Here is a 72,089-nt window from a genome sequence, read left to right as displayed (position 1 = left end):
AAAAAGGAGATATTTTCCAAAAGAAGGCTTCTTTAGAAGAAACATTTTTCAGAAAATATTTTCCAGAATAAAATATTTTCCAAAAAGAGTGTTTCCAGAAAAAGTGTTATTCTCTAGAAAAAATGTTTTCTAAGAAAAAAATGTTTTCTAAAAAAAAAATGTTTTCCAGAAGAAAATGTTTTCCAAAAGAAAAGAAAAAAAGGAAAAATTTGCAAAAGATCTATTTTTGCATGAAAAGTTTTTATGGACCTTGGAAAACTACCAAAAAATGTTGCAAAAAATAATCAGATTTGTGAAATAAAAACATTATTTTCCAATATTTTTCAAGAGTGCAACATAATTATTTTTCTTCTGAATAATCATTGAATGGATGAATTTTTTAATGGATTGGTGCACCAAATTCAATAAAATCTCAGGGTTCATTTAAAATGTTATCAAGGGGGTGACACTGAAATTGGTTAAATTCACCTTCAAAGAGGTTTAAGGGTTATCATTGTATCTAAGCTCAATCGTTCATCGTCTATCTAGGGTTGTAAATCCGGTCAGTTAGAGTAAACGTCAATATCAAGTCAACAGTCAGAAATGACCTTAAAATTCTCAATATCGTCCAGTTGTTCTTTGAAGATCATAGTGCTTCAATCCTACCGGTTGTAAGCAATGTCTCAGTTCTCATCAAGCCCGTTTTGGGTAGTCTTGAGTTTTCATGGGTCATTTTGGTTAGCTCGAGTCCTTTTTTCTAGCAAGGTCATGTCTTCCTTAGATTGAGCCTACTCTTTCTTATTGAGTCAAGTTAGTTCGTCAAGTTTATAGAAGTGTCTGTCGCCCCTTTTGAATTGATCGTACAAAAGAAATTTTTGAATATCTCGAGCGCATTAACGAATTAACTAATAATCTAGCTTCAAAGACAAGAAGATAAGAGTCGAGCTCAAGAAAGCAAAGGTCATTGGCCTCGGAACAGAAATAAATTCCTAAAGAGATTCAAATAGAAACCATCTTATCTCTAGAGGAACACAAGGGGATAATGAATTTTCTCAGAAATTTCAAAAGACTTGTTCCTGTGATCATATGAGGGTATGTTAGGTACAAGCTTGAGTGTTGTTCAACATGGACTAGATACTCGTCTATATCAATGGAATTAAAGAAGATGTTACAAAATGTATCAGTGCTATCCTCACTACATCTTAAGTTGCAAATCATATATTATCAATCGATATGGGGATACCTGTTGAATTGATATCTGATAATGGGTCGTACTTCAAAACATAAATCACTACTCTGTGTTTAAAGTTAAAGATCCGGAATCACAAATCATCCCCCTACCGTCTTCAAATCAATGGAACGGTTGAAGAAGTTAATAAGAGTCTCAAGACTATTCTTAGAAAAATGTGTCAATCACATCGAGATTGGTCAGAAAAACTACCATTTGCGCTATGGACATATCGAACCTCAATTCGATCCTCCACTGGAGCTACTCCCTACTCCTTAGTGTATGGCATGGAAGCAGTCTTGCCAGTTGAAATAGAGATTCCGTCTCTCAAGGTTCTGTTAGAAAGTCAGTTGTCAGAAGCAGACTGGGTTCGCCAACGGTATGAAGAGTTGAATTTGATCGAGAAAAAACGACTGAGAGCGTTGTATCACGTACAAGCTTATCAAAGAAGAGTCGCCCGTGCGTTTGACAAGAAAATCAAGCCCGTCATTTACAAGTCGGGGATTTAGTACTCAAAGAGAACAGGGCACCTATTTTTTATCCCAGGGGAAAGTTCAAACCAAATTGGGGAGGTCCGTTCATCGTCAAAGAAATATTACCAGGAAAAGCTGTCAGACTTCAAAATTATGATGGAATCGAGTTACCAGAACCAACCAACCTTGACCAAATCAAACGGTACTACATTTAAGGAGGCCATCTTTGGCCGAATCAATTTCCTTGCTACCCAGTTTTTTATCTCATTTCTCAGCCCTTTGCAGCCTTTTCAAAAAAAAAAAAAAAATTATGCCTTTTTCTTTCTCAGCCCGATCACCTAACCTAGGGGAGGGAAAATTTGAACTACGTTTTGGTCTGATCCCAAAATGTGGGGTACGTAGGCAACCTGAGAAATTACTTCAGGCCCGACCACATCAATAAAAAAAAATCTATTTCCCCACACAATAAGAAATGAAAAAAATTCAAAAGAAAAAAAATTCAAAATGGGGAAGAAAATTTAAAGAAAAAGAAATAATTTAAAAGGAAATGCCACACAAGGGGCATTTGGGTTTTTTGAGCCTCAAAATTCCTTTCTTTTTACCCAGTCCCAAGCCTACCTATAAAAGTCCTCCTAAGTACCGTGTGAAAAGTCAAGGAGGGTGGCAAAGCATGATCAGACAGTAAATTCTAGAAATTCAAAGGAGAAGAAAAAGATAAGTGAAAAGACCTGCTAAGTTGAAAACCCGAAAAGGGCGACTTAGGCAAAAATTAAGGTAAGCTCGCAAGGTTGAAAATCTGAATGGACAACTTTGGCAACAATTAGAGCAAAGAAAAAGAGAAGAGCTCGCTAGATCGAAAACCTGAAAAGGCGATCTAGGCAAAAGCTAGAGCAAGCTCGCTAGATTGAAAACCTGAAAAGGCGATCTAGGCAAAAGTTAGAGCAACAAAGAAAAACAGAAGAAAATCCCAAGCTGAGAGCGGTCTGAGCTGAAACATCAGAAGTCCGAATAATCATGCTCAATACTTAGCTTAAACCAGGCATAGACTCAGAAGCCACAAGTATCTTGTCTATGATCGATCTGAAAATGTTTACTACCCCAAGTGAACCAAGGGGGATAAGGGTGAATTCTATGATGAAACTCGAAAGGAAATAATTTTGTACTCTTGAGCCTGACTCAAAAACCTTCAATAAAATTAATCAAAATTAAAAGTTGAGTCTTTATTGCGCTTGTGGTAATCAATTATTTCAAACTTTCATACAAAGGGCATTTTCTTTCTTTTTTAATGTAACTTTTCCCCCTTATACTAGGGGCATTTTTTTTATGATGTGTTCAATTATTTTCAAGGCCATGGTCATTGTCAAACTAGGGGCATTTTGTCTTCGAGCAATGTTAATCCTAAAAAAATAATAGGAACCCCAAAGTAAGGTTACCCTCTTGATAACAGTTCTTTCGAAAAACTTTTGAGGTTCAAAAGAAATAAAAACTCAGGTTTTAAATTCATAAAACTTTTTGATAAATCCTTGAGGTTCAAACAAAAGCATATTGGATCTCACATAGGAGATATAACATTCTTTCGTTCTCCAGATTCTTTTCTAGATTCAATCATTCTTGGAATCAATCATTTCTCTTCCAGATTCATTATCTTCCAGATCTATTCGTTCTTCGATTCGTTCTAATCAGTTTTCTCCAAAATTCATTCATTCCTTTGCCAGTTTTGCTCAGTCTCCGCCAAGGGTTATCTTGGATTTTGTTCAGTCTCCGCCAAGGGTTATCATGGATTTTGCTCAGTTGCCGCCAAGGGTTATCTTGGATTTTGCTCAATTTCCGCCAAGGGTTATCTTGGATTTTGCTCAGTTGCCGCCAAGGGTTATCTTGGATTTTGCTCAGTCTCCGCCAAGGGTTATCTTGGATTTTGTTCAGTCTCCGCCAAGGGTTATCTTGGATTTTGCTCAGTTGCCGTCAAGGGTTATCTTGGATTTTGCTCAGTCTCCGCCAAGGGTTATCTTGGATTTTGCTCAGTTGCCGCCAAGGGTTATCTTGGATTTTGCTCAGTCTCCGCCAAGGGTTATCTTGGATTTTGCTCAGTTGCCGCCAAGCGTTATTTTGGATTTTGCTCAGTCTCCGCCAAGGGTTATCTTGGATTTTGCTCAGTCTCCGCCAAGGGTTATCTTGGATTTTGCTCAGTCTCCGCCAAGAGTTATCTTGGATTTTGCTCAGTTGCCACCAAGGGTTATCTTGGATTTTGCTCAGTCTCCGCCAAGGGTTATCTTGGATTTTGCTCAGTCTCCGCCAAGGGTTATCTTGGATTTTGCTCAGTCTCCGCCTAGGGTTATCTTGGATTTTGCTCAGTCTCCGCCAAGGGTTATCTTGGATTTTGCTCAGTTGCTGCCAAGGGTTATCTTGGATTTTGCTCAGTTGCCGCCAAGGGTTATCTTGGATTTTGCTCAGTCTCCGCCAAGGGTTATCTTGGATTTTGCTCAGTCTCCGCCAAGGGTTATCTTGGATTTTGCTCAGTTGCCGCCAAAGGTTATCTTGGATTTTGCTCAGTTTCCGCCAAGGGTTATCTTGGATTTTGCTCAGATGCCGCCAAGGGTTATCTTGGATTTTGCTCAGTTATCGTTGAGGGTTTTCTCAAAATTTTACTCAAATTATGCCCAGTTTATGCTCAGTCTATGCTCAATTTATGCTCAGGTTTTACTCAATTTTCACAATGCACACACTTGCACATTTGCACTTTTTAGTCAGGGAGAATTCTCTAAAATTCGAGGATCTGACACTGTCAGTGAGAGTTTGCGCTTAAGGACCTGACAACCTTTTTTGATTCGGGGAGAGCTTTACCCTCAAGGATCCGAACACCTTGACGAAATGCTGAATCAGGCTGCAAAATGAACTGTCACTAGCTTTGGCATTCAGATATCGCACTATCTACCAAAATAGATTTGCTATCTAGTTTGCTTCAATCCTCTGCCAAAGAGGGGCATCTGTAGACACCCCATTTTTGCACTCGCCTGATTAATCAACTCGTCAACCCGATCGCAATGATTCCCAATGATGGATGTGTATTCCATTGCTTTATTTTGTTACCAGATATATTTCAAAAATCCGGATGAGGTATCTCGAATTGACAAAACCTTAGAAACCACGCTACGCTAGGAAAATACGACCCCAGAAACATAGAAATCATCATCTTGCAGACCAAAAAGAAACTTCACGATAAAAATCACTAAAAAATTACCAAATTATCAAAATATCCCTAACCTCAAAACAACCCTAGAGCCTACGTTACGCTTAGGAAAACTCTCTCGAACACATAAAATAACAAATCGGAACCAAATAAATCATTTCACCAATTTTAACAGAATTTGACAAAATTACGAAAATGCCCCTCATAAAGTTCACAATCATTTCACACAAAAAATTTCATAAATGACACAAACCAACATTCTCATTGAATTCCTTATGAAAAACTGATTCTAAAACATCATAGAACATTAAAAACCGACTTAAAACGTGAAAAGTCCTCTCCGGGGGCAAAACGGTAATTTCACAATTTTCATAATTAAAAAATTCGAAATTAATAAATAAAATATTAAATAATTAAAGTGAAACATTAATGAAATTAATTTAAAATTTTGAACCTAAAAAATCGATTAATCGGACTCTCAGGCAAAATTGTTGAGGGTTCGTGGGATATTTCTTTAAGGACCCCTCCATTTGGGGGTCCAAAGAATTAAAGATATTTTAGAGGGGGGTTCTCCAAAAATTAAAAGTAAATCAAGCAAGACTGAAGTCAAGGTATTAAAGTCAATCGAGTGAGACTACAGTCAAAATTAAAGTCAATTAAGCAAGACTGAAGTCAAGATATTAAAAGTCAATCCATTAAGACTGAAGTCAAAACATTAAAAGTCAATCAAATAAGACCAAAAGTCATAATAGAATTCTAATTAAATAATAACTCTATCTAATAGAGTTCTAACTTAAAAACAATTCTACCTAAAACAATTTGAATTAAAACACAATTCTACCTAAAACAATTTTAATTAAAACACAATTCTACCTAAAACAATTTTAACTAAAACACAACTCTAATTAAAAGATCTCTAATTAAACACTAACTCTACCCAAATCAACCCCTAAAAATATCTATAAATAGAGGTGCTCACACCCTATTTTCGTATCAAATTATAAACCCTAAGAGAAGTAGGTCTAGAAGCTCCCCTAGCCCCCCCATAAACCCTAGTTTTGGAGCCCCAACTCCTTAACTAACATCCCTCATTCAATTTTAGTCTAGAAAACACCCAAAAGCCTTATAAAAACACCCTCAAATCTGCAACGAACTTGAAGAGTTCAGATTCAAAAACAAGGAGATACCTCGGTCTAGGAGATCCGAAGTCAAATCCGGAGACAGAACGAAGCAAGGGAGCCGGTACAAGGAGCTCTTTTTGTCAAATCTGAGGGAACAAAGTCCTTGCTATCGGAAAGGTAAATTTTTATTTTTATTTATTTTTATCTAGGTTTTAGCAATGTAATTTACTTGGGAATTTAGTAGAGACCGACTTTGGTCGGGCGGGGTTGGTGCCTAACACCTTCCAATCCCGTAACATGATCCCCGAATTCAGCTTTTTTTGGTTTTATATTAGTTTTTATCCGTTTAGAGTCATTGATCGGTTCCTAGACCGTAATAACTAGGTGGCGACTCCCAAACCTCAAGAGTCAAAAGCGGATCCGCGCACCCCGCGGATCGAGGGCGCTTTCAGACTTTTACCGTAGCCTTTCAAAAACTGTTGAAAAAATGGCTTCTTACCCCAATCTTTGCCAAATCCCTTGCCAGTCGGACACAACCCTAACTTATTTTGCGAATTCCATCAAAATCCTAACCATCACACTGATCGATGTATCACCTTGCGTCATGCCATTCAAAATATTATTAACAGTAAAAAGGTCACAATCCCTAGTCCAACATCACCAAATGTCACCACTAAACCATTACCTGCCTATCAACCTCCACCAACCCTGAACATGGTTTCCAACGCCAATTTAACATTTGACCCTGTATTTCTCATCCATCCCATCCAAGTCAAATCACCGAATTATCCCATCGTCGAAATAGCTTTCACTGCTGAGAGATCTTCACCACAAACTATGAATCATTTGATCTAACCTCAGATGATATATATTGTCTATCTTCACCTCATTACGATAGTCCTGCATTCATTAGTTACCTTTTGGCTCAAATAAATCTAGAAAGCCTTGTCTCCTTGACAGATGAAGATCCATACTTGTTGACTGAAGAGGTTGAGTCTTTCCCCCTCTCTTGTGACGAAATTAGACATATGACCCAGGGGAGAAGATTCTTTAAGCTACCAGAAGTTCGTGTTAACAACCCTGTAGTCTTGGCGAAGAAAGAAATAGATCCTATCCAAAAGAATATCGAGGAAGATGACGTTGTGATCAAACCGTTGAAGAAATCAGGGGCCAATATCTCAGTTTGGGATTTACTCATGGCTTTCACTGATCATAGAGAGGTCGTTCTCAAAGCATTAAATACAGCCCAAGTTTTCCTCAATACTTCTTCAGATCAGCTGGCCAATATAGTAAGGGCAACTAATGTAGAAAATATCCTATCCTTCTCAGACTCATATCTCCTAAAGGAAGGAGCAAGCCACACTAAACCTTTGCACATCACAATCGATTGTAACAGGATGAGAGTACCTCTTATTTTAATTGATAATGGGAATGCACTAAATATTTGCCCTTTGAAGACTACCACTTGCCTTGGGTTTAAAACTGAAGATCTCAAGCCCACTAATCAAAGTGTCAAGGCGTATGATAACACCAAGAGGAACGTACTGGGAATTTTACACCTCTGATTGTCCATAGGCAAAGTTGAATTTCCTAAAGAATTTTAGGTCATAGACATCCAGTCTTCTTTTAATCTGTTATTAAGAAGACTGTGGCTACACCAGATCAAAGCCATACCTTCCACACTACACTAGAAGATCAAATTTATCAAAGATGGACTAGTGATTACTCTTCATGGAGATGTTGAAATTGTGGAAATTGTAAATAGCACCGAAACTAAGAGTGAGCCGTTGCTTGAGATTCAACCAAAACAACAGGGGATAGAGCTTAGCGGGTTTGAATTTGAGAAGATATGCTCAGTTCAATAGGATCACTCCGTGAAAAAATATTTTCCTATTGAGAATACTTCCAATTGCTGCATGGCTAACATGTTCAAGAACATGAGCTTTTTTCTGGATATGGGCCTAGGTCGCAAGCAACAAGGTACCAAAGAGGCACCAGTAATTAAGGAAGTCGTCGGCACATTTGGGTTGGGATACGAACCTATTAAGGAAGATTGGGCCTATTATTGGAAAACAAAACGAGACAAGGCAAGTGCAAAGAAGCAAGGGTGCACCACGGATCTGATTAAAATGAAGTCTTATCATAAGACCCTTAATGAATATTTCGTGAAAGAAGGAGAAGACTTCTGTTACTGTGGGTTCTTGGAGCCATATATTGATCACATCATGGGTACTCGTCTGCCAGGGTTTGAAATCTTCTTTTGTATGGATTGGCCTAAAAAAGAAGCAAGCGTAGGAGCAGAAGAAAAGAAAGTTGAAGACTGGCAACTCAACCTGGATTCCCTCAGCATTGATCAGTTGTTCATTGAAGATTATAGTGTCTTAGTGTTGTCAGTTGAGAAGGGGACACAAAATCCTCATTTTGTAATCAAACCCGTGATCGGGTTTCTGGCTAATTATCATGTAATGAGTCTTGTGCCACATGTTGACGCTGGTTCTGTCAATCCTGTTAGTCATGTCCAGTCCGACATGTCTGGTAAGTCCTTTATTTCTGTTGAGTCAAGTAAGTTAGTTGTTTCTGCTGAGTCAAGTGAGTCTGTTATTTCTAGTGAGTATGTTATTCCTGTTGAGTCAAGTGAGTCTATTAAGTCTACAATGAGTCCTGTTACCCCATCTCTTATTAATGAAATGAAAAAAAAAATTTATTACCTTGAGCGCAATGATAATTTAACTAATAATCTAATTTCGGAGGGAGAATCTTCTGACGAAGAACCTCCCCCTGAAATAATCAAATTACTTGAATTAGAAAATGAACGTTGGGCTCAACCTCTAATAGAGGAAGTAGAGGTTATCAACCTCGGAACAAAGGAAAGCCCTCAAGAGATTCGGATTGAGATCATCTTATCTCCTGATGAATGCAAAGGGATAGTAGACTTGCTCAGAAAGTTCAAAGACGTGTTTGCGTGGTCTTACGAGAATATGTCGAGAGTAAGCATAGATATTGTTCAACATCGGATTCCATTATATCCTGATGCTCGGCCAATCAAATAGAAACTTCTACGTATGAAGTCAGAATGGACTCTAAACAGTAAAGAAGAAGTTACAAAGCAGATTAACGCTGGATTTTTGGAAGTAGTGGAGTACCCTGAGTTGATTGCTAATGTCATCCCGATGCCTAAAAATGATGGAAAAGTCAGAATGTGCGTGGATTTTAGAGACCTAAACAAAGCGAGCCCAAAAGACAGTTTTCCTTTACCACACATAGATGTTCTAGTAGATAATACAGCGGGGCACGTGTTGCTATCTTTCATGGATGGTTTTTCAGGGTACAATCAGATAAAAATGGATCTTCGGGATATGCAAAAAACATCGTTCATCACACAGTGGGGAACATTTTACTACAAGGTTATGCCTTTTGGTTTGAAGAACGTTGGAGCCACCTATCAAAGAGCAACTACGACTTTACTGCACAACATGATACACAAAGAAGTCGAAGTCTATGTAGATGATATGATAGTCAAGTCTAAGGAACTACTGGGGCACGTTGGTGCATTAGAAAAGTTTCTCACAAGGATTCAAAAGTACCAGTTTTGACTCAATCCGCAGAAATATGTATTTGAAGTAACTTCTGGAAAATTGTTGGGATTTGTGGTCAGTTAAAGAGGGATCGAAGTAAACCCTTTGAAGATTATAACTATCCAAGAAATGCCACCGCCTAAAATTGAAAAGCAAATTTGAGGTTTTTTAGGCAGGATCTAGTATGTCAGCAGATTCATCGTTCAACTCACCAATGTCTGCGAACCTATTTTCAAGCTTCTCAAGAATAATGAACCAACAGTTTGGAATGAACAATGTCAAAAGACTTTCAATCAAGTCAAGGAATATCTCTTCAACCCACCTATTTTGGTTCCACCTACACCGAGTGAACCACTTCTTCTTTATCTATTAATCGCAGAAGAAGCTATGGGATGCATGCTTGCACAGTATGACAAATGTAATTGCAAAGAAAGGAATATCTACTATATCAGCAAAAAGATGTTAAAGTATGAATGAAAGTATTTAGCCCTATAAAAAACTTGCTTGGCACTTGTATGGGCTACTCAGAGACTTCGGTACTATATGTTATTTCATTCAGTTATCTTGTTATCTCGGATGGATCCTCTAAAATATCTCTTCGAGAAATCGGCCCTAACAGGGATAACCGCACGATGGTTGTTGTTGTTATCAAAATTTGACATCACACATGTTACGCAAAATCAAGCATGGCAGCTATACTTTGATGGAGCCGTCAATCAAAATGGGTATGGAATAGGGGTAGTTTTGTTTTCTCTAGAAGGATGCCACATTCCTACCGCTATTAAGTTAGCATTTTCTAATCCAATAATAAAGCGGAATATGAAGCGTGCATCATTGGGCTTGAAGCTGCTTTGAATCTAGGTATTACAAAAATTGAAATTTTTGGGAATTCAGCCTTGATCATACATCAGTCATTGGAAGAATGGAAAACTAGGGATGAAAAGTTGAAGCCTTACCATGAGTATCTGTTAAACTTAGTGAGTAAGTTTAAAGCTATCATATTCCAGTACCTATCAAGAGAAGATAAAAGATTTGATGACGCTTTAGCCACTTTCTCTTCAATGATCCATTTGCCCCCTGGAATGGAATTAAGGCCGATCACCATCAAAGTCAAAGACAAACCTGCTTATTGCTATCAGATCAATATTGCTACTCGACTACCCGATGGAAAGCCATGGTACACAGAAATAAAAAAAGTGTTGAAAAAATAAGAATTCCAGGAAGAACCATTAAGGAAGGAACGACAAACCCTACTAAGATTAGCATCTTAATTCATCCTGTGCGTAGGAAGTTTATACAAAAGGTCTTATGATAGGATTCATTTCTCATGTGTTGATAAAGATCAAGCTGAACAGATAATGGTTGAACTACATTCAGGAACCTGTGGTCCTCACATGAGTGAGAAAATGTTAGCGAGGAAAATTATAAGACAAGAGAATTACTGGCCCACGATGGAAACAGATTCTCATCATATGGTCAAAACCTACCACAAATGCCAAATACATGCAAACCTCATACATGTGCCACCTTCTCAATTAGTTGGTCTGACTTCACCGTGACCATTCTCAGTTTGGGGAATTGACATTCTTGGTAAAATATCGCCTAAAGCATCAAATAGGCATGAATACATTCTAGTTGCTATCGATTATTTACTAAATGGGTCGAAGCTGCCTCTTATGTTATCCTCACTGCATCTCGAGTTGCAAAGTTTATCCAAACAAACATCATCAGTCGATATGGGGTACCTTCGGAACTGATTTCTGAGAATAGATCACATTTTAAAGCTGAAGTTATTACAATATGTTTGAAGTTCAAAATCTCGCACCACAAATCATCTCCTTACCGTCCTCAGACCAATGAAGCAGTTGAAGCAGCCAATAAGAATCTGAAGATAATCATCAGGAAAACGTGTCAATCACATCGAGATTGATCAGAAAAATTATCATTTGTACTATGGGCATATCGAACTTCAATTCAATCTTCTACTGGAGCTACTCCATACTCCTTAGTATACGGCATGGAAGCAGTCTTGCCAGTCGAAATGGAAATCCCATCTCTCAGGGTCTTATTAGAAGTCAGTTGTCAAAAGCAGATTGGGTTCGTCAACGGTATGAAGAATTAAATTTGATCAAAGAAAAATGACTAAGAGCTTTATACCACGTGCAGGCTTATCAAAGAAGAGTTGCCCGTGCGTTTGACAAAAAGATCAAGGCCCGTCACTTACAAGTCAGGGATTTGATACTCAAAGATAATCGGACACCTATCTTTGACCTTAGAGGGAAGTTCAAACCAAATTGGGGAGGTCCGTTCATCATCAAGAAAATATTACCGGGAAAAACTGTCAGACTTCAAGACCATGATGAAATTGAATTACTAGAACCAACCAACCTTGACCAAATCAAACGGTAGTACATCTAAGGAAGCCATCTTTGGCCGAATTAATTCTCCTATTACCCAATTCAATATATCATTTCTCAACCCCTTTTGTAGTTTTTTTTCAAAAGAAAAATACCTTTTTCAATCTCAACCTGATCACCCAACCTAGGGGAGGGAAAAATTCGAACTACGTTTTGGTCTGATCCCAAAAATCTGGGGTATGTACGCTACTTGAGAAGTTACTTCAGGCCCGACCACATCAAAAATAAAATAAAATAAAAATAAAAAATAAAAAAATCTAACCCCACAAATAAAATTCAAGAAATAAATATTGTCAAAATGGGGAATAAAATTCAAAGAAAAAAAAAAGAAAATTTAAGAAAAAAATGCCACACAAGGGGCATTCGGATTTTTGAACCTCAAAATTCCGTCTTTTTTTATACTCAGTCCTAAGCCTACCCATAAAAGTCCTCCTAAGTACCGTGCAAAAAGTCAAGGAAAATAACAAAGCATAATCAGACAGCAATTCCAGAAGTTCAGAAAAATGAAGAAAATAAAAATGAGGCCTGCTAAGTTGAAAATCCGAAAGGGCGACTTAGGCAAAAATTAAAGCAAGCTTGCAAGGTTGAAAATCCAAAAGGATGATCTTGGCAATAATTAGAAAAAACAAGTCTGCTAAGTTGAAAACCTGAAAAGGGTGACTTAGGCAAAAATTAAAGCAGGCTTGCAAGGTTGAAAATTTGAAATGATGGCTTTGGCAACAATCAGAACAAAGAAAAAAGAAAAAAAAGCTTGTTAGATTGAAAACCTGAAAAGGAGATCTAAGCAAAAGTTAGAGCAAGCTCACTAGATCGAAAATCTGGAAAGACGATCTAGGCAAAAATTAGAGCAACAAAGAAAATAAAAGAAAATCTCAAAAGGTTCGAGCCGAGACATTTGAAGTCCAAATAATCAAGTTCAATACTTAGCTTAAACTAGGCAAAGACTCAAAAATCACGAGCATTGTCTACGAATGATCTAAAAATTTTTGCTTCTCCAAGTGAATCAAGAGGGAGAAAGGTGAATTCCATGATGAGTCTCAAAAGGAAATGTTTTGTTATCTTGAGCCTGACTCAAAATCTTCAATCAAAATTAAAAGTTGAATCTTTATTGCGTTTGTGGTAATTAAATATTTCAAACCTTCAAATAAGGGGCACTTTCTTTCTTCTTTGATATGTAGTTTTCCCCTTATACTAGGAGTATTTTGTTGATGTGTTCAATACAATGTTTCCTGTCAAACTAGAGGCATTTTTTATCTTAAGCCTAATCAATGTTAATCCTAAAAGATAATGGGAACCCCAGATTTAAGGTTACCCTCTTGATAATAATTTTTTTTTAAACCCCTGAGGTATAAAGAAATTAAAAAATTCATAAAAATTTTTAAAAAATTTTGAGGTTCGAACAAAAGCGTTTCTAATAGGTCATTACCCTTTGACCTAGAATAGGAGATAGGTCATTTTCTCTTTCCCAAATTCATTAATGTCTTTCCCATACTTATTCATTCTTTCCCAGATTTATTCATTCTTTCTCAGATTTATTGATTCATTCCCAGATTTATTCATTTTTTTCCAGATTCATTGATTCATTCCCAGATTTATTCATTCCCAGATTTATTCATTCTTTCTCAAATTCATTCATTCTCTCTCAGATTTATTCATTTTGCTCAGATGCCGCCGAGGGTTTTCTTGGATTTTTTTCAGATGTCGCCGAGAGTTATCTCGGATTTTGCTCAGTTACCGCTGAGGGTTATCTCGAATTTTGCTCAGTTGTTGCCAAGGGTTTTCTTGGATTTTGCTCAATTGTCATCGAGGGTTATCTCGGATTTTGTTCTGATACCGTCAAGGGTTTTCTTGGATTTTCCTCAGATGCTGCCGAGGATTTTCTAGGATTTTGCTCAGTTGTCGCCAACGGCTTTCTTGGATTTTGCTCAGATGCCGCCGAGGGTTATTTTTTATTTTGATCAGTTGTCGCCGAGGGTTTTCTAGGATTTTGCTCAATTGCCGCCAAGGGCTTTCTTGGATTTTGCTCAGATGCCGTCGAGGGTTTTCTTTGATTTTACTCAATGCCGCCGAGGGTTTTCTAGGATTTTGCTTAGTTGTCATTAAGGGTTTTCTTGGATTTTGCTCAGATACCGCCGAAGGTTATCTCAGATTTTGTTCAGTTATCGCCAAGGGTTTTCCTAGGTTTTGCTTAGATGCCACCGAGGGTTATCTCGGATTTTGCTCAGTTGCCGCCAAGGGTTTTCTTGGATTTTGCTCAGTTGTCGCCGAGGGTTATCTCGGATTTTGCTCAGATGTCGTCAAGGCTTATCTCGGATTTTGGTCAGATGCCACCGAGGGTTTTCTCAAATTTTGCTTAGTTGCTACCAAGGGCTTTCTTGAATTTTGCTCAGATGACGCCGAGGGTTATCTCCGATTTTACTCAATTGTCATCGAGGGTTATCTCGGATTTTACTCTGTAGAAACCACGCTACGCTTGGAAAATATAACCCTAAAAATATAGAAATCATCTTGTAGACAAAAAGAAGTTTTACAATAAAAATCACTAAAAAATGATCAAATTACCAAAATACCCCTAATCTCAAAACATCCCTAGAGCCCACATTACGCTTAGGAAAACCCTTTTCAAACACATAAAACAATAAATCGAAATCAAATAAACCATTTCGCCAATTTTCACAAAATTCTAAAAAATTACGAAAATACCCCTCATAAAGTTCATGACCATTTCACACAAAATTTTATAAGTGACACAAACCAATATTCCCATTGAATTCCTTATGAAAAATCGATTCCAAAACTTCTTGAAACATTGAAAAATGACTTAAAACGCAAAAAGTCATCTCCGATGGCAAAACGGTAATTTTATAATTTTAATAATTAAAATTTTTAAAATTAATAATTAAAACATTAATTAATGTAAAGTGGAATCCTAATTAAAATTAAAGTCAATCAAGTGAGACTTAAGTCAAAATCATAAAATCAAGTCAATTAAGTGTGACTTAAGTCAAAATCCTAAAATCAAGTCAATCAAGTAAGACTTAAGTCAAAACCCTAAATTCTAGTCAATCAAGTGAGACTTAAAATCCTAATCAATCTAATAATATCAAAGTCAAACTCTAACCCTAATAGAATTCTAATTAAACTCTAAAAATATCTAAAAGAAATATAATCTAACTCTAAAACTATCTAAAAGAAACATAATCTAACTCTAACTCTATCTAAAAAGCTCTTAAAAAACTCTATAAATAAGGGTCTCTACAACTTATTTTCATATAAAAAAGAAAACCCTAGAAAAATAGGTCAAGAAGCCTCCCTAACCTTCCCAAAACCCTGATTTTGAAGTCCTAACCCCTTATCTATCATTCAAATCCCAATTTTTGTTCAAAAAACACCCTAAAACCCTTTCGAAACACCAAAAAATTCATAAAAATATCAGAAAATTCACAGATCTAAGAAGAAGATACCTCAACTTGGAGATCAGAAGCAGATCCGGTGACAAGAGAATAGCAAGGAAATACAGACGAGGATACTCTCCGCTAGTACTGAGGGAATCGTTGTAATCGACAAGGTAAGTTTCTTTTATTTTTATTTTTTACTATTATTATTTGTTATTTTCGGTCTATTTTACAATGTAATCATTTTTGGGAAGTAGTAGAGATCGACACTTGCCGAGCAGGGTTGGTACCTAACACCTTTCAACCGCGTAACAAGATCCCCGGACCTATTTTCTTTTGTAGATTAGTTTTTCTTATCTGTTTATAGTCGATGTTCGGTTCCTAGATCGTAAAAACGAGGTAGCGACTCCCAAACCACGAAAATCAAAAGCGGATCCTTATACCCCGTGGATCGGGGGCATTTTCAGAACTCTAAATTGTTAGTCATACCAATTTCAATTATTATCGATCCAATCTCGTATCCTATCCAGCCTATCCTTTCATAGGATTATACATACCCTACCTATCTTACAACTTTCATTCTCTTAGGGAATACGATGATTAAAATTATTTCGAAAAGGTGATGATGCTAAGAACTAAGGATAAAGGAGGGATGTTGATCATTTAAAAAAAATATTTTCATGTCCTAACGATGGTAAAAATCTATCTGCTTATCATTTGGGGTGAGAAGTCAATCGTCGTGTCCGTAAAATTAGATGCTAGGAAAATACCTAGGATTCGGACTTTTTGATAGATCTAGCTGAAAACGTTAAACTTAGCGCTATTTGGGAGGCAACCCATGTGTTTTTGTTTTAATAAGTAGTGTAGTTGGGAAACAAAACCTAAAAAAAAAAAAAAAATCTAACCATAATCCCTTTCTTATTCTCTACTTTTTCAAGACAACTCTCAACCAAACCAATCAATCAACGCTACTAGGACTGCAGACTGGTTAGTTATTGTTAATTGAGTAACAGAGACAAATATTGACCTATATTGAAGAGAAGAAGGCACAGGTCACTGAAAGTTCGGATTTAGATTAAGATGAGTTTCATTATTAGATTAGGACAGGTTTCATTATTAGATTAGGACATTTTTAGGTTGTTTCTTAATTCTTAGTAGCATTTTCTTTATGCAAAACTATTTCAAAAATTATAATTGTTATAACTTTCAATCTTTTCAGATCAGTTGTAACAAGATTTTACACATTAATGCACAATCCGTTTCAGGTGTGATCTAACATTTTTCTCTCTTTCCTTACTGTGTATATATATTGAGGACAATATTTCATGTAGATTTGGGGGTATTAGGTTAGCTCACAATTGCATTACATAGCATTCTAGTTTAGTTCATGTTTCATTTTAGTTTAGTTTCATGTTTTCAGAAGAAAAAAATTCAAAAATATTTAACACTTTTGAAATATTTTCTTCAAAATCTTTGTATGTACTTTTTACATATGAATTTCAAATATCAGGTTCATGTCCTAACTTTTAATCATAAATTCTTTTTAGTTGTTCCTCATTAAGAAAATCATGAAAAAAATTACTTTGAAAAATTTACTTTTGATTGAGTACTTGAAAAAAATAAGATTTTATGGAACAAGAGTTGACCCTCTTCTTTGTCTAGAGTGTTAGGGGAAACCTAATCTAGTCAACTATGACTTCCTTGTCCTTTGGTTGGCTGGTTAGAAGAAAAACAGAACTGGGGTTAATATGACTTGCACAGCAACCATAGAATTAGATTGGGTACCTTGAAAAGGGCTACCTGTTTTTTGTAAAAAGAACATCAGAAAATTATGAAGTATGAAAAAGTTGAGAAAATAAAAAGCAGAAAGATGTGAAAAAGACCAAAGTAAAGCAAAAAAGGTTAGAACTGAAAAAGTACAAAAATGAAAATAGTCCAATAAGACCAATTAGGTCAGTAGGGTGAAAGTTGTCAATGGTAAAAACATGAGTAAACTGGAATATCACAGATAAAGTCCCTTAGAGGTATTAAAGTGAACATTCACACCTCTCACAATCTCAGATAAGATGCTTAGTTTCGAGTTAGAACTTAGGTAAAATCGACCATTCTTAGCAATTAGGATTGTTACTAAAAAGGATGTTATTTTAAAAAGAAAAAATTCAAAAAAATCACATAAGCACTCAAGTTATCTTTGAAATTTTCTAAAATGAAGAAGAAAAATTTAAAACTTTGTTCAAACGTAAATGACCTTTGACTGACTTTGTTCAAAAGAAGTAGAAGAAGAAGAATATAGTCTTGTAAGAAGTAGAAGAAGAAGAATTTGTAAGTTTCTCCATGAAATGAAGAAAAGTTCCTTCATCTCTTATCTTCCCTCTCTTGTAATGACATTAGGGTAACTTCCCCTCCATTGAAGAGTGGAAAAGCCTAGAGTAAGTTTTTGTGTTGTTCCTAATTTTATGCCTTTCTTTTATCTAAAATGTTCATGAATTCTCTTTAAGATTTCTTGCACATTTTATTCTTAATATAGATACTTTATGCTTAGATTAGATCGAGATAAAATATGCTTAAACTAGATAATTGGTAGTAGGAAGTTCAAGGAATTATACTTTGTTTATGTTCCCTCATTTGATTTCATTTGCTAAACTTTTCGATCTAAAGAGCTAACACCAAGCCCTTACAATTGAGTTATAAAAAGGTTAGAGACTAGGAATTGCTCATCAACATGTTCTAGGTAGATCCACCTCCAATGGTGCTTTAATTTTATAAGTTTACTTGATTTTAACTTTATTTACTTTTGTTTATTTTCTAGCAATTTTAAATCTTCTTGATAAGTTCAAAAATACAAAGAAAAATAATGTTAATTCCTTTTAGTTAATTCGAATTTTATCCTCTTAGCTTAACTCTACTCCCCATTTCTCTTGGGTTCGATCCCCTACTTGCCCTACAAGTAAGGTAAAAGTAAGATTAATACTAACTCCAGTGAGAAGAACAACGATAGTCCCACCACGGGGCGCTACAAATGTAATACCAAAATCATTTCTTGGAGTCTATGTAAATCCCTTAACAAATAGGCGGGCCTTGTATTTATCAACAATACCAAGCACGAGATACTTAATAATAAAAACCCATTTACACCCACTATTCTGTTCCTTAGAAGAAAGATAAACAAACTCTCATGTACAATTTTTTTAGAAAATATTCATCTTAGTAGTCATGGTTGTAATCAACTAAGGGTCTCGTAAAGCCTCTAAAAAATTGAGAAACTCGAATAGAACCAATTGCATCAAGGTAGGCTTGATAAAAAGGGGATAAATCTTAATAGGAAATAAATTAGGCAATAGGATGATTAGTAACTTCACAATGGGTAAGTCAGAAATAGGAGGGATAAAAGATAAAATACTTGAATCTAAGGGGGAGGTTGAAAATTTTGGAGAGGGGTGAAGGTGACGAGAGTAAACCTAGAGCGTTGGTGAAGATGAATAAAATACTAGAAAAGGCAACACTATATAAGGAGTAAAAGAAGGGCCCAACATAAAAGATGAGGCACAAAAATATGGAATATCTTGGAAAAAAATGACATCAAGAGAATGTATAACACGATGAGAAATATGATCATAACACTAATACCCCTTTGACATAGATGAATATCCTAAGAAAACACACTAAATGGCTTTGTCATCTAATTTCATGCGATGAGGCAGTCTTGAACAAAATAAGTATACCCAAATACTCTGGGTGTAGTAAAAAAAAGATTGTTATTAGGACAAAGAACATGAAAAGGAACTTGAAGGTGTTATTCAAAACACGATTAACAAGAAATGTCGCAGTAAGGATTGTCATATTCCAAAATAATTTAAAAACATTTATTCATCAAAGAAGACAGTAGATAATGTTCATAAGGTAGCAATTCTTGCGTTCCGATATCCTGTTTTACTTAGGAGTATAGAGACAAGTCAACTGGTAAAGCATATTGTGCTCATAAAGGTGAAAATGAAGCCCATCAAAAATATATTCCCCTCCATTATCTAATTGAAGAATTTTTAAAATAATATTATATTATGTCTGGATTATTTTAAGGAAATTAACAAAAATAGGAAGCACTTTAGAGCGAGAACGTATCAAATATACCCAAATATAACAAGAATAATCATCTATAAATATAATATCATATCGATGACTAGTAAAAGTAGTAACAAGAAAAAGTCTTGTATTAAACCGATGCATGCGAAGAATATATGAAGCACGTGTGTGTTTAGAAAGCTCACACACAGAGGAATTTATGTTCTTTATTTCAATGCGCGAAATAAATAACATAAACGTTGAAAATGAGCATATCCTAAGCGAGCATGCCATAAATCTAAAATCTAAGATGAAAAAGTATGACTCCCAAATGAAGGTAACATAGAAGTCAAGCTAGCCGTATGCGAAGATCTAAATAGATACAACCCATCCCATTCATACCCCTTGCCAAAAATCTTCATCGAAGTTAAATTCTGAAAAATACAATGAGTAGGTTATAATGTCATTGAGCAATTTAGAGATTAGTAATATTACTCATAGACAAAAGGTTAAGGGATATGTGAGGAACATGAAACACATAATCAAAATAAATAACAAAGAATAAAGGGATGATACCTTTGTTGTGTATTGGTGAAAGAGACCCATCAGCAAAGCGAACCTCTTTATGAGTAGTAAGAAAAATAGATGAAGTAAAATAGCTAAACTTACAAGTCATGTGATCAGAGGCATGATAATCAATTACCCATGTTAAGAAAGCAGGACCTGACTGGGTGACATGAAGTACAGAGGATGTACCTAGAGATGTGGTAAATAAGACCATAGTAAAGGATAATCGAGTATGAACATGAATTTAATCACGAACAATGGTGGAAATTTGAGTATAAAGTTGTTGCAAATCAATAGTTCAAGGAGAAATAGGAGGGTCATTGGTAGGAACTAGTGATGAATTAACAACGACAGCATTGGGAGTAGAATGTCTCAAAGAAAAAATAGTAATAGATCACAACAAATGAGGATAGAGCTGAAAGCATCGGACCTTCTCATGTCTAGTCTTTTCACAATGACTACAAATTTGGCCACTCATTCAACCATTATCACGAATCTCAGATCCTTTGGGTATGAAATTCATAAAAACTCAAATTGACTACTAGAGCCATATGATTTGTCATTGGAGCAGAAAGAATACCAAGATCTTGAGTCTGAGACGGAATTACACGACGATGATAATTATCACTATAAATAGTTATAAAAGTCTCAAATAAGGAAGACAGATGAGAGGTGTTAAGAATTTGGGTCTGTAGTGACTCAAACTCAATACGTAAGCCCATAAGAAACTAGTATGGTTGATGTCAAGCAATCATCTTAACCATATACCCAGATGCCTTGTGGTGCCCCGCCAAACGCTAACACAAATCCCAAGGCCACCTCGAGGCACTAGGTGGCTCCTCGAAATTTTGGCATGGTCTCCTCTGTTTATGTACCAAATCCAAATAATCATGTATAAAGCAACATACCAACAATGAATAAGAAGCGGAAGACGAAAAAATTTTACGAACATCATAAGCGAGGTCAGAGTTGCGCAAAAAGGAATAAAGATATAAAAGAATACAAAAGTCTATCCTCACTCTAACATAGCCCTATCACTCGACCCAAAACACTATGCACACTTCCTAGGATGAACAAACTCCTAAGGGAAGTAACCCCAATGCTCACCGGGTAATGGACACTGGTCGTCGATCTGACCAACCAGATGCTCTTCGACTGATAACTCAACACTTGCTTCCCCAAGCACAAGCTCTGCAACTAAAACAAATGGTTACCCAATAAGTCCACAAACAATTCCTACTAATAACCTCACATAACGTGATCGAATAATCATACTGCATTACTTCAAAACATGTGAGTTTTACAATTGAAACTACGGTTAATTGGTACATATAGTCAGGGATAAGCAACTAAACAGTTTAGAAGTTACACATAGCATCAATCATCCATACTCATTATACATTTTCAATTTTATGCAAATACCGTTGACAACATTGAAATAATAGACATGATTTTCAGTTTATAATTCGAAATATAACAACAGATACATAGTACAAGTGGTGGAGTAATGGAATTTGAGAGTTGGGATTCACGACTGGATCGCTCCCAGTCGGGACATGATGTTACAACATAAATCTGATTTTTAGTTCTTAATTTTGTGGTCGGTCGTTGCTCTTACCACACTGGTGACCATTTATCCGGCTCAGGCGGGCCGTTTGACGTGACCGTAAGCAATAGGTCTCTTTTCGATGTGTCAGAACGTTCGACACCATATACTTGGTTTGTGGACGCCGAAAGTGATGAACTCACATAAAAATCAAGGTTGGTGGTAAAAGAGTCGATGTTGGGTTGAGTTTGGTGCAAAGTGAGCGAGGATTTACAACTCCTTCGACGACGGCACTCTCCTTTACTTCTATACTAGAAGGCGAGTCTCTACTAACAAGGTGAAACTCCGAGTTTGATGATACCCTAACTTACTTGCTGATTTTTATGGAGGGTGAGGAAACAGACGTGAATGGGTTAACAATGATGGTGAGGTTGTAACTATCATTGTAGCCGACAACTTTGTCTTCTTCGTCGGGGTCCAACGGTCTTTCCTTCTCAATGAATCTTGAGGTGAAGAGAGGAGAACCTTAGGTTTGAGAATGGGCTGATATTTGGGTTCTTTAGAGAATAGGAAACAATGAGAATGAAAGAAAGATTGTTTTCTTTTATAGAAAGTTGAGGGCATACTTGTAATTTTCCCATCATTTCTAGTTTTGATTGTAACTTAACTATTCGGACTCGAAAAATGACAAACGAGTACACTATTTTGAAAAAATTTTCGTTGTGGTCCTAATGGTGTGTTCGAATCTTCTTGATTCTCCCTATAACGAAAATTTTCTATTTTGGGGTCCACTCAACACAAAATTCGAGGATTTGTTAACTTTTCCACCCGAACTTGGATTCAAACTTTCTTACAGGCTAAAGTATATATTTCGATCATTTTGAAACTAATGACTAAGTTGGTTTTCAACAAAAACTTACATAGCATAATCCAGGTACTTGACTCTAAGTTTTCTTTTTAGAATATTCCTCGAATTAATACTATCTGATCTCTTCGAGATACGACTTAAAAACACGGGGTGTTACATGCCTCAACAGACAACTCAGCCATATACTTATAATGAGAAAACTTCTCCCATAGAGATTGAAGAAATCCAAAATAATCAGTTACGCTCTGAGTCTCCTAGGTAATTTGGACAATTTCTTAATAATGCTCATAAATCCCCGAATCATTCCTAACACGTGCATATGTCTAAGTGAAAGCTGACCACAAAGATGAGACTATCTCATGATACATAAACATAGTATATATACGCTGCTCCATGGAATTAAATAATCATCCAAGAATAGTACAATTGTCGATCTTCCACTGTTTAAAATTGGAATCAGTAGTAGGAGGCTTGCTAATAATGCTAAAAAATCATCTAGATTTACCTCTACTTCCCAAATAGAGTCTCACATACCGAGATCAAGACTTAAAATTTTGACCATCCAATAAGGCATTAATAATACGTTAGGCTAAGAAATTTTTTCCAAGAATAGTATTTGATTCCTTTTTCGCTTAGTCCAACATCATACCTCACAAAAAAAAATGGAATAAAACCAATAGAGCAATAATCAAATAGAAGACAATAATTTGATTAAATAATAATGTAGGATCAAATTAACATTCTAAGAATCAAATAGAAGATGACAACTTGATTAAATAACTGTGTAGGATCAAATCAACATACACTTAGAGTAAGAGAATCAATAGAGAATGTAGAAAATAGAAGAAAACCCATCAAGAAGGTCTAATACATCAATAGATCACCAGAAATTTGGAGTAAAGGGGAAAATTAGGCAAAAAACTGAACCCACAATAGCCACGAATCAGAAACAATTAGGTTTCTGCCACTAAATCGAATGTCCAAGCCGAGATATGAAGCTTTGGCTTGAAGAGAGATCTCTCGCAACTCCAATGCAGTGTGCAATCATTAAAGAGGCAAAAAAATGTCTTACAAACCAGAAATAACACTTATCGCATCATGCGCAAGGGAGATCATGAATCCAAAAGTAAAAAAAATAAAACTCCCAAAGAGGGAGGCCCGCCAACGAAGCTCCCTCTAGGGTTTTAGATTTCAAAGGTCTAAAGAGATGAAAGGTAGGAGAAGAGAGGAGGGTGACTACAGTGATTCCTCAATGGCCCAAAAATACAAAAGAAAACCCAAGGGGGGCTGTCGCTAGGTTCTCTAAGGCTCTAATACCAAGAAGAATTATTAAAGATGAATCGTCAAGTCTTAATGAGAGTTTGCCAAGATATTTATACTAATAAAATGTGAATGGACATAAATACCCCATAAAGAAGAATTGAAAAATAAAAAATAAAAACATATTCCCAATAGAATTGAAGTTGGCAGCAGTAGGGTTCAGGTTGAAGACGCCTAAAACATTGCGAAATTGCTACATCTCTTGACCCCCCTGAGTGAAATTGAACATATATGGTGCGAGTAAAAATAATCCTAGTCTGGTGAGTGGGGATTGCATTCTAAGAGGAAGTAATGGTGAGTTCATCTCAGCTGTTTGTTGGACAATGGCAGAAGCTTCGAACAATATGGCCAAATGCTTGGCTCTTAAAGAGTCACTCCACGTAAGCATAGAATTGGATTCTTTGCTCATAGTAAATGGTCTTAAAGGAAATTCTCTTCCTTGGAGGCTAGAGCCAATCTTTCTTTTGATTCAACAATCCTTGGCATATCTTTCTTGGGAAGTGAGACACGTTTGGAGGGAAAGTAATCCAACCTTGAAGATCTGTCATTGCTAGTAAAAAATGCTACACGGGTGATCAGTTGGGTTTGCCTTGTAAAATAGGGACTTCGACCTTCCCTCCCCCCACTTTGTTCATTTGCTCTCATTTCAATATATTCTTTGATCTCTTAACAAAACAAAAAAATGTTAGATATGATCCTGAAAGCTTCAAGTCCTAATCTAGGGATTGTTCGAAAATCTTGATAACGAAAAAAAAATTGAATGAAGCTTCATCCACCATCTTAGATTCGATAGGAACCTATTGAATCTATTTAAAAGGATTCAGCAGGTTCTTATAGTGTCCTAATCAGCAGGTTTCTACTGAATCTATTCAGGTGGATTCGATAGGATCTCAACGAGTTGCAATGAAAGTTTTCAATAACTTTCTACCAACCTCAAAGTGGATCTACTATTCCTTTGTTTAGGTGGGTGTGATGAGTAATTTAGAAAATAATGTTTTAAGTGGGTGAAACAAGCAAAATGGTGTGTGTAAATAGTTCAGCCCAAAATAAAAACAGTGAAGACTTCAAAGCTCAGTTCAATCCTCGAGTAAGAAAGAAGAAGAGAAGATTAAAGAAAAACGTCACATAACCTAAAACACCATTGGCTTAAAGAGAGTTTGAATCTCCGATAATATAAGCCGAGTTTTCAGATCCAAGTCTTCCTTTGTTTTGAGGTTTTAGAATATGCATTAATCAAGCTCATCTTGGTCCATTGTAAACTTAGATCATCTAATCATTTTTTATTAAAATCCATTTGGTTTCCTATCTAACCAAATTGATCATCGTCTAGTCTAAGTAAGTCTAATCGAGGCTTATTTGAGTCAAGATACACACTCCTCCTTCCCTTTAATAGATATTCAATTACCTCTAATGAACACAATTATGTCATTTTCAACTATCCATCAACAATTTTAAGTAATGGATCAACGGGTGTTGTTATTAACTGTAACTAATGATACCTTATTGGAAAAAATAAAAATAAGAGAATTTGAAAGAGGGCGAAACAGGATGAAGAAAGAAGAAGTTCGGATTCTTCCTATCCTTCCTTGGATGTCAAAAGAAAAGGAGTTGGGAGTGGCCATTTGACTTGATTGAGGTGAAAGTGCAGGTAATCATAATCTTATTATCTGGCTGGCTGGCTGGCTGGCTGGCTGGCATGGTGTGTGATGGAGGACCAGGAAAAACTACCTTGCTTACTGAAAAGCTACATCTATACCATATTTAGACTAGTGCCCCAAGAATTACTTGTAATTCCTTTCACCTCACAACTTGGTTAATCTTATTGTGTGGTCCGAGTCCAGACCATGCAGTTTTCTACGCAGGCAAAGGAGGGTGGTTACTAAGAATTTGCTTCACCAGTTGGTATAATACCTCCTCCCTATTTTACTTGGAACATGGAATGGAAATTTTGATTAGAGGTTGAATTGATCATCAAACGAAGATTTAGGAAAACTGGCAAAAAAAAAAAAAAAAATTTCCACACAAGAGAAGCAAATCAAGCACTTCCCATAAAAATTCTCCTAATAAATGACTGCGGCGTTCATGTACCAAATCAACTGCTGGCTTTCTATCCCCCCTCCCCCTACTAAAATAAAATAATAATAAAGGAATCCCCAAAGGAAAGGTAATTTTTCTCATTAGAACAATTCTCACTATCGCAATCACCCTCACCCTCAAAACTGAAAAATAAGCCTCTTTTTGTTCCAAGGATAATCAAACATCAGAAAACATTCCTTGAGAAAACTCATTTTCTCAAGAGCATTTTCTTTTCAAGAAAAGAGAAGATATCTCAAAAAATCTCATTTGCGAATGCAACAAACAATGTAAATCCAAGAAACCACAAGTTTAATGCAGTTTGCTACATCAATACATTTTCAAAAAACCATTCGACTGAGCTGGTGATCGATTTACATGCATGAAGTAACCTCCTAAGTTCTAGAAGAAAAGTATTGCATGTCCTACATAGAATTTGTCTAGTGTGAGTCCTATTCCTCCCAACTTTTGTGTGGAGATTATGTTAAACGATCCTTCAAAGAAAGTGTTTGAATGAGCTTAATGATGAGAAACAGTCCATGTCAACCGATGCCTATCCAGTTGCAGTCCGTTTCCCTGACTGAAGACCACCAATTGAAACATCAAAACCAGGAGGGATGAAAACAACATCATCCCACTTCGAAGTGTTACTCTCCTGAAAGGAATAATATTCAGTCAGCAAAACATCTTTCAATACATGAAAGAAATCATTTCATGAAAACACTTTTACCTTAAGCCCTTTAATTATTTCCTCAAGAACAGAAACCTACAAAAGGGTATCAAAACCTGGTGTCAGAGCAATTCTCACTTCACCTCAAAAACAGAGTTGAGGGGCAATGAAGATACACACCTGAATGTCTCCTTGTCTTAAGGCAGGATTTAATCGATTTTGTTGTTGGGAAGCTCTTGATAGCGAGTTCTCTAGGTCCTCCTTGAAATATATGCACATAAGGAGGAAATAATTTACTTGTGAGTGCCAGAAAGAATAACAAAACTAGCATATCAGAGATTAGTTTGCTTGGCTAACCTTTCTAAAGAAAACTGGACGATATCGCTTGTTCTGGCTTTTCAAGATCAAGCTTTGTGACTGAATGCACAAAGTTCAAGACCAAGGTTTGAGAAATATGAAAGAAATTCACGTGAGAACTGAAGAGTATGAACAATAGAATAATCATAAGGAAACTAAACTGAAAAAATGCCAAGGATAGTATGATCAGAAAATTCATAATTACAAGCCACAAAATCAAATTTATTGAACAGCTCTCCATCCATCATCTGGGAATTTACCACAGCTTCCTCCATAACCAATATAAGGTGTGTGTGCTACTGATCAATAAGGTATGCACCACAACCAGATGTTTTGACAATAATTTTGATCAATGTTGGCACGCCTTGCTATGAGGCTCATTAAAAACACCCTAAGGCATAAGGTAGAAACATAAAAGCAGTTAAGGCTTACGTCTCACATTTATTTTCTATTTTTCTTTCTTCTTTAAACAAATATTTTTCATCTCTTTTTAAGTTGATTTGATTTATAAATAAGTTTTGGTAGTATTTAATATTATATAAAAGAAGTTATTTAAAATATATTTTGTTATATTTTACAACAAACATAAAATAGTTATTTATTGTAGAAACTTCAAAGTATTCAACTATTAAATATAAAATAATAATGTCTCATATTATTATTTATTGTAACGGATTAGTACATAGAATTCATTTTGTGTATTTGATAATTGGGAATATGTGGTTGCCATCCTAATTTTTCTATTATTTAATATTAGTTATTTTATATCTTGTATCATTTATTTAAGAATATAATGATTGTGAGGCTTATGCTTTAAACCTCGAGGCATTGGCCTATCAAGCACCTTGCCTGAAGTCTCAGTGTCTGAAAACAATGCTTTTGATAACACCATTTCGAAGATGTCTTGACAACACCTTCAATCATGAAAACCTTGGGATCGAAATTATTTGATGGCTTGACAACCATAGGTGAGGAGTATGAATTAGATGTGCACCACAACCAAGATGAGGTGTGTACTAATAAGAATAGAGAGCTTCTATTGCCACACCAACTTTTAGTAGCGCCACCCCAAGATGTGGGCTAATTCTTTGGTGGTTTACATGTGAATTGGGTGGAGTTAGCAAAAGTTGGTGTGGCAATAAAATCTGTCCAAAAACATTCTAATTCTAAAAAGGAAAGACATTGCTCTAGTCACAGTTGGGATGCAAAGGGAACCCATCTTGAAAAACAAAATTGACTATTCAAAAATCAAGTGCATAGGAAACACTACAAAATATTTGATCATTTTTAAACCTTGTTAAAATTGCTGACAGATTATGCATTCTTCCGATGCACATAACTAGAAGTGAGAAAATTGTCTCAAAGAATGCCACTGATGAACAATAACGTCAAACAGACCCACATCCACATCATTATAAAGTCGCATGGGTTAGAATATATATAAGAAAAAAGAACTTAAAGGTGTCTTGTTTCATTTGGGATTGGACAATATTTCAGATTAGATTTGGTGTGACATCAGCATTTTACCTAGATGACCATGGTTACACAATTGAGAAAAGGGACATGATTGTCTAGACTCTAGAGAATACTTAACCATTCAGACACAAAGGGAGATTTTCCATTTGGAGCTCAAGAAACCTAAAGTTAATCGCCTCAATTTGAAATCCGAATTTCAAAAAATGGTCTTTCTAGGAGAAATCTGTTGGAAACAAAAGTCTAAGGTGAGGTGGTTAAAGAATAATTGTCAAATCTCTATGTGAGAGTTTGGCAGGAATTTATATTAGTAAAAAGGTAAAAAGACCAAAGTGCCCTTACAAACCAGAAAGAAATAAAAGCTAAATAAAAAGTAATAACTAGAGCTAAAATAATAACTAGATTATTTCCGATACTCCCCCTCAAGCTGATGCAAATATATCTACTAAACCCAGCTTGACAAGATGAGAATTAGTGATAAACGGACCAATAGACTTCGTAAGCATGTCAGTAAACTGATCTGAAGAAGGTACGAAGATTATCTGAAGATCACCAGATCGAACTTTCTCCCTGAGAAAGTGAATATCAACCTCAATATGCTTAGTTCTTTCATGAAGGACTGAATCAGAAGCCACCATAATAGCAAACTTGTTGTCACAAAATAAAGTAGAAGAACCTAAGACAGGAAATCCCAACTTTGCTAGCAAAGTACGAAGCCAAATTAGCTCACATGTGCCAAGAGCCATAGCACGATACTCAGATTCAGTAGAAAAGCGAGAAATCACATTTTATTTCTTATTTTTCCACAAGATAAGGCTATCACCATAAAAAATACAAAAACCAAAGGTAGATCTCCTATCTGTGAGAGAACCAACATAATCAGCATCTATAAAACAAGACAAATACGATAGCAGTGGAAGAGTAGAAAAATCCAAGACCAGGACGCGACTTCAAGTAGCAAAAGCTACGATAAATGGGATCAACGTGATAAGTATGCGGAGTATGCATGAATTGACTGACCACACTAACCAAAAAGGACAAATCCGGTCTAGTATTAGTCAGATAAATCAAACGACCTACAAATCTCTAATAAGATGAAGGGTCTGATAAAAGATCACCAGAGTCAGCATTAAGATGATAATTATGATCCATAGGTGAAGAAATAGGACGACAACCAAGCATCCCAATGTCTTGAAGAAGATCCAATGTGTATTTACCCTGAGAGAGCGAAATACCTTAGCGAGAGCGAGCCACTTCTATCCCCAAGAAGTAATTGAGTGCACCCAAATCCTTAACCTCAAAAACAGGACCCAATAACACCTTAACTTTGTCAATCCACTGTGCATCATCTCCACTCACAATAATGTCATCTACATAGACCAAAACAATGGTGAAACGACCATCCACACCTCGACGAGCAAAGCAAGTATAATCTGAGTGACATCTAGAAAACTCCATAGATAAAATAACTTTAGAAAACCGTTGAAACCAGGCTCGCGGGGACTACTTCAGGCCATATAGGGACTTAAGAAGACGGCATACCTTCCCAGAATACTCCCCTTGAAAACGAAACCCTAGAGGAGGGTTCATATAAATAACCTCAATCAAATCACCATTCAAAAAGGCATTCTTCACATCAAGTTGGTGAAGTGACCATGAGTTACACGCAGCTAGAGAGACAAGAAGTCGAACAATAAAGAGTTTGACGACAGGAGCAAACATGGCACCAAAATCTTTCCCTGGAGTCTATGTAAACCCCTTAGCAACTAAGCGTGCCATATACCGATCAACAATACCATCGATAAGGTATTTCACTGTGAAAACTCATTTACAACCAACAATCCGTTTCCCAAATGGGAGAATGACAAGCTCCTAGGTATTATTTTGCTGCAAAGCATCCATCTTAGTAGTCATATATTTAGTTCACTGAGGGTCTTGCAAAGCCACTGATACAGACCAAGGGGTTCGAATAGAATCAGTAGCTACAAGGTAGGCTTGATAAAAAGAAGAAAGACCCTAATTGGAAACAAACTGAGCAATAGGATGACCAGTAATACACCCCTACTTACCTTTGTGAAGGGCCCCAGGTAAATGAGAATAAAAAATAGAAGGGATAAGAACAGGTATATGTGTGGAGGTAGGAGATGAGATACCTGAATCCAAAAAAGAGGTTGGCAAGGGTGTAGGGGAGCAAGGGAAACGAGAGTACACCTTAATCGTCGGCGAAGATGAAAAAATAGGAACTGACAGCACAATGGGAGACAAATCCTGCAAAGTAAGTGAGTCCTGCAAAGTCGATGTGGCATGAAAGTATGAAAGAATTTCAAAGAAAGTAAAATCAAGAGTGTATGACACAGTGAGAAACTGAATCATAACACCGATACCCTTTGGACATAGAGGAGTAACCCAAGAAAATGCATCGAATAGATTTGTCATCCAATTTGGTACGATTGGGTGTCCTGTCTTGAACAAAACATGTGCACCCAAATACTCAATGAGTAATGGGAAAAAGTATACTATTAGGTTAAAAAACATAAAGAGGCACTTGTCTCTCTAAAGTACAACTAGGGATGCGGTTAATAAGATAAGCCGCAGTGAGGACTGCTATATTCCAATATACCTTAGAAACATGCATTCCTTGAAGAAGACATCAAACAACGTTCATGAGATGGTGATTCTTATGTTCCGCCACCCCGTTCTGCTCAGAAGTATAAGGACAAGTCAATTGGTGAAGCATACCATGCTCATGAAGATGAGATATTCACCCCCATTATCAAATCGAAGAGATTTAATAGTAATATTGTACTGAGTTTGAATCATTTAAAAAAATTGACAAAAATAGGAAGCACCTCAAAACGAGAATGCATCAAACAAACCCAGATACAACGAGAATAATCATTAATAAATATAACATAATATCTATAACCATTAAAAGCAGTAATAAGAAAAGGTCCCCACACATCAGAATGAATTAAATCAAATATTTTATTAACTCGATGCATACGAGGAATATAAGAAGTACGTGTATGTTTAGAAAGTTCACACAAAGCACTGAAATTTGTGTCCACTATAAGCAATTTTTAAAATAGTAAATAAATTACGTAAGTGCTGAAAATTGGCATGTCCTAAGCGAGCATACCATAAATCTAGAGTCTGAGAAGAAAACGTATGACTCCCAGGGGAAGGAAACACAAAAACCGGAACAACAGTAGACTGAGATCCAAATAAGTATAGGTCATCCCTCTCACACCCCTTGCCAAAAATCCTCTTCGAAGTCAAGTCCTGAAAAATGCAATGAGTAGGAAAGAAAGTAACTGAGCAATTTAGTGATCTAATAATACTACTCATAGACATAAGATTAAGAGATAGATGAGGGACATAAAATACAGAATCTAGTGAAATCTTAGAAGATAAGGGGATAGTACTCTTGTTGTGGATAGATGTAAGAGATACATCAGCAAGACGAAACTCCCTATGAGTGGTAGGAAAAGTTTAAGAGGTAAAATGACTATACTCACCGGTCATGTGATTAAAAGCATTAGAATCAATAACCCATGTTAGTGGAATAGAACCAGACCGAGTGAAATGGAAAGCAGAGGATGTACTTTGAGGAGTAGTATCACTGTCGAAGAGGGGTGAGTGTGAGCATAAATCTGATCCTGAAAAATAGTGGCAATCTGAGTCTGTAGCTATTGCAAATCAATTGTGCCAAGTGAGAAAGGATGATCAGTGAGAGGAATGGACGACGATGACTCCACTATAGCGACACGAGGAGTATACTGTCCCAAAGATGAAGTGGACGAAAATCGTGGTATCAGATGCAGATAGAGCTGAAAGCAGCAGACTTTCTCATAACCAGTTTTTCCACAATGACTGCAAGTAAGGCCATTCCCTTTACCACGATCACGACTCCCTGATCCCGGAATCCGAACGTCGGAGAAACTCGAATTGGTTGCTAGAGCCATCTGATCTGTAACAGGAGCAGAGAAAATACGAGGTGCCTAAGTTTGAATGAAACAATACGACGACAACGCTCATCATTGTCAATGGTCGCAAATATCACAAATAAAGAGGTAAAGGAGTGATATTAAGGATCTGGGTTCGAAATGCTTCAAACTTAAGACGTAAACCCATGAGAAATTGATATATCTGTTGTCGAGCAATCCTCTTAACCACAAATCCGGCTGCTTTTGCAGTTAGCTCAGCCATAGACTCATAATGAGAGAGCTTTTCCAACAGGTCTAGAGTAATCCAAAATAATCAACTACACTCTGTGCTCTTTGGGTAACCTAAGCAATGTCTCGATAAAGCTCATAAATCCTCGAGTCATTCCTAGCGTGAGCATATGTCTGAGTGAGGGCTAACCACAAAGACGAAATAGTTTTGTGATACATAAGCATTGTATAGATCCAATGCTCCATTGAATTGAATAGCCATCCAAGAATAGTGCAGTTATCGATCTCCCATTGTTCAAATTTGGGATCAGTGAAAGGTGATTTAGTAACAATTCCCAAAAGTCATCCAGATTTACCTCTACTACCCAAACAAAGTCGCACAAACCGAGACCAGGACTAAAAATTCCGACCATCTAGAAGGGCATTAGTTATACGCTGAACTGATAAATTTGCCCCAAGAGTTGTGTTGGAATCCTTGGTTTCTTGATTTGTCGTCATAATGCACTAAAAATAATAAAACGTTGGACCGAAGGGAGATCTCCCGCAGTATTAATCCAAGGTAGAAGAAACCATAGGTAGAAAGGGCAGCAGTGCTGACGCAAGTCTCTTAGCAGTCTAAACAGGAATCTACAACAAATCTACTACTGTCGCAGATCAACAAGTCTGTCGTAAAGTCTCCCAAGCCCTCACAAGCAGTCCTACTGCTGTTTCAACCCTCACAAGATCCAACGGACCTATCGCAAGCAGTCCACACAGTCAAACAGCAATCCTGCTGCTCTCACAAGTCTCCACAGCAGTCCAAATAGCAAAACAAATTAAAAATTGCAGCCAACAGCCACACACTGTCGCAAGAATGTGTAGCCCTATTGCAACTTAGACAAAACAGCTAAATCCAATTGCAATCCAGTCAAAATAGCCAGCAGTTGGATCAGCAACCCTATCACAACACTATCCTTGTCGCAAAAACAAAGTAAATGAGGTGGCACCTCTGGATACCAACAGTACTATCACAGCTTGCAACACAGCAACCTAGATAACAGACAACAACCTATATAGCAGCCAACAGTATAGAGGAGGGTAACACAGCCCTTATCGCAACACCTTATTGCAGCCAGCCCTTATCGCAACACCTTATTGCAGCCAGCTACACATTCCATCCAGCAGTAGCACAGTCCAAAACTATCGCATGGAAAAGGTATTATCGCAACATGCGATTGGGAGCAAAAAATAAAGAAAAGGAAAACCCCCAAAGGGGTGAGCCTCCAACGAAGGCTTCTACTAGGGTTTTTGTCGCAAAGGTCTAAAAGGGTGAATGGGAGGAGAATAGGAGAGAAGAGATGGAGGTGGCAACGGTGAAGCTCCAAGAGGCCCAAAAACGGAGAAATCCCAACTGGGGTTGTCGATGGATCCTCTTAGGCTTTGATACCAAGAAAAATTGTAGAAGAATAATTGTCAAGTCTCTATGTAGATTAGTAAAAAGGTAAAAAGACCAAAGTGCCCTTACAAACCAAAAATAAATAAAAGCTAAATAAAAAGTAACAACTAGAGCTAAAATAATAACTAGATTATTTCCGATAAAGGCGACAGTGACACAGTTTTTTCACTATTTTGCCAACTCACACGAGAAGTAATTTCATCGGTAAAATTTTGGTGGAGGACAGAGTACTTGAGGATGAAAAAAGCATAAGGGGTTTTATTGTGGATTACTACTAAAACCTCTATTTGAAGGAATTTGAGAGGCCTCTTTTGGATGGTTCGGACTTTGAGTCCATTACTTCAAGTGATAAGGATTGGCTGGAAAGATCGATAGGCAAAGATGAGGTGTTCTCAGCAATAATTAGTATGTGAAATGATAAGGCGCCTAGTCCCAATGGTTTCACGATGAGTTTCTATAAGTTTTGTTGGGAGGTAGTAAAGGAGGATTTGATTTTGGCCATTAGTGACTTTTTTAAGGATTGTTTTTTGGATCATGGGTCAAATACAACGTTTATTATGTTGATTCCCAAGATAGTTGGGGCAGAAGAGTTGAGAGATTTCAGGCCTATTAGTCTCGTTACGCCACCTATAGGATTTTAGCAAAGGTTCTGGCTCTGAGATTAAAAGTGGTTATCCTAGGGATTATTGGCATGGAGAAAATGACGTTCATTAAAGGCAGACAAATTTTGAATGGAATCTCGATGGCAAATGAGTTTATTGAATCTAGGAAAAGGTCAGGCAAGACGGGTTTGGTGTGCAAAGTGGACATTGAAAAAACTTATGATCATGTCAGTTGGAATTTTTTGTGGTACCTTTTGGACCATACAGGTTTTGATGAGAAATGGATAAACTGGATGAGAAAATGTGTCCACAACTTTTTCTATCTTGGTAAACGGGTGTCCAGCCAATTTTTTTTAGTAGCTCTAGAGATTTGAGACAAGGCGACCCACTATCCCCCTTTCTTTTCAATATAGTGGTTGAAGTTTTGGGTAGGATGCTCATTCGAGCTACATCATTGGGTGCGTTGTCTGGTTTTGGAGTGTCTGAGATTGGGCAGAAAGTTTCGCACTGTTGACGACACTCTAGTCTTCCTCGAGGCGAACCCAAAAGGAATAATTCTTCTAATCCTATGAATTTTTCTAGAACGTTCTTTCTTGAATATAAGTCAAAAAAGTTTCGGATTGCCTAGTATTCCACCAATTAGTAACCCAAGCATCTAGACTTTTATTAATGAGAGACCAGTCAGGTGTGTTTCCTTAAGGATCTCTTGTGTTGGTTTGAGGCGGTGTTCGATCTTCCCATAAATTTGAGGCGGTGGGTCACGGGGTGAAGTTCCTGACATAGAGGCATGAGCTAAGTTTAAGGGGTGTCAAGTAAGCTTGTTGCCTAGCTCATACTTGGGTCTCCCTTTTTTTTGGATAAGTAAACAATTTCATTAATAAGAGAAGAGAGAGACCAACCAAGATGGCCAATCAACCAAAAACAGTATAGACGCTACTCTCTTGTAATTCTACAAATCAATTCCCACCTCCCTACAAAATCAGCAAAAAACACCCCTCTAAACTCATCATACAATTTTGACCACAAGAAAATGACACCTAATACATTGAAAATAAAATCTGGAATGCTCAAGGCCTTCTCCTCAAAGATCCTACCATTGAGTTCCTTCCACAAGGAAACTTGTGTGTCGGCCAAAGAAATTAGGGAGACTTGGTATTAGAAGGTTCAGATCTGTGAATAGAGCTTTGTTGGGGAAGTGGTGTTGGAGTTTTAGTATCGAAAGGGAAAAGCTATGGAAGAATATTATTTCAGCTAGATACGGGGATGATCCTTTAGGTTTGGTCAGTATGCCTAGTAGGCTTCCTTTCAGTTGCAATGTTTGGAGAGAGATTGAATTTGGGAGGGGCGATGGATGAGCATATTAGGTATCAGGTGGGGAGAGGCAATCGTATCCGTTTTTGGGAAGATAGCTAGTGTAGTGAGACTCCTTTATAGTTTTTTTCCCTGGTATGTACTCTATGCACGAGGAAAAGAATGCTTGTCTCTACCTTTTTGGTGCCTAATGAGAGGGGAGAGTCCTAGGATCTTAGTTTACGAAGAAGACTGAATGAATGGGAAATAGAGGATGCGATTTCTATCTTGGACTTGCTTGCATCCACAGGTCCTTTGTTGGACGGGGAGGATTGCCGGATTTGGAAAGATAGTAGTAATGGTCATTTTTCTGTCAAGTCATTCTTTGAGTTGCTTGAAGGTAATCGTGAGGTTTGTTTTCCTTCCTCAATCATTTGGTCTTCTAAGGTGCATTTCCAAAGTGTCTCTTTCATGTGGTTGGCAGCCCCAAATAGGCTTCCAATGGTTGATCTTCTAAAACGTAAAGGCTTCGTATTGGTTGACTATTGTTGTATGTGCAAAGTGAAAGGTGAACGGGGAGCCGGTGAAGCATATTCTTATTCATTGCAATGTTGCATTTGGTGTTTGATCTCATTTTCTCTCTTTGTTCAAGGTTTCATGGTGGTCATCATTGTTTGTTTGTTTCCCTCTTGTTTCGTTGGAATTCTCCTGTTTTTGGAAGGTTGAGGATCATTTGGAATTTGTTGCCCATTGCAATTTGTCGGGGTTTGTAGAAAGAGAGGAACCTACACACATTCGATGGGAAGGAAAGTACTTTTCAAGAGATCATTTTCAACATCCTTGGTCGGTTGTTTCATTGGTGCAAGCAATTCATTGAGTTTAGGGGTCTACTTTTTGGGGACTTTGTTTTTAGATGGAAAAAATGTAATTAGGGAGTACTTTCTTTTCTTTTCTCTTTGTTTTTTGTTTCGCTGTCTTTTCTTTTCTTTGTTCCTTCTTTTTTTCTTTTTGAGGACTGCTTGTCCTCTAATCAATAAATTTTTATTTATTAAAAAAAATTATTGCATGTCAAAAAAAATTGGATCACAAGAGCTTGCAAAAAGTTCACACTACAAAAAGGAAAAATCAACTTGGGTAAATTTCTTTCAACATAGGCCAATTGATGGGAGAGATACCTAGTCAGAAAATTGTGCCTCTCAGCTTAGCCAAAGTCAAAAACAAAGTGGCAGAGGGGACAGAGTTCAGTAATGCACAAAAAAAAAAAGGAATAACAGCTTGTGATATGTGAAAAAGAAACCCATAATTAGAAAGGAAAATAAAAGTCCTAACTTGATATATTGGCATTATTAAGGACTAGACAAAGGGACTGTGACTAGTGTGAGAACAAATGAAAAGGAGACAAATGAGCTCCGAGTAACAATAGATTTACATCAGGAATCGTCTTTGAGTCTTAGTTTGTTTTCTCTAGGTATAGATGAAGTGATCATATTAAAGATCATTAAACTTGGTGTATGTTATTTGCAAATGAGTAGATGACATAGTGGTAGTTGAAGAGAGTAGAGAGGGAATCGTCAAAACTAGAACTCTGAAGAGTTGCTTTAGAGGCCAAGGACTTTAAAACATTTGGCTATCTAATTTTCATCGCAAAATAAACTACTTGGTTCAACTCGGCAAAGATTAGCCAATCCCCAACCTGAGACTCAGTCCTACTTCACCTTTATTTCTATTTTCCCTAATGATGGATTAGACAAGAACTAGAACGTTCACTTCTTCACTTGAGGAAGACAGATTGAAAAGTTTCCCAATGTTGTGGATGTTAAAAAGGAATCATTAGGTTACCTCGGCACCTGAGCAACCCTTTTACTTCTACTACGTCAATAAACCATGATAGGAACAGCAAAGCGTATGGAATTTGCAAAAGAAGGTACCCCATTGTATGAAACAGAACCACCCCAAAAAACTACTACAACAAAAGGTTAAGGTGAATAGGGTCACCACCCACAGTTTCTCACAATCTCACATACTAAAATAATCCACCATGGAATTTGAAGAATCATGAGACAATAAGTAAAAAAATTCAACTTCAGTAGATTTAGCATCCATTCCAACCAACTGAACCACAAACCTAGAATCACAAAATTAGGTAATATTAACTGGAATGTCACATAAAAGATGATATTCCAGCTTCCCTTATGGGCCTCTAAGGAGTATGATGTGGGAAGGTCATCCAACTCGAAACCCTGAAATACCATTATTCTTGGAGAAAAAAATAGAAGAAATGTATACAACAGATAATTGCCAAAAATACAAAAGCAACATAAGGGGTAAAGAAAAGTGGATAAAAAAATGTGGCAATAACGAAAATAAATTCTCTATTTGAACAATACTTTACTTCACCCCTGGAGAATAAGACACCATCAGAAGATTGACTAACACCACCGACTTGGGGCCACAAAATGGATCTGTTTTGAAAGTCTTTGGGCATCAATAACAATGTCCCTGGTGGACAAAAGAACCCCTTTTGAGGGGAGGAACAGGGCCTTAGCTTATGCACGTGGCACCCCTATAAAACCCAAAGAACTATTCTTTTCTGAGTTATCAGATGAAAAAACCATGAGAGGGGAAACATTCCATATGGACTAACTACATGTCCACACCTACCAAATCATCTTCATCCACAGCCTTCGCCAATTTTGAATTAAAAATATTTTGCAGAACAACCAGTTCATTGAAGCCCACAGAAGTGAAGAACGAGATGCCAGAGTCAAAACCAATCTCTTGTATCCAAATGAGAATCCAAGGTCTACGAGATTGGACTTTTGTGGTCCCATAATATTGGAACTAACATCTAGGAACAGATGGTTCTTCAAACATTGAGGAACCTCAACATTTTGTGTACCAAAATTACCTTACATGTTTGTAGAATGAGGCTTCGAAGACCTTTGACCAATGTTCAACCTTGTCATTAAGATGTTATTGATGATCAAATACTCCGGACTCAGCTTGTCCCTACTCCCAGTGATAACCACAATTCCACCTCAAGTAAAACAGCCAAATCAAAACCTCCATAATAAGGATGATCTAGCAACATTAGAAGAGTCCTTTTTCACTTTGATCCTAGCAGGCCTAATTTAAAAAGGTTGGATGATGTTGAAATAAATCTCTTGAAAACCCCAGCCAATTCACGAATATGTTCTATAACACAAGGGGTCCACAAGTGAAAAGATACTCCTTGAATCCTAATTCAGGTGGGTCTTGAGGTCCATATTTTATGTAAAGTAAAATTCTTTAGCATAGGTAAGCTCCCATCATTAACAAGTATTAGGTAAATCAAGCTATATTGATGCTGCAAATTGTAAATGAAGTAGCACTAAGATGAGAACCTGGAAAACTGGAACCCCCGAGAAGCCCTCATCAGAAAACCCGGCCTTTTGCTTCTCCTATAGAAAGAAGCATAATGAAAATCATGACAAGAAAACATATCCACATTAAATTGAACAGGCCTAAACAATAATATTTTTTTATTTTTTTTATTTTTTATTGGCCGCATTAAGCAATATTAACATGAAAAGAATAAATGATCAAAAATTAAAAAAAGTTGAGGAAAATGGGCTCAAAGAAACTTTTGAATTTGAGACCTTGTCTCCTCCCACTACTTGGGAGCTTACGGTTTCATATTCTATTTCACACAATGATGGGGGTTCTTTCACCCTTCTGGAAAGGAAAAATGCATCATTGGTGTTGTCATTGAGTTGATCAAATATACTTTTACCAGACAGAAAATCAATTTCATTAGGCTAGGCTAATCAGATAAAAACAATATTCAACTAGATACAAGAAGACTCATAATATCACTGGATCCAAAATAACTAAATAAGCATAATAGAAAGGGAAAAGTGAAATATCTCAACTGGAAGGACAAAGGAATCCCTAGAAGTATGTCCCTATCAAATACACAATGGAAGTGTTTTAAAAGGCTTGTACGCCCCAAGAGAGGCGTAGACTTAAGCCTCTCTTGTATGAGGCGTACGCCTCAAGGCGTAAGAGGCCTAAGCCTCAAACCTACAATAAAAACCCAAATCGTGGGTTATTTTTATTTTTATTTTTTTTTACTTAAATACCCCTCTCCTAGTGTCTTTTATTTACTAAAACTTCATAAATAGGAGTGTTTTTAGGTGAAGAAACATAAGATTTGTAGAAAAATCTCAAAATCTCTCTTTCAACTCCCTATTTTCTCCCTACACAAATATTTGTTCATTGAGCTCTCAATACTTACGATTTTGATTCCCCTTGCTTCCTACAAGTTTCTTACAAAGAGTGTGGTCAAATAAATGCATAAAATCAAGAATTATTAGGTTTTTGAGGTATGCAGTTATTATGTGCATTTTCATTAAGTTTTTGCTGCTTCTTTTTTTCATTTCAAAATCTCATAATTTCTCTCTTGTTTTTGTGTTTTATTCTCTTTTTCTATTTTATTCTTCCTATTATTGATGGTGGTTGTTAGTAATGCCTAGAGGAAGTGGTCAAGAACTAAATAAAGGCGGAGGTAATAGAAAAGTTGTAGTTGTTTACTTGTTTTTATTTTTGTTCATTTATTACTTTATAGTTTTGTATTTTTAATGAATTAAATTGTTATATATTTTTTAGGAATTTTTTTTAAATTAATCGAGGCCTCTCCTCAAGAACCCAAAACACCTCAAGTACGCCTTAGGAACTTTAAAACACTAATCACACCAACTCTTCTTTAAATCAATAAAGGGCATTTAAGGAATTCTTTCATGTTTTTAGACATTCAATGAACTTCATTTTTCTAAGAATATGGGCAAAATGGTAGGCATTGAACTTTTGCCCAAATTCTAAAGAGGTCTTACAGGACTAGTTCGTTTGAGGAATTTGAGTGCCAAGTTGAGGAAGAGATTCAATAAATAGGGCTTACATGGAATCCAAGTAGGCAAAACTATGATAGTTCTTTATATTTGGTTAGTTCAGGTAGAAAGAAGAAAGAATTAAAGAATCAGTTAGGCTTTATTTAGCTTTTACATGGTGCAACTCAAACAAGTTGATAGATGTTTGTAATCAGGGTCCCATTGGTGGTCAAGGATGAAAACAATTGAAGGACCAAACTAAAAGAGAAGAAAAGAAAGAGAAAGACGGAAAAGATAATAAGGCAAATTCCCACTTCTAATGCGGAAGAGTTGGAATCAGAAAAAACCATAATACTTCCTCAAATAGAAACAAAAACAGCCAATTGCAAGGTATCAACTTAGGGGAGTCTTCTTTGATGATTTTTTAATGAAATGGGACTGGTTTGTTCTATAACACTTGTATAAGTGAGTTTGTTCTTTTCTAGTTGTGTTTTGTAACACTTCTTGTTTTTGTTGGTCATTCGACCATAGTACTATATTCTGCATTTGCCTATAAATAAATATATATAAAAAAGAAATGCAAGGCATCACACTTTATACAGAACACTTGGTTTTTTTTTAATAATTATTATTATTTTTCCAGGGGCAGAGTTCAATCACGATAGCCTTTTACAGAGACCAATTTCACAACATAGAGTTCAATGCAAATATGCAAATTAGTGTACACCATCATCATCAAAGACCTAACTAAAGGATTTGGGGTCTGCTAAACGAATCTTGGTCTTCCATTCCACACTATCCAAAGTCAAGTCTTTTGTTATTGGTTTGAAGCACTGTCAGGCCTTCCTATTAATTTGAGAGAGAGAAAATTCTATGCTATGCAGAGGTTCCTGACATCAAGGCTTGGGCAGATTTTTTGGGGTACCAAGTAAATTCTCTGCCTAGCTCTTACTTGGGCTTCCCCTTGGGAGTGGCTTTCAGATCCTCATCGATGTGGGAGCCTATGGTTGAGAGGGTTAGGAAGAGGCTTGACTCATGGAAAGCCAGGTATCTTTCAAAGGGTGGGAAATTAACAATGATTATGTAATGACTTGAAAATAAAAATTATTAAAAAATGATAATAAATATTTTATTTTAATTAATTAAAGTACAAATATAGATTAAGTTTTTAAAATTATGGGTCCATGTATAATTATATTAAAGTAGGGGTGATAGTGTAATTAGGATTAGAAGGAGTGGGGCTGTTTTTAATAATAAAAAATTATGTGGTTGTGGTGATGCCATGTATCACACCACACACCTTTCATTTTCGTTACTCTAAAGAAGAAAGGATTGAGCCCATTTGTTTCTTTAAAAAAAAATAGAAACAACGAGCTAGGCTATTAGGATTGAGCCTATTCTTTTCCAAATTCCTTTTTATTCTTTGGGTTAATTAGAAGTGTTTTTAGGTCTAAATTGAGTTCTAATTGGATTAGAAAGTTAATAATATGTTATAAATAAATTAGGAAGTTACTTTTTAGTATTTTAGAAGGTTTCTAAGTTGTTATGAATGAGTTATCTATATGAGGAGCTCCAATAAACAAATTCAGCAGTTAGTTTTTTTCAAGATTGATTAATAAAAGAAAAAAGAAGAGACCTTTCTTCCCTTTATCTGGTTTTTTTTTTTTTTCTTTTTGAGCATAAAAACCCGATATTAGTTCTTAATTTTACTGTTTGTGATTGATTTCCATCAATTTCAAACTTAGATTGAAGTTTCTAGTTTGTTTTGCTCATCATAGAGATTATTCATTACTCCTACTTCTTGGGATTTCACCCTAGAACCTAATTTTTAACATAAACTCTAGGTTTGTGTGTGCTACTCTACATCAATTAGTATCAGAGCTATACTCTTTTGTTCTTCATCATGGCAATGCGTACAAGGAGCCATGATCTTTTGAAGGAAGATGCACAAGAACATGCGGAGAAGTACGTAATGTACTTGATGAAATTACTGCTCGGTTTGATAATGTTCATCAAACAATTGATAAGAGATTGGAAGTGGATTTAAAGCAAATTCAAGTCAAATACAATAGAGAGATGAAGGAACTTCGAAGGCAAAAACAAACTCTTGATGAGAGACTCAAATCACTTCGGAGTGAAATTCAATCCGTGGTCAAGGTCGATAGGTAGTTCTTTTCATCCCAATCCTTCACATTTATCTTCTACGTGGAGAATAAGTAGGGATGTTACATAATGATACTCAATACATATTACATACAATCCATTTAAAAACACATAGTTAGTGGAATCTCACCCTATTCCTTACTTGTATATGCATGAAGAGATTAAATGGAGATCAAAAACCACTTCCATATCAGTTACCTCCTAGGTATACCAACATGTTAATATCTCCATAGTCCATACCACTAAATCCATTATCAAGTTTTCAATTTCACATCAATATCATGGTCTCAAATCTCAGTTTGACGTCTCTTCTTGTTCATGGATGAGACCAAGTTGTTTCAGATGAGTCAACCCATTTCGGACGAGATAAACCATTTAACTCGGTTTACTAGGGAGTAGTTGCTTTGTTCTAGTTGCTCTGGCCTTTCGTTGTTTTTCGCATTCTTTGTTTCTTTGTATCCTTTGAGGACTCCTTGTCCTCCCATCAATAAAACTTTTACTCATCAAAAAAAAAAAATATATATATATATATATATATATATAGATATGGGTCCCGTTCGGCACCCAACCATTTACCCAACAATTTGCCCTACATGGGTTAGAATTTTGGAATGGGCTGATTTTTGGTGAGGATGATCTCTACGGTTTGGTGAGGATGATCTCTACACCATAGAGATCATCCTCACCAAAAATCAGCCCATTCCAAAACTTCTAACCCCATCACAAATGGTTTACAAAAAATGGACGGTCCACGATTTTTCAACTTGTAAACATGGGGTTAGAAGTTTTGGAATGGGCTGATTTTTGGTGAGGATGATCTTCTAACCGTAGAGATAGAAGATCATCCTCACCAAAAATCAGCCCATTCCAAAACTTCTAACCCATGTAGGACAAAACATTTTGGGCAAATTGTTGGGTAAATGGTTGGGTGCTGAACATATATATATATATATATATATATATAACATATGTAAAAACAATCATTTTTCAAAAAAAAAAAATTTATCGATAAAGATAATTTATTGAGAAAAAACAAAAACAAATAACAGGGTGGTTGAGATGACCAACCCAAAGACAAAACGAAACTACAAGACAAGAAAACGACAAAACAAAACAAATGAAAACCAAAGCTTAATCCCCGAGCTAGTCTCACTGCAACGCGTACACCCTGTCCCAACGAGCGACAAAGTCTTCAAAGAAAACCCCCTTGAACTCCTTATAAAGTTTACTCAAGAAAACATGAACTCCAAAACAGAAAAAATCAATCTTTCCATCGTAAAGACTTTCCCCTCAAAGAAGCAATGATTACGGTATTTCCAGATACCCCAACAAATAGCAAAAGGAGCCAAGAACCAAAGAGTACGTTTAGAAAACGAGAATGATACTCCCCATGCCAACCAAGAATCCAAAACCAACTTAACTGATCGAGTAAAACAACCCACTATCCCGAACAAAGACAAGAAATGTGACCATATATGATGAGCCACCCGACAGTGGATGAATAAGTGATCCACCGATTCTGCCTGGGATCTACACAAACAACACTGGTTTGAATAAATAAAACCTCTTCTAATCAATTAGTCTAGAGTTGCAAGTCTCCCTAAAGCCACCAACCAAAGGAAAATCGATATCTTTGGAGGTATCTTACCACCCCAGACAAATGAGTGCAGAAATAACGTATTACTCCTTGGAGTAATGCCATCATACAACGACTTAACCGTGAACTTCCCATCCCGAATCCCTACCCACACTCTTCTGTCTTCCGAAGAATTCTACACATAGTTATTCTCCACCAAAACAATAAACCTCTCTAGTGTATCCATCTCCCAATCATTGAAAGTTCTTCTAAAACCAAAATCCCAATTTAACGCGCCATTTTCCACACTCTTGAAAGCAAAAACTACTTGATTTTTTTTCAAAGATAGGTCTAAAAGATCCGAAAGCGAGTCCTTAAGGGGACCATTCCCACACCACCAGTCCTCCTAGAGCCTCACCTTAGTCCCACTCCCAACCTTGCATTTCTCTCTGCTCTTCACTGTCGGAAGTCTTCTAAGGATTTCCTGTCACACTCCACACCCCAACGCCCCTTTTGCCAGACCACTTTCCCAACCATTCTCATTTACACCATAATTATCCACTATTACTTTCCTCCAAAGACTGTCCCCCTCTTCACTGAACCTCCAAAGCCACTTTCCCAACAAAGTCGATTTCATCGAACCAAATTTTTGAAAACCCAATCCCCAATTCTTCTTGGGCAAGCATAACTTACTCCAACGCACCCAATGATGTTTTCTCACACCATCCTTACCATGCCACAGGAAGTCGCAGCAGATTCTTTCTAGTTGTACTTCCATGAATCTTGGCAATGAGAAAAGAAACAAAGTATAGATGGGAATGCTGACCAACGCACTTTTGATAAGGGTGACCTTTCCTCCTTTCGTTAAAAGTTTCGCTTTCCAAGTACTAAGTCTCTTTCTTATCCTTTCAATCACCGACTCCCAAATGTCTTTACTAGCATAGCTCATCCCCAAAGGAAGCCCCAGGTATGTTGAAGGAAGTGTCCCTGTTTGAAAACCAATCGAGGCCACCGCAACTTCCAACCTCCTCACTGACCGCAAATAGCTTGCTTTTGCGAAGATTCACCGGAATGCCAGAGATTGCCTCAAAACACCCAAGAATGCCACTTAGGACACTTAACTGACTTGGGGAGTAATCCAAAAATATTAAGGTGTCATCTGCAAACTGAAGATGCGAAATCACATGACCAGCCACCCTGGTAGAAACACCAGTAAACACCCCCTCTACCACTGCCTTGGACAACATCCTTCCCCAAAGCCTCCATAACTATCACAAACAAAAAAGATGACAACGAATCTCCCTGGCGGAGACCCCTCAGGCTTCTAAAATTCCCAGTTGAAGATCCATTGACCAAGATTGAAAACGTGGACGTTGAAATACACTTCATAACCCACCTAACCCAAATTTTGTCAAACCCCATCCTCCTTAACAAATATTTCACCAAGTTCCAACTCACATGGTCATAAGCTTTCTCCAAATCAACTTTGCAGACAAACCCCAGGATTTTCTCTTTTCTATGCGAGTCAATACATTCATTAGCTATAAGAATCCCATCCAAAATCTGTCTCCCTGAAACAAAAGCTCCTTGCGCTGGGCCAATGATATCTCCCAACACCGTCCTAAGCCTGGATGCTAATACTTTCGAAATGATTTTATAAACCGAACTCACCAGGCTAATTGATCTCAGGTCCCTGATATCTTCTGTCCCCGACACCTTAGGAATCAAAGCAAGAAAAGGGCAATTAAAACCCAGATCTAGGAAACCATCCTTGTAAAAGTCCTCAATAATCACCATCACATCTTCCCTCACTGTCTCCCAACAAGCTTTAAAGAAACCTAGAGGGAAGCCATCTGGCCCCGGGGCCTTGTCACTTGCCAAACCTCGCTCCACTCCCCACACTTCATCTGCATCAAACAGTCTTTCAAGCCACCTCTGTTACTCTAGGGATATGTTATCAAAGTGTAAATAGTCTAATGTTGGCCTGTCCACATACTCCGTATACAAATTCCTATAAAAATTCACCACCCCTTCGCACACCTCCTCCTCCCCTACCTTCCACACTTCATTTACTTTAAGCTTCGAAATGAAATTCACCCGGCTATTAAAATTCGCCATATAATGGAAAAACGAGGTATTTTTGTCCCCTTCCTTGAGCCACCGAACTCTCGACTTCTGTTTCCAACATATCTCGTCCATTACAGCTAATCTTTGGCACTCAACTTTCATATTCACACGTCTTAGCCTCTCCTCAACTCTCAAGGCCCATCTCTCCTCTCTACCTTCCAGATCTTGTAATTCTAAAAGCGCAACACTTTTCCTATCACCCACAAACGTTTCCTTATTCTAGATTTTCAATTTTTCTTTGATAGCCTTCAATTCCAGCCTCAGCGTTTTACCTGGCCTGCCCTCAAACGAGAGCTCATTCCACCAAACTGCAATCATCTCCCCAAAACCTTGATATTATAACCACATATTCTTGAATCTAAATGGCGTGGGCCGATTCCTCAACGACCTGGCCACCAAAGAGATAGGTGAATGATCTGACACTGGATTTGGCCATTTATCTTAAGTAAGCCTCCCGAAATGTTCTTCCCAATCCAACGAGACTAGAAAACAGTCCAATCTACTTAGCTTTGGATTTTCCTGATTGTTGGATCACGTAAACCTTCCCCCACAGAGCGAGAGATCAAGCAGCTCATTGCAGTCAACAAACTCCGAGAAATTAGGCATCTTCGGAATGATTCTCGACCCCCCACTCTTCTCAAACGAGAAACGAATAACATTGAAATCACCCCCCATAACCCACGGTTTGTCCCAATGTCCCTTGATATCCTCTAATTCTTCCCAAAATTGATTCCGCTCTCTCATTAGAGTTGTGCCATACACCCCTGAAAAAACCCAGGTAAAATCCTCTCCACTCAACCTGCATAACACTGACACCGAAAAGGCCTCAATAAGATTGTCCTCCACCACTACTGACTTCCTGTTCCACAAAACAATGATACCACCCAAAGCCCCCCAAGACGGATGAGTACACCACCCAACTGAATTAATTCCCCAAATCTCCTTAATCATCCTATCATCCACCTTATCTAACTTTGATTCTTGCAGGACCACTAAATGAGGTTTATGACAATGTAACATGGCTTTTATTGCTGCTCTTTTCAGGGCCACATTCAAATCCCTAACATTCCATGATAAGATTTTAATCAACATTTAAACCTACTAAGCGCCTTCCGACTCTCTTCCCTTTTGTGACTGTGGTTGGAAAGTCCTCCACCGATCTCTTAAGCTGAATAATTTCTTTTTTCAGTCTCTTATTCCTCTCCTTGATCATATTATCACAGCACGATAAATGTCTCATAATCTTTAAGCTGGAAAATTCAAACTGGAATCTATCCTTCTGCGACATCTCCATTTCTCAACTAACAGGGGGAACAGCCCCTGAAAAAGGCATTTTCCCACCACCTTTTGCATACAAAATTCAACACCCTCACTAGTTTTCAGGGCGACATTAATCAATAACTGAGATACCTTACCCTAGTTTCTGATGGACATCCCCACTTTCAATCCAACCTCCACTAAATTAGATAAGATCTGCTCTGTTAGATTCCTTAGATTGTTCTGATACTCGTTGCAGTCGATCTCTGACCTCACTAACACCACTGGCTTTGTCGAATTGCTCTCTTGTCCTTGCAGAAGCCTCAGATTACCCCTCTCCTTAAAAGACTCATGTAGGGATCCTTTTTCCCCACTCAATAGTTCCGGGTATTTTTCACTCCAGCCAGACAAACATGCACCTTACCTGTGCCCCGCCCCACTAAAGCCACCAAGCGAAGTGTAGGGAAAAAAGGCCCACAGAATCCACGATACTCCTGATTCTTTCTTCAGAACATAAAGAAAACTCCCCTCTGCCCCTGTGCCCAAACCCCACATCCCAAAAAACATACTAACCTTGGATTTGCCGTCTATGACAACACCGCCAGAATTCTGGACTTCCATGCCCAGCCATCCTTCATTAAGAGAGTTCCTCCCAGGCCAAAATATGGGTTAGAAGTTTCGGATTGAGTCTGATTTTTTGTGAGAATGATCTCTATGATGAGAAGATCATCCTCACAAAAACTCAGCCCAATCTGAACCTTCCAACCTCATCAAAAGTGATTTAGAATGTGGATCGTCGATTTTTTACCAATAATTTGTAAACCACTTTTGATGGATTTAGAAGTTTCAAATTGGGCTGATTTTTTATGAGGATGAGCTTCTCATCATAGAGATCATCCTCACAAAAAATCAGCTCAATCCGAAACTTCTAACCCATATTTTGAAAAATGATTGTCTTTACATATGTTTACTTATGTCCCTTGAACGCCCCTCCCCCCACCCTAATATATATAGGGTGGCATTCGGAAGCCCTAGAGAGAGCCAAACATTTCTTTCAATGTATGGGTTAGAAGTTTCAAAATAGGCTGATTTTTTGTGAGGATGATCTCTGTGACGAGGAGATCATCCCCACCAAAAACCAGCCCATTCCAAAACTTCTAACCCCATCAAAAGTGGTTTACAAAAATCGGAGAGTCCACAATTCTTCAACTTGTAAACTAGGGTTAGAAGTTTCAGAATGAGCTGATTTTTGGTGAGGATGATCTCTTCACCATAGAGATCATCCTCACAAAAAATCAGCCCATTCCGAAACTTCTAACCTCTATTTTGAAAAATGTTTGGCATTATGTTTGGCTCTCTTTAGGGCCTCAAAATGCTTCCCATATATATATAGAGAGAGAGAGAGAGATAGGGTCAAGGTCTGTAGACAACATTCTAGACAATGTGTTTTGTCTTATATGGGCAAAACGTTTCGGAATGAGCTGATTTTCTGTGAGGATGATCTCTATGGTGATGGGATCATCCTTGCAAAAAATCAGACCGTTCTGAAATTGATAGCCCTAGTTTGCAAGTTAAAGAATTGTGGACCGTTCATTTTAACCATTAGTATGTAACCACTTTTCATAGGGTTGGAAATTTTAGAATCAACTAATTTTATTTGAGGATGATCTACTCATCCTAGAGATCATCCTCACAAAAAATCAGCTCATTCGAAACTGTTTTGCCATATAAGACAAAACGTTGTCTAGAATGTTGTCTACAGAACGCTGCCCATATATACATTAAAATAATAATTATTATATATATTTTTACAAAATAAGGTAGATTAGAAGATGTTTAGTCGTAAAATCATATATTTAAATTCTAGAAAAACAAATTTTTAAATACAAAATTCCAGTTGACTCGACCATGTGTTACTGACGCGTCCCCAAGATTTTCAAAATACCATCCAAATCATCTTGTTTGTCAAACGAGATTATGTGAAGGCTGAGACGCGGTGTAAAACCATCTCATTAGTCAATGATACCGAATGAGTCATCTCAGTCTCCAAAGAGATTTGAAACCATGAATACACTATAACAATTTCTAATCTCACCTCAATACAACTACTTTAATAATTCTTTTTTCTTGTAAATAAATCATAATTATCACTCCTTAAACTGAGAAATCACTTACCTTTAGTGCATGCATGATTTGAGAAGAATCGGGTATGAACCTAAAGGAAACTCCTTCAAGCTTAAGTTGGAAAACCTGACAATGCCCACATCTCTTATTAGAATTCACTTTGCAAAACTAATCAAACCAATTCATGAAACTAGAATAAGATACCCCAGGTTTGGCAAAAATAAGAGATACCCACTTGACACCTCTCTTCCATGTGAGACTTAAAAAATTACCAAATACCCTTATCTTCAACCTCTTACCTAAAAAAGCCCTATATTTTTCCCCAAAAAATCCATTTTATTCCACATGAGTATCTCTAATTTTCAATAATCAAAATTACCCAATAAAAATTTATCAAAAAATGTTCACAAATCACCTTGTTGAGAGCAACAGCCACGACTTTCGATCCTCGACGCATCCCAGGGTCCATAGATTTCATCTGCTCAAGAAGGGATTCAGCATCTTCTTTCTTGAAACAAAATAGCCCTAAAGATTTCCGAGTGGAGACACCCGAAACCAACACAAATTCTTCAACAGAGTTGCTAAGGGTGTAGACTGGCACACCTGAAAGACGCTCTTCAATGGCTTCAGTAGACATCGCAAGGTCAAACTGGTGAACCGGTTCGTTCTGGGAAGAAAGCCAAGCCCAAACCGGTTCTTTGGAAGATGAGCAAGAACCAAAACTAGAAATTCCCATTTGAAGAGTATGTTTCGCTTGGTGTATGAGATTTTCTACGGAAATTTGGATTTGGGGTTTTAGGGAAGATGGGTTAGGGTTAAAGAATGGGAAATTGTGGTGGTGATGGTGATGAGAATTGGAGAGGTGATGAAGAAAACCAGAGATGTGGGTTTGAATGTTTAAGAAGGTTTGTTGGAGATTGTTGGATTTGGTTTGATTTGAGGTTGGAGAGATGCCTGTTTCTGATTGTTTCCACTTGGGTAACTGCATTTTCGTATGTATTTTTTTTTTTTTTTTCCCCCTCAGGCGAAGGGAGTTTGAGACTTGAGTTCTTAGCTTCTTCGGGATTTTTGACAGAGAAGAAAGCACATTCTGCTCATAACGTCGTAGTAACAAGGGACAGGCTACTCGCCCCTAGGAGTGTCAACGGGTCGGCTCCGGTTCGGTTACTAAAGAGCTAAGAATCAGAAACATTATATTTAGTTAGATTTCGGTTCTTATCGATTTCACGTCTAATCGTAAAATAAATGGGACCAAAATCGAAATCGAAACGGCCAAAAATCACAGGTACCCATCAAATTCCGATTTTCAAAAATTGAATAATAAAAAAATATATTTCAAATTATTATAAATAAAAAATTATTTCAAAAATTAATATATTATCAACAAAATTATTAAATTAGTTATAATTTATTATATAATTATATTATAAATACAAATTAATTACTTTTTTCAAAATAAAAATTTAACTTAGTTAAAAGTAATAAATTTTTAGAATAATAACTTATTTTAAGTTCCAATCGATAATCTATATGAAAAACTAAATAATTTTACATAACATATATTTATTTTGAAATAATAATATAAAAAAATACATTAAATCATCGATAAGATGGAAAGAAGTGACAAAATAAATCGATTCCAAGCACCTGTGGGTACCCATTGGATAGAACTTAACGGTTGCGATTCCTATCAATTTGATTCCATTTTAGACCCAGCTCTAATCGGTTCTAATAAAAAGAGAACAAGAAACGGAGATTTTAGTTTTAGTCAAATGGGTACCCATTGACTCCTCTACTCGCGCCCACCAGATAAGCTCACCGCTCTTACTTTATTTTTTTATTTTTTTAAATAAAAAATTATGTTTTTACCCTTCTCCATACACCCACCACATCTTCTCCATCTATCTGAAAGCGCCCTCGATCTGCGGGGTGCACGAATCCGCTTTTGACCTTTGAGGTTTGGGAGTCGCCATCTAGTTATTACAGTCTAGGAACTGAACATTGACTCGAAACGAATAAAACAACTAATCTACAAAAGATACTAAGTCTGGGGATTACATTACGGGATTGGAAGGTGTTAGGCACCAACCCCGCCCGGCAAACGCCGATCTCTACATTATGTCCTTCTCTATTATCTACATCTCTTTCTCTATCAATCTTCTTGTTCTTCTTCTTCAACCTCATCTCTTTTCGAGTTTGTAAGAGGTTGAATCAATGGATATTAGGTTTTATGGGTTTTTTCTTTCAAAATCTTCTTTTTTATCTTTCTTTTATTTTTTTTTGCATTTAATTATCCAAGAAGGTGGAAAAAATCACCATTAAAACCTTCAAAAGTGACGATTATGAATCAAATAACTCGATGTTTTTTTACAATTCTACTGTACATAATTTCCTACCGAACATTACAAAACCATTTCGATGGAAACCTACCGAAGCACTAAAAAACAAGTTATGTTCCTTAATAGATATTGTTCAGTAGGACCTGTCAATTGTGTTTAGGCTATGAGAAGAGAAAAAAGAAAGGAATACCTTCTATTTCTTCTAAGGTATAACCTAGTCATGTTCCCCCAATGACTTTTAAAAGGAGGCATTGTGCGTGTGTAGAAGAAGAACAACATGAAACATGTGAATAACAAGAACATAAATAAGAAATCGAAGATGGATTATAGGAGGAAGAAGAAAATGAATATGAGGAAGAGGAAGAAAAAATGAAGATGAAAAAGGAATCATTCCCATTTGAAGATGAGGTAGAACCCAAACCAAAAATTCTCATTTGAAGACTACGTTTTGCTTAGTGTACGAAATTTTCTAGGAAAACTTGGGTTCGGGGTTTTAGGGAAGATGAGTAAGGGTTAAATAACGGGAACTTGAGGTGGTGGTGATGAGAATTGGAGAGTTGATGGAGAAAACCAAAGGATTTGAATGTTTAAAAAGGTTTGTTGAAGATTGTTAGATTTGGTTTGATTTGAGGTTGAAGAGATCTTTATTTCTGATTGTTTCTAATCAGAGAACTGCATTTTCATTTGGATTTTTTTTTCTCTCATGCAAAGGGAGTTTGAGACTGAGTTCTTAGCTTCTTCGAGATTTTTGACAAACAGGGAAGTACTTTCTACTTACAATTACATGGTTTTAAAAAGGGAAAATTATTTAAAGGATCCTAAAGGAGGGATTTTTTTCTACATAGTCCCTTAGTTTTGGGCGGTCTCTTAATAGTCCATTTAGTAAGCTTTTCTTTTCTTAGTAGTCCTTGGACCTCATCTCACGTGTATAATGTCATTGAAATACCCAGACTACCTTTTTTCATCTTCTTCACATGGTTGGGTTTTCCAATGATGATTGCGATCATTTCCAACGATCTTTAATCATGAATGACGATTATAGAATGATATTATCTCAATTTTGAACATTTAGACACATTTTTTTTTATGATTTATATATATATATATAAAGAGCGAAGTTGATACTCAAATTTTTTTGATTATTACATTGTAACTTTTGATTTGCAACTATGATTTATGCATTTTGGATATTTCGAAGAGATTTACAAAGTATCGAAGTTAGGAAAATGAAAAATCTAGTTCACATTATGCATTTTTTTTAATTATTTATAAAAAAAAAACATGAAGAATGAAGTTGATATTTGAATTTTTTTTATGATTACATTGTAACTTTTGATTTGCAACTATGATTTATGCATTTTGGATATTTCGAGGAGATTTACAAAGTATCGAAGTTGGGAAAATGAAAAATCTAGTTCACATTATGCTTTTTTTTCCGATGATTTATAAAAAAACATGAAGAACGAAGTTGATATTTGAATTTTTTTTATGATTACATTGTAACTTTTTATTTACAACTATGATTTATGCATTTTGGGTATTTCGAGGAGATTACCAAGTATCGAAGTTGGAAAAATGAAAAAAATAAATGAATCTAGTTCACATTATAGCATTGAGTTCACAATTTAATTACTATGGAGTTTGACATTTTTTTTTCTGATGAAAATATTTTTGAACTCGACAATAATTAAATAAAAAGTGGTGAACTTGACGCTTAGTGTCAAGGTCATCACTTTTTAACTTAGTATCAAGTTCTCCACTTTTTATTTAATTACTGTTGAGTTCGACAAATTTCATAAGAAAAATTGTCGAACTCGACAAATTAAATAGTGAACTAGACAATAAAAAGTGGTGACCTCGACTTTGTATATGTGAATCATATTTTCATTTTTCCAACTTCGATAGTGGGTAAATCTCCTTGAAACACCTAAAATGCATAAATTATAGATGCAAATAAAAAATTACATCTTAATCATATAAAAAAAATCTGAACTTCATTTTTCATTTTATTATAAATCATTGAAATAAAAAATAAAAAATAAAAATGTCTAAATGTTCAAAATTAAGAGGATATCATTATTCATTTGTCATTCATGATCAAAGATCGTCGGAAATGATCGCAATTGTTGTTGAAAAACCTAATTATATGAAGAAGCTAAGATGAGAAAATGGTAGTTTAGGTATTTCAAAGATCTTGTACAGGTGAGATGAGGTCCTAGGATTGTTAAGAAAAGAAAAGTTTACTAAATGGACTACTAAGAGACCTCCCAAAACTTAGGGACTATTTAGAAAAAATTCCCTCCACCAGGGTCCTTTAAGTAATTTTTTCGTTTAAAAAGGGTGATTTAGACATGCCCCACCACGTTTCTATGAAATATTGAGATACCCCTCTCGTATTTTCAAAATTGATGACATTTCCCTTGGTTTAGATCTTCAATTATAGACTAATAGAATGTGACCTAAATCCCCTCAAGCTAAATTATTTCAGAATTCCTTCCTTGATCTGCAATTAATGTTACTTCCCAAAACAAATCATCTTTAAGTTCTTCAACCTAAATTATTTTTAATCTACCGTCACTTTCAAACCCACACTAACCTCTTGTACAAAACCTATGATTTTTTTTCAATCCAATTTGTGGTACCTTTTATTTTAAAATTATTATCTTATTCTTAAGAGATGAACGTTGAAGTAAATAGAATCTTAAGGTAAAATCCTACTAGGTGACGTGATCGATGTTTTTAGGAGGAAATATCTAGGATTTTTGGTTACTGGTTGAAAATTAAATCATTTAATTCAATTTTCATGATGGAGGCAAAATGGGAAGTCATCGATTTGAAAAACATAGGGGTGTAACATTAATATTCACCAAAACTTGGAGGAATATGTGTGGAGAGCTTTTTGAGCCTCCATTCCTCAAGATGAAAATTATATTTTGGTTGCGGGCTTGATTTGAAGAGTTTTATTCCTTATTGGTGTTGACTTGGTAAACTTCTTATGGTGTTGGGCTTGATCTAGATCTTTTGACTTCTCCTTATTCTTGACAATGTTCTGACTCACCCCTACTCCTTTGAAGCTTTTAGGACAATAGAAGGTAAAAAAGTGTAAAGGATAGGGCCCTGATATGGTGTTTGTCAACGATCCTTTGAAGATTTAATTAGTACTTAGATAAAGAGAGAATCAATGAGAAGAAGATGAATAGTCAAGTTGTAGAGTGGTACTTTGTAAGGTTCTAGCAATACCATTCAACTAACCCCCTTATATGCTTGGTAGGTTTGTTTTTATAGATGATATTCAAAACTAAGTGTCACCACATGACTGGTCTAGGTATTAGATTAGTTGTTCAGTTGGAGTGCACTTTAGTGTTTTAGAAGATGTTGCAGGTCATTAATGTGAAGTAAAAATATCTTTGATACATGGTGTCCAATCAATCTTAATAAGATCTTTCTTGTACTTATCCATGTGAGAGGTGTGGATCAAAAAAGTATGCTTAGATAGTTCCTTTGTTGAGCACAAACAGAATGAAGAGGAATTTTTATCATTTCAAATCCCTGTCATACTCAAACTTAGGTACTTGCACGGGGTCATTTATGTGCTATGGGATCTGGTTAGATATGAGTTAGGAGCCTAATTAGAAACAAACTATGGTAAACATGATATTGGGTTTAGATCAGGAACGGGTTAGGGATCGAATAAGAGCTCGAACTCGGATCAATTTATGCAATATCGTTCAAACGTGGATTACTTTGATAAGTTATGTGAAGTTAGTTTGCTTCTTAGGGATGGACATGTCAAGGTCCATCATACTCTTTTGTTTGATAAGTTATGTGTTTCTTGTTATGAACGACGTATTTGGTGTATGTAAGACCTCTTATCTCTTCTAGGTCTATCTTGGTTGGCTATGGGTTTTGAGTCCAAGCTGAGGTGTGGTTGATCTGGTTAGCTTCCTTCAAGCTAATAGTAGTTTGTCGTCTTACACATGTCAACCTAAGGTCATTTCATACTTTGTTTTGGGTGATCTCAATTTGTACTTACATGATTTTAGGTTTAATTATTTCTTAAGTGGGGAGACTTGGCCATGTTGAGGTGTTGAATTGTCTACTTAGTTAAAATCGTGTTTTACACTCTTTTTGGCAGGGCTACATTCTATTATTTTTCTTCTTACTATAATAAACTTGGCTCAGGGTGTATAGCTCGAAAGTTCCCTATTTACATACTTGACTTAAAATGCTGACCTATTATTTCATAGTAGACCCCTCGAAAAGTGTGGAGAGCTTTTTGGGATTCTACCCCTTGAGATGAAAACTTTCTTCTAGTTGTAGGCTTGATTTGAAGAGCTTTCTTTTTTGTTGGTGTTGACTTGGTAGACTCTTTATGGTGCTGGAGTTGATCTGGATCTATTGATCTCTCCTTTTTTACTATGGTTTAACTTTCTCTTGCACCTTCATGAATTTTAAGACATTAGAATGTGTGAAAGTTGGGGCCCCGATCTGGTGCTTGCCAACAATCTTTCCAAGGTTTAGTTAATATTTAGATAAATAGAGAATTAATGAAGAAGAATATGAATAGTCGACTTGTGGATTGATTTTTTTTATAAGGTTCTAGCAAACCCATCAATTAACCCCCTTCTCTACTTGGTAGATTGGTTTTTATAAATGAAATTCAAAGACAAGTATAACCACATGACTGGTCCAAGTGTTAGATGAGTTGTTCAGTTAAAGTGCACTTGAGTACTTTTGGAAAATGGGTCCATCACTTATTAGTAACATTTGACTTTGATGTGTAACTATTGCACGTCATTAATATGAAGTAGAAAAGATCTCTAACATGTGGTGTTGTAGACACCCCATTTTTGTACTCGCTTGATTAATCAACTCGTCAACCCGATCGCAACGGTTCCCAATGATGGATATTTATTCCAATGCTTTATTTTGTTACTAGATATGTTTCAGAAATCCGGATCAGGTATCTCAAACCCAGATCAGGTATCTCAAACTGACAAAACTGTAAAAATCACGCAACGCTATGAAAATATGACCCTAGAAATATAGAAATCATCATCTTGCAGACAAAAAGAAGCTTTACGATTAAAATCACTAAAAATGACCAAATTACCAAAATACCCCTAACATCAAAATAATCCTAGAGCCTACATTACGTTTAGAAAAACCCATTCAAATACAAAAAATAACAAAACTAAACTAATTAAAGCATTTCGTCAATTTTCACAGAATTCAACAAAATTACGAAAACGCCCCTCATAAAGTTCACGACCATTTCACACAAAGAAATTTCATAAATGATACAAATCAATATTCACATTGAATTCCTTACGAAAAATCAATTCTAAAACATCTTGGAACATCAAAAATCGACGTGAAACGCAAAAGTCCTCTACGAGGTCAAAACGATAATTTTACAATTTTTATAATTAAAAATTTTGAAATTAATAAATAAAACATTAAATAATTAAAGTGAAACATTAATAAAATTAATTTAAAATTTTGAATCATAAAAATCGATCAATCAGGCTCTCAGGCAAAATTGTTGATGGTTGTCAAGATATTTATTCAAGGACCCCTCCATTTGGGAGTCCAAAGAATTAAAGATATAATAAAGGGGGGTTCTCCAAAAAATTAAAGTCAATCAAGTAAGACTAAAGTCAAGATATTAAAGTCAATCAAGTAAGATTAAAGTCAAGATATTAAAGTCAATCAAGTAAGACTAAAGTCAAAATTAAAGTCAATCAAGTAAGACTAAAGTCAAGATATTAAAGTCAATCAAGTAAGACTAAAGTCAAGATATTAAAGTCAATCAAGTAAGACTAAAGTCAAAATTAAAGTCAATCAAGTAAGAGTAGAGTCAAGATTTTCAAGTCAATCAAATAATACCAAAAGTAAAAATCCTAATAAAGTTCTAATTAAATAATAATTCTATTTAACAATCCTAATTAAATAATAATTCTATTTAATATAATTCTAACTAAAATATAACTCTACCTAAAATAATTCTAATTAAAATACAACTCTAAATAAAAGAATTATAATTAAACACTTAAAAAATCTATAAATAGGGGTCCCTACAACCTATTTTCGTATCAAATAATAAACCCTAGAAAAAGTAGGTCAATAAGCTTCCCTAGCCTCCCATAAACCCTAATTTTGAAGCCCTAACTTCTTACCTAACACCCATACCCCAACTTTAGCTAAAAAAATACCCAAAAATCCTTCTAAAATACCTTAGAATCTATTTAAAAAAAATCAGAAAACTCACAGATCCAAGAAGAAGATACCTCAACTTGGAGATCAAAAATCAGATCCGGCAACAGAATGAAGTGAGGAATACTATACAAGGAATTGTTCTATCAGATCTGAGGAAATAAAATCGTTGCGTTCGGAAAATATAACTATTTTTATTTATTTTTATTATTATTTAGGTCTTGTTAGCAATGTAATTTTATTTGGCAATTAGTAGAGACCGGCATTTGTCGGGCGGGGTTGGTGCCTAACACCTTCCAACCCCATAACGTGATCCCCGAACTTAGTATCTTTTGTAGATTAGTTGTTTTATCCATTTCGAGTCAATGTTCGATTTCTAGACCGTAATAACTAGGTGGTGACTCCCAAACCTCAAAGGTCAAAAGCGGATCCACGCACCCCGCGGATAGAGGGCGCTTTCAGTGGCGACTCCACTGGGGACTATTGAGGATCAGACTTGAAAAACCCCAAGTATGGGAGCATTGCCAGGAAGACCTAATTTTTTATTATTATTTAGTTCAATTTATTTTATTTGTTTATTTATTTATTTATTTTTGTAGCTTGATTGTGGATGATTTTGGGTATTATATTTTTGTCCAATTAAGGGTCACTTTTTGATGACCCCTAAATAATGAAATATTCAAATTGACATATGAAAATGATGGAATGATAGCAATATTAAAACGTTTTTACAGAATATTCTAGTGAAAATTAAGTCTGGGTACTTTTAATAAAATGTAGATCTCATTGAGTAGATTAATTTAGAACCTGAGTTCACTCAATTTCGTTATCGGGAGCCTTGGATATCATCGATGCAAGTTCGGATTGTATTTTGTAAATTTGGAATTGTTGCTGAAAGAATGTTAAGACAGCAACGTTAAAACATTTTTACAGAATATTCTAGTGAGAATTAAGTCTGAGTACTTATTAATAAAACGTAGATCTCATCGAGTAGATTAATTTAGAACCTGAGTTCACTCAATTTCATTATTGGGATCCTTATATATCATCGATGCAAGTTTGGATTGTATTTTGTAAATCTGGAATTGTTGCTAAAAGAAGGTTGGGACAGCAACGTTAAAACGTTTTTACAGAATATTTTAATGAGAATTAAGTCTGGGTACTTATCAATAAAACGTAGATCTCATCAAATAGATTAATTTAAAACCTGAGTTCACTCAATTTCGTTATCGAGAGCCTTAGATATCATCGATGCAAGTTCGGATTGTATTTTGTAAATTTGGAATTGTTGCTGAAAGAAGGTTGGGACAACAATGTTAAAACATTTTTACAGAACATTCTAGTGAGAATTAAGTCTGGACACCTATTAATAAAACATAGATCTCATCGATTAGATTAATTTAGAACCTAAGTTCACTCAATTTCGTTATCGGGAGCCTTGGATATCATCGATGCAAGTTCGGATTGTATTTTGTAAATCTGGAATTGTTGCTGAAAAGAAGGTTGGGACAGCAACATTAAAACATTTTTACAGAATATTCTAGTCAGAATTAGGTCTGGGCAGCTATTAATAAAACGTAGATCCCATCGAGTAAATTAATTTAGAACCTGAATTCACTCAATTTCATTATCGGGAGCCTTAGATATCATCGATGCAAGTTCAGATTATATTTTCCTAATTCACAGAAAATCCGAATTTATCTAGTGTTAGCACAGTTAATGCTCTTGATTTATTTTGTGAGAATGAGCTCATTTGGCACTAGGATCTTTCTCTTGAATTTTCTTTTGAGATGTATTTCTAGTTTTTTTTTATAATTAAAAAAAAAGAGGGTTCTTCGCTCCTCATCTCAACAATTATCATTCTATCATCAATGTAACATTCATTGGAATCTCGATTTATTTTGGATCACCCAAAAGTGATCATTGATTGGACCTTAAAAATTATAAAAATTATGCCTATTGCAATGTTTGGGTTTGATCAATTATTCTATCCCATGCTCATTAATTGATTTGCCATTGATCTTGATTAGATATATAGTTGATGTGCTTATGGGTGATCTTAATGATGTTATTGGATTGATATTTATTTTGGCTAATATTCATATGGTATCAATGTGTGATGGTATGATCAGGCCCATGAACCCATTTGTTTGAAAAGGCCCCGGGCACACCCCACCCTATTATGCACACACTACTAGCACGTTTACTACTTTGCACGTCCCATATAGCCAACGTGGCACTAGTGCGCGGTCCGATCTCTTTGGAGATGTGACGTCATTCATAAAAACCACAACTCTAGTCACGTACCTTTGGGTATATTAAACTGGGGCATCAGTACCGTCTGATCAGGTGACTCTGAAAGGTATATTGATGCACCCAGGCTGGAGCGACCTGAGCCTTTGACTTATTGTGAGTCACACGGTCACATGTCCCGTTTGCCAATGTAATACTAGTACGTGGTCGGTCCCCTTGTGGGATGCCAAACCATTTATGAAAACTACAACTCTTGACTCGTACCCATACGTGTATCAAAGATGATCCAAATACATCAGTTGCACTTCTTGGTCAAAACCAGTGCTTAAGCAAGATCTTGTTCCGATGTACTACGGTATTAGGATGATAGACTGCGTCTATTCTAGAAAAGAGGTGATTTAAGAATGCCTTTGCTCAAGCATCGCGCGCCACCTCTGATCTGGGGATTAAACTGGTTATTTTTAGCTTCAGAGAAGTGAGTTGAAGTTTTAGATTATCACCTGTACAGTATATCAAATCAAGTCACCATGTACCATCTGATTGAGTACGCTCGAGAGATATATAGGTGTACTTGGGCAAGGGTGGGCAGATAAATTGCATTGCACGTAGTAAACTTAGAGTCTAGAAACCTTCCTATAGGTCACGACCCGAACTGACTATGGGTGTTCCCGGGTTGCTTTATTAAATTCAACCAACAGGAGTGGGTGGACCGATCCAGAACAATCAAACAACACCCGCAATATCGGTCCGACCCTGTAGACACCCCATTTTCGCACTCGCCTGATTAATCAACTCGTCAACCCGATCGCAACGGTTCCCAATGATGGATGTTTATTCCAATGCTTTATTTTTTTACCAGATATGTTTCAGAAATTCGGATGAGGTATCTCGAACTAAAAAAACTTTAGAAACTACGTTACGCTAGGAAAATATGACCCTAGAAACATAGAAATCATCATCTTGCAAACCAAAAAGAAGCTTCACGATAAAAATCACTAAAAATGGCCCAATTACCAAAATACCCCTAACATCAAAATAACCCTAGAACCTATATTACGCTTAGGAAAACCCATTCAAACGCATAAAACAACAAATCGAAACCAAATAAACAACTTCGCCAATTTTCACAAAATTTGACAAAATTACGAAAATACCCCTCATAAAATTCATGATCATTTCATACAAATTTTTTTATAAATGATAAAAATCAACATTCCCATTGAATTCCTTACGAAAAACTGATTCGAAAACATCTTGGAACATTGAAAAATGACTTAAAACGTAAAAAATCCTCTCCGAGGGTAAAACGGTAATTTTATAATTTTAATAATAAAATTTTTTGAAATTAATAAATAAATCATTAAATAATGTAAAGTGAAACATTAAAGTCAATCAAGTAAGACTAAAGTCAAGATATTAAAAACCAATCAAGAAAGACTAAAGTCAAAGTATTAAAGTCAATCTCATAAGACTAAAGTCAAAACCCTAAATCAGAACCCTAATCTAAACTAATCAAGTCAATCTCATAAGACTAAGGTCAAAACCTTAAATCAAAACCCTAATCTAAACTAATCAAGTCAATCTCATAAGACTAAAGTCAAAACCCTAAAGACTAAGTCAAAACCCTAATCAAACCCTAATTCTCCTAAAAAACTTTATAAATAGGAGCCTCCACATCCTATTTTCGTATCAAAGAAAAAACCCTAGAAAAAGTAGGTGAAGAAGCCTCCACAACCTCCCTAAAACCCTAATTTTGAAGTCCCAACTCCTTACCTAACACCCATGCTTTGATTTTAGCCTAAAAACACCTAAAAACCTTTCAAAAACACCCTAGAATCCATAACAAATTCGAAGAATCCAGATCCAAGAAGGAGATACCTTGCCTCGGAGATCAGAAATCAGATCCGGAGACAGAACGAAGCAAAGAGTACGGTACAAGGAGCAGTTTCACCAGATCTGTTATATTTTTATCTAGGTTTTTTCATTAGCCATGTAGTCTTATTTGGGATAAGTAGAGAACGGCATTGGCCGGGCGGGGTTGGTGCCTAACACCTTCCAACCCCGTAATGTGATCCCCGGATTCAATTTTTCTGTAGTAGATTAGTTTTTTATCCATTTTAGAGTTAGTTTGGTTCCTAGACCGTAATAACCAGGTGGCGACTCCCAATTTTCAAGGGTCAAAAGCGGATCCGCGCACCCCTCGGATCGAGGGCGCTTTCAGTGGCGACTCCACTGGGGACTATTGAGGATCAAACTTGAAAAACCCCAAGTATGGGAGCATTGCCAAGATGACCTAGTTTTTTTTATTATTCAGTTCAATTTATTTTATTTATTTTTTCTGTTTATTTACTTTTGTGACTTGATTGTAGATTATTTTGGGTATTGCATTTTTTTTCCAATTAAGGATCACTTTTTGATGACCCCTAAATAATGAAAGATTCAAATTGACATATGAAAATGATGGAATGATGAAGGTTGGGACAGTAATGTTAAAACGTTTTTACAAAACATTTTAGTGAGAATTAAATCTGGGAACCTCTTAATAAAACGTAGATCTCATTGAGTATATTAATTTAGAACCTGAGTTCACTCAATTTCGTTATCGAAAGCCTTAGATATCATCGATGCAAGTTCAATCTGTAAATCTGGAATTGTTGCCGAATAAAGGTTGGGACAGCAATGTTAAAATGGTTTTACAGAATATTCTAGTGAGAATTAAATTTAGGAACTTTTTAGTAAAACGTAGATCTCATCGAGTAGATTAATTTAGAATCTGAGTTCACTCAATTTCGTTATCGGAAGCCTTAGATATCATCGATACAAGTTCAATCTGTAAATCTGGAATTGTTTTTAAATGAAGGTTGGGACAGCAATGTTAAAACGTTTTTATAGAATATTTTAGTGAGAACTAAGTCTGGGTATCTCTTATAAAATGTAAATCTCATCGAGTAGATTAATTTAGAACCTGAGTTCACTCGATTTCGTTATCGGAAAGCCTTAGATATCATCGATGCAAGTTCGGATTATATTTTCCTAATTTACAGAAAATCTTAATTTATCTAATGTTAGCACAATTAATGTTCCTAAGAGTGAGCTCATCTCAACCATTGTCATTCTATCATCAATGTAACATCTATTGGAATCTCGATTTATTTTGGATCACCCAAAAGTGATCATTGATTGGACCTTAAAAATTATAAAAATTATGCCTATTGCAATGTTTGTTTGATTAATTATTATATGCCATGCTCATTAATTGATTTGCCATGATCTTGATAGATATTTTTTGATGTGCATGCTTTGATCTTAATCTTGATGTGATAAATTATGTGGGTAATATTCATATGATATTCATGGTGTGTGAAAGCGCCCTCGATCCGCGGGGTGCGCGGATCCGCTTTTGACCCTTGAGGTTTGGGAGTCGCCACCTAGTTATTACGGTCTAGGAACCAAATTGACCCTACAATGGATAAAAAGAACTAATCTACTATAGAAATCTGAATCCGGGGATCATGTTACGGGGTTGGAAGGTGTTAGGCACCACCCCGCCCGGCCAATGCCGGTCTCTACTTATCCCAAATAGATCTACATTGCTAATGATAAAACCTAGATTAAAAAAATAATAAAAAACCTTACCTTCGATCTGCAAAAGCACTATTCCCTCAGATCTGAAAAACAGTTCCTTGTACCGTACTTCCTTGCTTCGTTTTGTCTCCAGATCTGATTTCTGATCTCCGAGGCAAGGTGTCTCCTTCTTGGATCTGAATGCTTTGAATTTTTGGTAGATTTTTGGGATGTTTTTGGGAGGTTTTTGGGTGTTTTTTAGGCTAAAATAGGAGTAGGGGTGTTAGGGAAGGAGTTGGGGCTCCAAAATTAGGGTTTTGGAGAGGGTATGGAGGCTTCTTTACCTACTTTTCCTAGGGTTTTTTCTTTTATACGAAAATAGGGTGTGGAGGCTCCTATTTATAAAGTTTTTAGAAGCATTTAGGGTTTGATTAGGGTTTCTTTTAGGGTTTTAATTAGGGTTTTGACTTATTCTTTAGGGTTTTAGGGTTTTGACTTTAGTCTTATGAGATTGACTTGATTAGTTTTAGATTAGGGTTTGGATTTAGGGTTTTGACCTTAGTCTTATGAGATTGACTTGATTAATTTAGATTAGGGTTTTGACCTTAGTCTTATGAGATTGACTCGATTAGTACCTTGACTTCAGTCTTGCTTGATTGACTTTAATTTTGACTTCAGTCTTACTTGATTGACTTTAATACCTTGACTTCAGTCTTGCTTGATTTGCTTTTAATTTTTAGAGAACCCCCTTCTATTATATCTTTAATTCTTTGGACCCCCAAATGGAGGGGTCCTTAAAGAAATATCCCACGAACCCTCAACAATTTTGCCTAAGAGTCCAATTAATCGATTTTTTAGGTTCAACTTTTTAAATTAATTTCATTGATGTTTCACTTTAATTATTTAATGTTTTATTTATTAATTTTGAATTTTTTAATTATGAAAATTGTGAAATTACCGTTTTGCCCTCGGAGAGGATTTTTTACGTTTTAAGTCGTTTTTCAATGTTCCAGGATGTTTTGGAATCAGTTTTTTGTAAGGAATTCAATGGGAATGTTGGTTTTTGTCATTTATGAAGTTTTTTGTATGAAATGATCGTGAACTTTATGAGGGGTATTTTCGTAATTTTGTCAAATTTTGTGAAAATTGGCGAAGTGGTTTACTTGGTTTCGATTTATTGTTTTATGTGTTTGAGTGGGTTTTCCTAAGCGTAATGCAGGCTCTAGAGTTGTTTTGATGTTAGGGGTATTTTGGTAATTTAGTGATTTTTATCGTGAAGCTTCTTTTTTATTTGCAAGATGATGATTTCTATGTTTCTGGGGTCGTATTTTCCTAGCGTAGCGTGATTTCTAAGTTTTGTCAGTTCGAGATACCTCATCCAGATTTCTGAAACATATCTGGTAACAAAATAAAGCATTGGAATAGACATCCATCATTGGGAACCTTTGCGATCGGGTCGACGACTTGATTAATCAGGCGGATGCAAAAATGGGGTGTCTACAGATGCCCCTCTTTGGCAGAGGGTTGAAACAAACTAGATAGCAAATCTATCTTGGTAGATTAGTGCAATATCCGAATGCCAAAGCTAGTGACAGTTCATTTTGCAGCCTGATTTAACAATTCGTCGGGGTATTCGGATCATTGAGTATGAAACTCTCCCCGAACTAGAAAAATGTCAGGTCCTTGAGCGCGAGCTCTCACTGGCAGTGTCAGATCCTTGAAATTTAAAAAATTCTCCTTGACTGATATAACAACTGTGCAAGTGTGTGGGCTCAAAATCTGAGATAGATTTCAAAGAGTTTGAGTTGGAAATGAGTCAAAATGAAGTAAATTTAAACTGAGCATAAATTGAGCATAAAAAAATTGAATGTCTTACTTTACCTACCCTGGGTGAAAGAGTAATAAACAATTTTTTTTTGAAAAGTTTTACTCTACCTACTCGGGGTGAAAGAGTAATGAACTATTTTTTCTAGGAATCCTACTCTACCTACTCGGGGTGAAAGAGTAATGACTTCTTTTTCGGGAGTTCTACTCTACCTACTCGGGGTGAAAGAGTAATGAACTATTTTTTTTGGGAGTTTTACTCTACATACTGGGGGTGAAAGAGTAATGGACTTATTTTCTGGGAGTTCTATTCTACCTACTCAGGGTGAAAGAGTAATGAACTATTTTTTTTGGGAGTCCTACTCTACATACTCGGGGTGAAAGAGTAATGGACTTATTTTCTGGGAGTTTTACTCTACCTACTCAGGGTGAAAGAGTAATGAACTATTTAAGTATAATCTGAGAAAACCCTCGATGACATCTGGCTGAGTATAGTTCGAGCAAACCCTTGGCGGCATCTGAACATAGTTCCGAGAAAGCCCTCGGCGACATCTGAGCATAATTCCGAGAAAGCCCTCGGCGACATCTGAGCTTAATTCTAAGAAAGCCCTCGGCCGCAACTGAGCATAATTCCAAGAAAACCCTTGGCGGCATCTGAGCATAATTCCGAGAAAACCCTCGGCGGCATCTGAGCATAATTCCAAGAAAACCCTTGGCGGTATCTGAACATAATTCCGAGAAAGCCCTCGGCGGCAACTGAGCATAATCCAAGATAACCCTTGGCGGCAACTGAGCAAAATCCAAGATAACCCTTGGCGGAGACTGAGCAAAATCCAAGATAACCTTTGGCGGCAACTGAGAAAAATCCAAGATAACCCTTGGCGGAAATTGAGCAAAGTCCAAGATAACCCTTGGCGGCATCTGAGCAAAATCCAAGATAACCCTTGGCGGCATCTGAGCAAAATCCAAGATAACCCTTGGCGGAAACTGAGCAAAATCCAAGATAACCCTTGGCGGCATCTGAGCAAAATCCAAGATAACCCTTGGCGGAGACTGAGCAAAATCCAAGATAACCCTTGGCGGAGACTGAGCAAAATCCAAGATAACCCTTGGCGGAGACTGAGCAAAATCCAAGATAACCCTTGGCGGCATCTGAGCAAAATCCAAGATAACCCTTGGCGGCATCTGAACAAAATCCAAGATAACCCTTGGCGGAAACTGAGCAAAATCCAAGATAACCCTTGGCGGCATCTGAGCAAAATCCAAGATAACCCTTGGCGGCATCTGAGCAAAATCCAAGATAACCCTTGGCGGAGACTGAGCAAAATCCAAGATAACCCTTGGCGGAAACTGAGCAAAATCCAAGATAACCCTTGGCGGGAACTGAGCAAAATCCAAGATAACCCTTGGCGAAAATTGAGCAAAGTCCAAGATAACCCTTGGCGGAGACTGAGCAAAATCCAAGATAACCCTTGGCGGCATCTGAGCAAAATCCAAGATAACCCTTGGCGGCATCTGAGCAAAATCCAAAATAACCCTTGGCGGCATCTGAGCAAAATCCAAGATAACCCTTGGCGGAGACTGAGCAAAATCCAAGATAACCCTTGGCGGCAACTGAGCAAAATCCAAGATAACCCTTGGCGGAAACTGAACAAAATCCAAGTTAACCCTTGGCGGAAACTGAGCAAAATCCAAGATAACCCTTGGCGGCATCTGAGCAAAATCCAAAATAACCCTTGGTAGAGACTGACTGAGTAAAACTGAGAACAAAGAAATAAATCTGGGAGAGAAACGATCGAAAATGAGTCTGGAGAAGAGTGGTTGAATCTGGGCATGAATAGATTTGGGACAGAATGGATGTCCTATCTCCTATGTGAGATTCAGAATGCATTTGTTTGAACCTCAAGGTTTTATCAAAAAAGTTTTGTAAATTTAAAACCTGAGTTTGAACCTTAAGAGTTTTTTGAAAAACTGCTATCAAGAGGGTAACCTTAGGTTTGGAGTTCTCAACATTGCTCAAAAACAAAATGTCCCTAGTTTGACAATAAACATGGCATTGAAAATAATTGAACACATCATTAAAAAATGCCCCTAGTATAAAGGGGGGAAATTACATATCTAGAGGAGAAAGAAAAAATGCCCCTTGTATGAAGGTTTGAAATATTTGATTACCACAAGCGCAATAAAGATCCAACTTTTAATTTTATTAAAGATTTTGAGTCAGGCTCAGGAGAACAAAATATTTCCTTTTGAGACTCATCATAGAATTCACCATTCTCTCCATTGGTTCACTTGGGGAAGTAAGAATTTTCAGATCGATCGTAGACAAGATACTTGTGGCTTCTGAATCTATGCCTGGTTTAAGCTGAGTATTGAACTTGATTATTCGGATTGCTGATGTTTCAGCTCGAACTGCTCTCAGCTTGGGATTTTCTTCTATTTTATTTATTTATTTATTTATTTATTTATTGCTCTAACTTTTGCCTAGATCGCCTTTTCAGGTTTTCAATCTAGAGAGGTTTTTCTTTTTTCTTGGCTCTGATTGTTGCCAAAGTTGTCCTTTCAGATTTTCAACTTTGCGAGCTTGCCTTAATTTTTGCCTAAGTCGCCCTTTCCGGGTTTTCAACTTAGCAGGCTTCTTCATTTTTTTTTTTAATCTTTTTCTTCTCCTCTGAAGTTCTAGAATTACTGTCTGATCATGCTTCGCTACCCTCCTTGACTTTTTCACACGGTACTTAGGAGGACTTTTATAGGTAGGCTTGGGACTAGGCATAAAAAGAAAGGAATTTTGAGGCTCAAAAACCCAAATGCCCCTTGTGTGGCATTTCATTTAAAATTTTTTTCTTGAACTTTCTTCCCCATTTTGGATGATATTTCTTTTTCTTTTGAATTTTTTTCTTTTTAGATTTTTCCTTTGTCGGGGAATCTATATATATTTTTTTATTTTGATGTGGTCGGGCCTGAAGTAACTTCTCAGGTTGCCTACGTACCCCAAATTTTTGGGATCAGACCAAAACGTAGTTCGGATCTTCCCTCCCCTAGGTTAGGTGATCGGGCTGAGAAAGAAAAATGCATCATGTTTTTTTTTTTTTTAAAAGGCTGCAAAGGGCTGAGAAAGGAGATAATGAACTGGGTAGCAGGAAAATTGATTCGGCCAAAGATGGCCTCCTTAAATGTAGTACCATTTGATCTGGTCAAGGTTGGTTGATTCTGATAGTTCACTTCCATCATGATCTTGAAGTCTGACGACTTTTCCAGACAGTATTTCCTTAATGAATGAATTTCTCCAATTGGGTTCAGACTTTCTCTTATAGTCGAGGAGGAGTGTTCAATTTTCTTTAAAGTCTGATAGTTAAATCCTTGACTTGTAAATGATGAGCTTTGACCTTTTTGTCAAATGCACGGGTGACTCTTCTTAGATAAGCTTGCATATGGTACAGGGCTTTAACTCGTTTTCTTCGATCAAGTTTAATTCTTCATGCTGGTGACGAATCCAATCTGTTTCTAACAAATGATTTTCCAACAAGACCCTGAGAGACGAAATTTCCATTTCAACTGGCAAGACTACTTCCATGCCATACACTAAAGAGTAGGGAGTAGCTCCAGTAGAGGATCGAATTGAAGCTCGATATGTCCATAGCGTGAATGATAATTTTTCTGACCAATCTCGATGTGATTGACACAATTTTCCTGATGATAGTCTTGAGACTCTTACTAACTGCTTCAATCGTTCCATTGATCTGAGGATGGTAGGGGGATGATTTGTGCTTCCGGATCTTCAACTTTAAACATAGAGTAATGATTTATGCTTTGAAGTACGACCCATTATTAGAGATCAGTTCAAAAGGTACCCCCATATCGACTGATAATATGTGATTTGAAACTCAAGATGTAGTAAGGATAGTGCTGATACATTTTATAACATCTTCTTTAATTCCATCGATATAGACGAGTATCTATTTCGTGTTGAACAACACCCAAGCTTGTACCTAGCATACCCTCATATGATCACACGAACAAGTCTTTTGAAATTTCTGAGTAAATTCATTATCCCCTTGTGTTCCTTTAGGGATAAGATGGTTTCTATTTGAATCTCTTTAGGAATTATTTTTTGTTTCGAGGTCAAAGACCTTTCCTTTCTCGATTAAAGGTTGAGTCCGACTCTTATCTTCTTGTTTAGAAACGAAATCTATCAAATTATTAGTTAATTCGTTAATGCGCTCGAGGTATTCAAAAATTTCTTTTATCCGATCAATTTCAGATGGGACAACAGACACCTCTATAGACTCAATGAACTAACTTGACTCAATAGGAAAGAGTAGACTCAATCTAAGGAAGACATGACCTTGCTGGAAAAAGGGACTCGAGCTAACCCAAATGACTCTTGAAAACTCAAGATAAGTACTCATACGAGTTTGATTAGGACTGAGGACTGAGATATTGCTTATAACCGGTAGGATTGAAGCACTATGATCTTTAAAGAACAACTGGACGATGTTAAGAATTTTGAGGTCATTTCTGACTGTTTGACTTGATATTGACGTTTACTCTAACTGACCGGATTTACAGCCCTAGCTAGACGATAGACGATTGAGCTTAGATACAATGATAATCCTTAAACCTCTTTGAAGGTGAATTTAACCAATTTCAGTGTCACCCCCTTGATAACATTTTAAATGAACCCTGAGATTTTATTGAATTTTGTTCACCAATCCATTAAAAAATTCGTCTATTCAATGATTATTCAGAAGAAAAATAATTATGTTGCACTCTTGAAAAATATTGGAAAATAATGTTTTTATTTTACAAATCTGATTATTTTTTTACAACATTTTTTTGATAGTTTTCCAAGGTCCATAAAAACTTTTCATGCAAAAATAGATCTTTTGCAAATTATTTTTCCTTCTTTTTCTTTTCTTTTGGAAAACATTTTCTTCTGAAAAATATTTTTTCTCTGAAAAATAGTTTTTTATTTGGAAAGTATCTTCTCTTGGAAAATATTTTTTGGAAAACGTTTTTTCTTAGAAAACATTTTTTTAGATAATAACACTTTTTTTTGGAAAACACTTCTTTTGGAAAATATTTTTTCTGAAAAATACTTTCCCTTTGTAAACTATTTTTCTTCTTTGAAAATTTGATTTCTATTTCGATTTAAATGGCCCGGTCCATCAGGATTGTTGGATCGAGTTGGGCTGGGTCATTTGCAAGAGATGGATTTTTTATTGGGTTGGTGCACCCATTTAGATTTTCAAAAATAATATTTTTTATCCTTGAGGACAATCATACACTCTGATCTCATCATTCACATACATCCATATCAATCACAAAGTCTCATAAGATTCCATTCAATGAACAACCCGGGAACACCCACGATAAGTTCGAGTCGTGACCTATTGGGAAGGTTTCTAGACTCTAAGCTTACTACGTGCAATGCATTTTTATTTGGCCACCCATGCCCAAGCACACCTATATACCTTTCGATACGTGGTAACTTGGTTTGATATACCGTATAGGTGATAATCCAAAACCTCAATTCACTTCTCTGAAGCCAAAAACAGCCAGTTTGATCTCCAGTTGAGAGGTGGCGCACAATGCTGAGCAAGGGCCCACTTAAATACCTCTCGTCTAGAATAGACGTAGTCTATCCCCCTCGTACAGTAGGGTACAGCGGGGCAAGATCTGCTTAGGCGCCGGTTTTGACCAAGAAGTGCAATTGATATACTTAGATTATCTTTTATACCTACGGGTACAAGTCAAGGGTTGTAGCTTTCATAAATGGTTTGGCATCCCACGAGGGGACCGACCACGTACTAGTACTACGTTGGCAATCGGGATATGTGACTGTGTGGCTTACAATAGGTCAAGGCTCAGGTCGCTCCAGCCTGGGTGCATCAACATACTTCTCAGAATCACCTGATCAGATGGTATTGATGCCCCCAGTTTGATATACCCTAAGGTACGTGACTGGAGT

The 72,089-nt window shown here is 36.5% G+C and overlaps 1 protein-coding gene across 2 annotated transcripts; it reads right to left on the bottom strand.

Moving 5' to 3' along the window:
* Positions 1-26,060: 26,060 nt before the first annotated feature.
* Positions 26,061-51,106, bottom strand: TIC22-III (Tic22-like family protein). Of its 2 annotated transcripts, XM_086427346.1 has the most exons (7): positions 50,338-51,103; positions 49,974-50,048; positions 39,194-39,250; positions 26,836-26,895; positions 26,659-26,739; positions 26,539-26,574; positions 26,061-26,463 (listed from the first exon to the last, which is right to left on the bottom strand). In XM_086427346.1, the coding sequence occupies exons 1-7, from the start codon at positions 50,908-50,910 to the stop codon at positions 26,362-26,364; spliced, it is 984 nt and encodes a 327-aa protein (XP_086283472.1). In that variant the 5' UTR covers positions 50,911-51,103; the 3' UTR covers positions 26,061-26,361. The 2 variants fall into 2 exon arrangements, with proteins under 2 accessions (XP_086283472.1, XP_086283473.1); XM_086427347.1 differs by lacking the exon at positions 39,194-39,250 and having other exon boundaries at positions 50,338-51,106.
* Between the last annotated feature and the right edge of the window lie 20,983 nt (positions 51,107-72,089).

This window comes from Akebia trifoliata, chromosome 16, assembly GCF_017979445.1.
Source record: "Akebia trifoliata isolate Shusen 1 chromosome 16, ASM1797944v1, whole genome shotgun sequence".
NCBI classification, from domain to species: Eukaryota; Viridiplantae; Streptophyta; class Magnoliopsida; order Ranunculales; family Lardizabalaceae; genus Akebia; species Akebia trifoliata.
This window is presented reverse-complemented; position numbering and strand designations above follow the sequence as displayed.

Excerpts from the sequence above, each read along its gene's own strand:
- TIC22-III (XM_086427346.1), bottom strand. The coding sequence starts at position 50,910 with ATGCAGTTACCCAAGTGGAAACAATCAGAAACAGGCATCTCTCCAACC. Across the intron at positions 50,049-50,337 it reads TGGCTGTTGCTCTCAACAAG|GTTTTCCAACTTAAGCTTGA; the intron begins GTGATTTGTGAA and ends GGGCATTGTCAG. Across the intron at positions 26,464-26,538 it reads AAATAATTAAAGGGCTTAAG|GAGAGTAACACTTCGAAGTG; the intron begins GTAAAAGTGTTT and ends TATTCCTTTCAG.